Consider the following 72,089-nt stretch of genomic DNA (forward strand, 5'->3'; position numbering starts at 1 on the left):
TGAAACCCAAGCCCACCCAGGGTGGTGGCTTGGGCGTTTTCCCTCAACCCATGGCCCAACCCAAGCCCCATACCCCATGGCCTTAGTAACCATTAAAAATAATTGAGTTGTTGAGAAAAGTGTTGGTATTTCTTTTGACTCAAGTTCGATTTCCACTCTCTTTATTATTTTCTGCGACATCTTGGTGAATAACGAATACGGGTGACATCAGTTCGTCTTGGACGGGAGACGAGGTTTTACCGATTATTCTACTGTCGTGCCTTTGGGCGGGTGGAGGTCGGGTTTCCGAGCATCTAAGAGAGCCAAAGGGCTGACGACAGTCGAGTAGTCGACTTTTAACACAGCACCCGGTGTCACGATGGTTAACACGCCGTTTCTTGCCGTTAAAAAAAACTCGGTATTAAAACGCCAATAACACAAAACTTTTCTTTTTCCTTTCAAAAAAAAATCGGTATTAAAACGCCAATTAATACAAAACCATGGTCCTCTACAAACCATGTGATTGGTTACAGCACGTCACACCCACCTCTGATTGGTCCGTGCTCCTCACGCGCCATAAAAACAACTTGCTAAAAAAGAAACAACTCCATAAAGATACAAAACACACCTTCTTTGAAACTTTTCAATCAGCAGTACATTCTGCATAACTACTTGTACGTTTCTCTCTCTAAAACTCCAAGATCCACACCTTTCTCTCTGTAGATTACACCAGCACTTATATACATCAGATCGGTTATCGTCGATTACAACTTGTTTAAGCTCGATTTAGTGTTTGTTTCGAGGAATTTAGGGCTCAAAATGGCACAAGCTGTTGAAGATTGGTACAAACAGATGCCGGTTATCACTCGATCGTATCTCACTGCAGCGATTGTTACGACAATCGGTTGTTCTCTTGAGGTATATTGTGTTTATTTCTTTTTTTTTGTTGTTGATTTTTTTGATTGTTGATATGATTGCACGGTGATTATTGATTTGTTAGGTGATTTAGGTTTCAAATGTTTGTTTATTCGTTTAATTTTATGTGGATTGTGAGATGAATGTTATTTTTTTCAGATTTTGTGATTTAGTTATGTAAATGTTGCAGAGATTGAAATTATAGGGTTGTTTGATTTTGTGAAGTAGGAAATTTAAGTTTATTAGGTTTAGAGTGTTTGTTTATTTGTTTAATTTTATGTGGATTATGAGATGGATGTTGTGTTATCAGATGATTTGATTCTGTAAATGTTACAAAGGTTAAAATTCTAGGGTTATTTGATTTATTAAGTAGGAAAATTAAGTTTTCTGGTTAATATTGTGCATTGAGACGTACAGAAATTTAAGTTTATTAGGTTTAAAGTATTTGTTTACTTTTTAATTAAGGTTATTTTATCAGATTAGGTGTCTAGGTGATTTGATTCTGTAAATGTTACAAAGGTTAAATTTCTAAGGTTGTTTGATTTATTAAGTAGGACAAAATAAGTTTTCCGATAATGTGCATTGAGCTACATAAATTCAGTTAGATGGAAAGCTAGAGGGGATTATTTCACAAATATGGCTGCTTGTTTATTTCGAAATTAGATAAAAAGATTATGTCTATCTCCAGTGATTTCTTGGTGTTTAATGGCTTAAGAACTTAATTTACACGAATAACTAACCGATTTAGGCTTATTCGGTTTTAGGATTATGTCATTATGATGATTTTATGCATGGCATTTTAGATAAATATGAAAGCAAAGGTTTAAAGATAGTGGCATACCTCTTTAACTTGATTTTGTATAACTTTGTGCAGATCATTTCTCCATATAACCTGTACTTGAATCCTAACCTTGTTGTTAAGCAATACCAAATCTGGCGGCTGGTCACCAATTTTCTTTATTTCAGGAAGATGGGTAAGTGTTCTTACACATCCTCAACCAGTTTCGGTTCTTTTTTGTTATTTTGTCATATAAAAAAGGATTCTAATTTGTGATCAACAATCACTTAAGCTCCGATTATCTGGATTTTATTAGTCACAACAATCACTTAAAATTGCACATATTAAGTCATGGCATGTGGGAAATCACTTGTGGATAAAGATATATTTTTCAAAAGAGTAAAAAATGCCGTTTTTGATTCTCGTCCTTGAGGTTTGGCCAGTTTTGCGACTTTCGTCTAAGGGTTTGTTTTTCTTCATCGGGACCCAAAAGGTTTGAAATCTTGCCATTTTCATCCGGCTCATTAACTCCATCCATTTTTCTTGGTTAAGTCATGGTTTTTTTCGTTTTATAAAAGGCAATTTAGTCTTTCTTACTCTTCGCTTTATGTACAAGCATTTATCATAATGTGAAAAAGACCAAATTGCCTCTTAAGTTAACAAAACAAAACGAAAAAACCCCTGACTTAACCAAGAAAAATGGATGGAGTTAACGAGCCAGATGAAAATGGCACACTTTCAAACTTTTGGATCCAGATTCAGAAAAAAATCTTTGGACGAAAGTCGCAAAACTGGTCAAACCTTAGGGACGAAAATGGCGTTTTACTCTTCTCAAAAAGTAAACATGTTATATTTTATAGGAATAAGAGATTATTAGCAAATGCATTTTCATCACCTTGCACTAACATGATAACTTATATGTCTTACAGACTTGGACTTTTTGTTTCACATGTTCTTTCTGGCTCGATACTGCAAACTTCTAGAAGAAAACTCTTTCAGGGGAAGGACTGCAGATTTCTTTTTTATGCTCTTATTCGGTTCAACCGTCTTGACCACTATTGTACTTGTTGGAGGAATGATACCTTACGTGTCAGAGTCTTTTGCTAAGATTATTTTTCTTAGCAATTCGCTAACTTTTATGATGGTAATTTGTTAATTCTGTTCTACAGTTACGTAACTGTAACATTATAGAGTTACTTAGAGTTAAAATTCTGTTTTTTTTTTCTTTTGCTTTTTAGGTTTACGTATGGAGCAAGCAAAATCCGTATATTCATATGAGCTTCTTGGGCCTCTTTACGTTTACAGCTGCTTACTTACCATGGGTGAGTTCCTGTCGATATGTAATCTGTAATTCCTAAAAATTAATCTTCATGTGCTAATTTATGTTCTTGTTCACCTGCAGGTTTTATTGGGATTCTCTGTTCTTGTTGGTGCTAGTGCATGGGTGGATCTACTTGTAAGTCCCCAATATTTGTTTTTGTATTTTTCATACCGTTAATAGATGAATATTACTTTACATGTTCCATGAAAATAAAAACTTTTTCATCGAAGATGTAGTTTCAAGAAAATGCTTTGATTATTATTTGTAAAGGATTAATTTCATATATACCCTTACAAACTTGAAAATTTTCATATATACCCAATCAAAACTAAAAATATCATATATGCCCTTACAAAATAGTTAAAATATCAAATATACCCAATTAATTAAATGCAATCTAATAAATAATCATTTTACCTTTATTTTTTAGCTTCAAGTTTTTCATATATGCTCATCTTTTAACTTCACATTTTTATATACACACATTTTAAGCTTAAAATTATTTTTACCCATTTTTTTCATAAACAATAATATTCTTCATATATAATATTTAAGCTAAATGAATTAAGCTAGAAATGAGTAAATATAATATTTGAAGTTAAAGGCCATATATGAGAATTGAGATTTCAAAGTTTTAGAAAATAAGGGTATAATTGTCATTTATTAAATTGTTTTTTGATAAATTGGGTATATTTATATTTCAACTACTTTGTAAGGGTATATCTGATATTTTGCAAGTTTGTAGGGGTATATATGAAATTGCCCCATTTGTAAAATATGTGAAGTACCCTCCAATAGTGCAATCATGTGTGCCCGTATAAACATAATCATGAGTGTAATTTCAAAACTTCCCAAGAATAGAATGTGACATTTTAAAATTAATAAAGTCGTTGAACAATACAGGGAATGATAGCTGGTCATGCCTACTATTTCCTGGAAGACGTGTATCCGAAGATGACTGGACGACGACCACTGAAAACGCCGTTATTTATCAAAACACTGTTTGCTGATGAAACTGTGGTAGTAGCGCGTCCAGCAGAAGTGAGATTTGCAGCCCCACCTGTCGAAGAAATCAGAAGATGATCAAATCAATGGAAGTTACAAGAGAGTTTCATGTAGAAATCTTTTTTCTAGATGTGGAAGGGTAGTTAAATGCATATAATTTGAAGATGATTTGTAAAGAAATTCTGGGAAATTAGTATGATATATGGGTGGTATGATTTTTTATCACCAGCTTCTTGTCCATAAATGTTCCAATTTTGTGTCTGTATAATACAATTCCATGGACTTTGACCGACCCGATTATAGTATATGGTCTGGTCTTCAGGTTTCAATTTTTAAGATTTTCGGTTTTCAGGGAGTTTGGGTCAAAAGCGAGAAGAACCTGGCCCGACCTATTCTGGTTTATAAAAGCCGACTTTGATGTAGCTTGACGAAAAGCCAACATATTACAAATCATCCCATCATATGACATCTCAAATTTTCTCCTTAGAAAAATACCTCAAAAGCAAGATCCATAAACCCAAAAAGAATGTGTTCAGTCTGGCCAAGCCCGGAAAGACCAAAACAAATCCACTCTATAGTGGTCCAGTTTTTCGCCCAAACTGGTTCGGTTCATAAACTGGCTCGGCTTTTTTCATCATGGATTCAAACTGGTTTGGTTTACGAATCGATTTTAGATTTGAAAGTCCGAATCTATCCAAACCGAGTAACCGGTTTGGGTCGGGTTCTAAACCGGTTTGGACCCAAACCTATTTCTAAACCGGGTTCTAAAACCGGTTGACCCAAACCGGTTCAGTTTATGAACCGATTTTAGGTTTGAAATATCAACCTGTCCAAAACCGTCGGGTTGGGTCATGGCTCAAACCGGTTTTTTCCCCTTTTTTTTCTTTTTGTAAAGGGTCGGGCTCTGAGCTGGTTTGACCTTTTTTTGTACACCTCTAGATCTCGGGTTCAAATTCGGTCTGGTTCTTTTGGGGTCGGCCTGATTTCTACCCAACGCACACGGCACACCCCTAATTTTGACTGGATAGTGGAGAAAGTATGAATGTATACAAGTACTAATTATTCTATTTTTTATTAAGTATAAAAAGCAACACAATTACTTTTAGAGGCCTTAAAAATACTTCCATATTTCAAAACCTACCCAAAAATGATATTTTAAAGTGACACTTTCTTGTAAGGGTTTTTAATAGAAAATAGAAATATATGATTTCTTCATAATGAAAGTTTTTTGATTGGTCATAAATATTGGTGACATTACACGTCAAAATTTAAATCAGAATAGCGAGCCTTTAAATATGTGTATCTTACTAGCACAATGTTTTAAATATGGTTTTTAGTTTTTTTTTGTTTTTAAATTTTTAAGCAACACAAGGTACAAAAGTGTAGAACATAGAGTGTAAACCGCGAGCATTGAATCAAATAAGAAGTGATAATTCTACAAGTTCCTAATGAAGCATTTTCTCTAATTTCAAATAAAGTAATAGAGTCCTCGAATGTTTTCTCACGCTTATCTTGTATTCACACTAATAAGATTCTCAATATCTGCCCCTCGTATGAACATAAAAAGTATCGGATTTCGCTATCATGTGATTTTGGGAAATTAACTTTCCTATTCTTCGAAAAAGACTGGTAATAGAAAAATAACATAATATGATAAGATTAAAAACCCAAGACATGTGATATAAATGTTAATTACTCTTATGTTCTCATATAATATATTAACTTCAAAATGTTTAATGAAATATGTTCAATTTATATTTTAGGATAGACGTATTAAACAACAGGATCTGTGGCGCAATGGTAGCGCGTCTGACTCCAGATCAGAAGGTTGCGTGTTCGATTCACGTCAGGTTCAAACCCTGTTGGTCCTACAACTTTTTAAATTATTTTTGCTTTTTCGCTCAATTTTCAGTTGGGTTATTTTATTGGATGATGCGCTGCACGTGCTTGATAAAATGCCTCTATCGTGTGTTGGCCAAAATGCGATTACATGACGTGTTGGATGATGCCCTCCACCTGTTTGATAAAATGGCTCAACCGCGTTTTGGTCAAAATGTGATTATATGACGTGTTGGATGATGCCCTCCACCTCTTTGATAAAATGCATCAACCTCGTGTTGGTCAAAATGTAATTTCTTACATGAATTGTTTTCTTGTTTATTAGTTAATAATCACTGTGAGTAATAGTAATAATTACTGTGATTAACTCATGTGACAAGTGCATCATCAAGTGACAGTTTATTGTTGTCAAGGTGGGATGTTAGAAGATGCCTTCCAACTGTTTGTTAAAATGCTCCAATTAGTATTGTACACAAATTTTAATCTTTATGTATCACTAATTTATGATTCAGACGTGGCATCTTTGTTTCAAAGAATGCATCTGAATCCTAGTACAATGACAATCTAGTTTCCGACAGGAAAAGAGGTTGGTAGCATTGCTCAAAAACGAAGATCAAAGACAGGATATGATCTGTGTAGAAATCTTTTTTTTTTTTCTAGATGTGAAAGGGTGGTCAAGTGCATATAATTTCATGATGATTTGTAGAGAAATTCTGAGAAATTAGTATGACATATGAGTGGAATCATTCTTTATGAGTTACTTCTTGCCCATAAATGTTTCAATTTTGTCACAATAAGATACAAATCCATGTAGAAATTGACCAAAAAGATTCCTCCAATGATATATTACTACTGTAATGGTACATCAAACTAGCAACATCAAATCTGCATATACTGAAGCCTGCTCAAAGTCCATCTGCAGACCGAATTGATGCTTACTAATAGGGTGGTACTGCGCCGATCGAAGAATTTACAGCACGAGAACTGTTCACAGACCGAATTATTTGCTTCTTTTTTTCCAGTATAAAACTGTTTTCTTTTAAGTTTTCAATGCTATTCACATGAGGTTTCTCTTTTCTTGCATTCGTTTTTGTTAATTGTGAATCGTTCAACCTAGTTGCAACCTAGCTGCGTGTGGGTCATGATGACCCATAAAAGTTAATGTGCATTTTACTTGCATTCATTTTTATGAATATAAATTTTGTATTTTACGTAACTAGTTTTTGCCCCGCCCGCGTTGCGGGGCAATAAGCCGAATATTTCTTTCTCACAAGATGTATGTCTGTTTAGAGGGCAAAATCGTAATTATATATTGAACTGGATGCGAAATCATAATTTTAAACTGAGAGCAAAATCATAATTTTGAGCTAGGGGGAAAACACAATTTTATTTTGAACTGTGGGCAAAAACGTAATTTTGAGCTAAGGGCATAATCATAATTTTGAGTTAGTGGAAAAAACAACATATTATTTTTAACTGGGGGCAAAAACGCAATTTTAAACGGAGGGCGAAACCGTAATTTTATTTTAAACTGGGAACAAAATTAAAAATGAGTTTTTGAACCGAGGACAAAAGCGTAATTTTGAGCTAAGGCAAAATTATAATTTTATTTTGAGCTGGGGACAAAAACGTAATTTTTAAACGAAGGACGAAAGCATAATTTTAAACCGGGAATAAAATTAAATTAAAAATGAGTTGGTCCAATAGGGAAGTGACAGGCAGCTAATAATTTTGAGATAGGGGGAAAACATAATTTTATTTTGATCTGTGCGCAAAAACGTAATTTTGAGCCGAGGGCAGAAGCGTACTTTTGAGCTAGAGGAAAAAACAACATTTTATTTTGAGCTGGAGGCAAAAACGTAATTTTAAACGGAAGGCGACATCGTAATTTTAAACTGGGAATAAAATTAAAAATGAGTTTTTGAACCGAGGGCAAAAGTGTAATTTTGAGCTAGGGGCAAAATTATAATTTTATTTTGAGTTTGGGGCAAAAACGTAATTTTAAACTAAGGACGAAAACGTAATTTTAAACTGGGAATAACATTAAAAAGAAAATGGGTTGGTCCAATAGGGAAGTGCCAGGCAAGCTGCCTGGCACTATTCCCTGAACTTGTAAATGTATATGCAGGTAATAATGGTGTAGTTTGTGATTAAACCGAAAAGGTTGATCCAACCAACTTAGATATTTTTTAGAACCGACCTGGTTTGGCCTTTACCTATTTTTGTCAAAAACCAGTTTCGACATGTTACCCGTCCGACTTGACCGATCCGTTTTGTAAGGTATTAAAAAGCATCATCTTAAGTGGAATTGTGGCGTGGAAGCCTCTACACGGGGGTGTGTGGGGCAGGGAAATCTTCACCGGGTGTGTGCTTATGGGTGGTGAGGTGGCGCCTTTTCATTGGTTGGTGGATTTTGGTCGGTTTTGATTGGTTCTTGTTTTTTGTTTTTTTTTTATTAAAAAACACCACTAACCATGCCACTTACGCTCCTTTTTTGCACCACGCCACTTTTCTGACTCATACTAACCTGTCAGCCACATATCGATTAACACCACTGTTCCATGCCTCTTCATTCCGTATAGTCTAAGGAGGGCCTCAACATGTGAGACATGTTGTAACACCTCGAATTTTTGTGTCCAATGATGTGTTAACACGTGGCATTTGTTTACACGTGGCATCTATAATAAATAAGGGACTAATTTTGACAAACCTTGAAAGTATGTAAATTCGAGGGTTATAAATGTCAACAAGGGTAAATATACTGTATAGTATCCCTAAATAATGCTTAAACCTTCAATCGAATAAATTATAGATCGTACAAAAATAAAACGCGGAAGAAAGTGAGAGATTACAAACTACAGGGGTTAACTGTGTCAACATGTTTAATAATACCTCTGAGTGACCCTTTAACGTTCCAAAGACTTTGTAACGGTATTATACCCTCACTAAAATAATATATATGAATTTCGCGAAGTTTCGATATGAAACGAGAAAGTTACGATCGAATTCGTAGAAGAAGGGTTAAAAGCGTCAACAGTGAAAGTTAAGGCTTTCCAATATAATTAATAAATAAACCGGGGACTTAATAATGCGGGTAATTAACACGAGGCCCCTATCGGTAAATAACCGAGGGCCAAACCGCAAAGTTACCCCTTCAGAACCGAAAGGTCAGGTGAATCATTACGAAAGATTTCGTTATTAATGGCCCGATTCTGTAATCATTATAAAAGATTTGAAAAATTCAGAAAATATAACCTCACGCGACCCGCGTAAGGTTTAGACATAAGTTGAGGCGGGCCGCGAGCCTCCTCACTAATTCGCCTGATTTCTTAACCTTTAGGCGACCCGCATTAAAATGCATGGGAACTCCCATGCGGGCCGCGTAAAGTGCCCAGATGCAGAATGGTTGTAACTACTTGGCTTTTGGAGCTTTTGAACGATCAAACAACCATTTAATTGAGCATGGGTGCCCCCTACACGACCCATACCACTTAGGGACACCTGCCCATGATCCATGATCAATTGTAGCTTGTTGTGTAATGATCTTGAAGGCTCTTAAGCACTATAAATAAGCTACATTGGCTCATATCATTCACAACATCAAAACATACAACTACTGATCATTCTAAGTGCTCCCAAGCATTCTCTTCTGCTCCATAAACAAGAACACACTTCTGTAAGTCGTTCACAATCAATTTGGTCTTGCATTTCCATAGTTATAGCTCATAAACGCAACCGTCGTAACTAACGGTTGTCATTGCAATATCTTGCAAATGGTTCAGTCTTATGACGAATCAAAAATGGTTATGAGTTGGTATTTATGTGGGTATTAAACCTCTAAAATGGTTCCCCCTGATCACCACTCTAACTATGTCAATTATCGAGTCAAACGTGCGGTTAAAAAGTCAACAGAAAGCTATTTTAGCGATTTATGCATAATCTGTAATATATATGTTATGGAACCTGTTTTGATAATCATAAAACATGATAATAAGTACATAAACATGTTTGCGCTCGTTTGAATCGATCATTTACTATATAGAACCGGTTCGGAGCCGAATGTCGCAAAAGTTTGACTTTTGCTTTGACTTCAGTTCTGACCCGTTTTAGTGAGGTATAAATATACCTTAGGACTCTCTTAGGACCAGGTCACATGTTGGTATACGCCTCTGTGGTCGGTTCATGAGTTATCCAAGTCTTTAGCGCATTTCCGTCATTCGCCTAAAAGTTGACCGTAACGGCCTTTTAAAAATTAAAACAAGTATTTCGGACACGTGAACGGACCAAAACCTTGCTTGTTAAAATATAAGCATGTCCCTAAAGTTTCACGTCAATCCGAGGTCTAGAATGAGAGTTATGCTAAAAGGCGCACCTTTAAGAAAGTTTTGTAATTAACGGCGCAATTAGCATAACACCCATCTAACCCAAGTTTTCGTCACCAAAACTTTTACCCACTGTTATAAGTTAATATTTTGGGAATTTTAAAGATTTTTAATAATTTTTACCTTGCTCATAACCTGCGGTTATGGCTACGGTTCGGTTAATACCGAATATGCCCTTTTTGGCCAAAACGGGAGTTCTACAAGGTCTTTTGACCCGATTCCAATTGCCACTGATTTTAAATAATAAATAAAGTATTTTAAGATTTATAAGCTGTTCGGGAAACTCAAATTTCCTGTAGAACTCGAAGAGCCCTTTTAAAAGTCTTTAAAATGACCGAAAAGCCCCTACGGGGCATAATATAAACTTAAACTCGTTACGGAAGGTATCCTACTGATACCAAAATACTTTTAAGGCATATTGACTTAGGAAATAAGCGTAGGACACTTATGGTTAACCGTTTCGCCTATTTGCGCACACGGTACGGCTCATGGAACTAGTTTTCGTGCAATAGCCGATATGGGTCAAATTATATTATTTGAACCCCAAAATCCAGAGTGTGAACCATTAACCCATATATAACAAGTCTCCGAACTTGTTGGGTCCAAATCATACTCCATTCTCGGTTTTCGCCTTTTCGTGCGAATTAACCATATCCATATATATCGGAATCAACCGGTTTAAGCTACGGCTAATACAAGGACCGTTAGGATTCTAAGAGGTTAATTAAAACCTTCGTTCCAGATTAGGAGCCCCAGTAAAAGCTATCGGTGACTTGATCTAAATTAAGGATTAATACTTGCAAAGGTAAATACTTTAACTTATTTCCCCTATATGGGCTTGGGTTACGGTATATTAATACCGCTTGATTGAGCATTATATAATTCCATCGCTGAGGTGGTTAATTGATTAAATATGATTGGCTCATTTAAACAGTTTTGTTGCTTATAAGCCTTTGGGGGGTTTAATGACCGTTGTCCCGGATATCCTCGGCATCATTTTACGAAATGGCCACGACCATCGACATCCCGGTGTAGGCGTACACCCGGTATAAAGTGTCGACATTAAAACTAAAAGACGTAGCCGTTGGTTTTTGTACTACGGTTTTACGCAAACGTGGTGTGTCTATAAATCTTTAACCCGGCACGACCCGGGCTACTGAACGCATAAAAGAACATGTAAAACGTTCACAAGATCATTATGAATTTTCCCAAGTTATAAAAGAGTTTGTGCCTTGGGCATTCAAATCAATTTTAATAAACATTTTCAAATGTGTCAGTTGAATGTATTTACCAGTGTAAACTGACGTATTTTCCCCAAAAAGATTAAGTGCAGGTACCTAAACGTAATTGGCTGGTATTAGCTCCCTAGCGTCGGGATAAGCCTCGCAAGCTTGATTGCAGTATCTAATGGAACAATACTTTATCTGTATTTACGATCCACTGTGGATATTCAACTTCTGTAATACATTTTGATATTACAATCAGAGGTTGAAATTATATATTTAAATTATGCTTCCGCTGTGCATTATATAATTGTGTGGTTTGACTATATTGTTGCCAACATCGTCACGGTAATCCCCCACCGGGCCCACCGGTGAGACACGTGGAAATCGGGGTGTGACAGGTTGGTATCAGAGCCAACATTGAGTGAATTAAACACTATCCTATTGTGTTTAATCTCAATAACACAATTGCACATACTTGAGTCTAGACAAGAACTTAGGACAAATTCGGATTATTACTCCTTTTTGTCTTCATTTTCAATTTGATTTTTAATAAGTTTTGGAGCAGGAAAATGCCACCCGTTATATTCCGAGGAAGAGGAAGGGGACGTAGAGGCCGAGGAGAAATCGTGACACATCACGACCAAGAAGCTGGACCATCTGGTACAAGACATCCTTCGATGACACGAAGCGAAGAGCCACAACGACGAAGAGATCTTTACGAACCAGCGAGGCATTCCACTTCGCACAGCTCGACGCCATCCTACCGGCACTCCTTTGGGCCAGATTCAGAAAATAATCCCAACAACCCACAACCTTCCTTCATACCTCTGCAACGTTCGGTTTCGCACCGGAACTACGACGACCCTAGTCCATACTACGTAGCTCAGTTTAATCCGGCTGACTACATACAGGAACCTTCAGGTTTTGTTCCACTAGGACCACAAGACCACTTTTCTGAAGATCCCATGGAGGAAGATGAGGATCCAACAGAACCAGCTCGTGGTACGCCCACGCATCCGATAGAAGTATCTGATGGATCTTCATATCATGGTCCACAGTATCAAGGCCCAGATAGCTTTATGGCCTTGTTTGACCGACATGAGTGGTACAACACACCATCTCATCAGACATCGCAACCGAGACATCCACAGGATCCCTCTGAGGATTCACGCTTTGAGGCAGTTACGCCACCACCTCCGCCACCGGCACAACCAGTAATACCTGATCCGCCGAGGCGTAGGAGGACAAATGCTCGTATGTCTACACGAGGAGGAGGGGGTAACCACTTCAGCACTCCTCGACATTCTAGTAGCAGCCACTATCCGCCGCTACAAGAAGAAGGACCTTCAAGTCCTATACAAGAAGCGAACTCCGCACCTACTGCACGAAATTCGCCACCATTTGGGTATGACCAACCCATACCAGCTTACACAGGTCCAACGGCTTACAACCCGTTTGAACCGTCACAAGCACAATACAACTACGGCTATGAGCGCGACCCATATGTGGTGTCGGCTAGATATAATGCGCGCTACCCTGACGGAGCACATGGAAACATGGGACCACCGGATTACTCAGCTCATGGGTATCCAATACCTCCCAGACCTCCAGTTCCGCATTAAGCGCCACAACCACGATTCTCTCCTCCTGAACAAGAAGAAATACTCCATCGACTAGATCGAGTGGAGAGAGAATTCGAGGAAGAGAAGAAAAGCCACCGAGGATTTCTCAAGGGCTTGGCGAATTTACTAAAGGGCAAGAAGAAGAAACGTGACCATTAGCCCTTAATAGTTGTACTACTGTAATTTCTACTTTAAAATAAGTCCCTGTGTGGACAACTTATCGTATTTCAGTCCCTACGTGGACTTATCTTTAGTCCTTGCATGGACACCTATCTTATAATAGTCCCTGCGTGGACTTGTCACTTATTTTAAAACCTCTATGGAGGTATGTATTATTTGAGAGACCTGTTTAGGGCAATATGTAATTGTATTTGAGATTTTGGAATGTATGTTATGAGTTTTGTTTTAATAGATATAAAAAAAAAAAATAGATCAAAACCATTCCTTTTATATTGATCTGCCTAATAAGGAATCTTAAGGGGGTGAAACCTAGCTTGGGGTCTTTTAAGATCAGTCAAGATGGTACGACCTAGCTGAAAAGATTCTGATTCCCTGTTAACCTCTGTACGCATGTTAACATTCATGGCGAATGTGATTCGTTATAATCACGCACGTCATTCCTATACAATAATCCTTTAAGGATTTCAAAACCCAACTAAATGATATATAAATCATGGGTTAAATCACCAACAAAGGTGATCAATATTATAAAGACACCCATTTAGCGATGTAATGCCTACGGGCCAATATTATAAAGACATCCATTTAGCGATGCAATGCCTACGGGCCAATATTATAAAGACATCCATTTAGCGATGCAATGCCTACGGGCCAATATTATAAAGACATCCATTTAGCGATGCAATGCCTACGGGCCAATATTATAAAGACATCCATTAGTGATGCAGTGCCTACGGGCCAGTATTATTAAAACATCCATTAGCGATGTAGTGCCTACGGGCCAGTATTATTAAAACATCCATTAGCGATGTAGTGCCTACGGGCCAGTATTATTAAAACATCCATTAGTGATGTAGTGCCTACGGGCCAACCATATTAAGACATCCATTAGAGGTGTAGTGCCTATGGGCCATAATAATTGTCTTATAAGACAAAAGGCAGGGGTAGTCTATGACTCTCTGTCAGAAAGAGATAAAAGAACTACGGTTCAACTCTCTATGCCTTTGATTCTCTGGAATCTCGGCTAATATTATAAAACATCATCGTGATTAGGCTTTATGCCGCCCATACTATTTATATAGTTAAAATAGGATATATTCAAATCCTAATATTTAATGTAATGAGATAATAAATTAACCGAATATGGTCTCTGTACCATGGTTGACAAATTGTCATAAAAGACAATCACATAATAATCTCCTAAATTAAAATTTTGTTATCTTCTGTAACAGATTCAAGTTACAATGGCGGATCCCAATGGAGAGAACAGCCACACGAATGAAGATGACTATGACAATGCGACAGTACATTTGACAGGCGCACAGCTAAAGGCTCTGATCAACAATGCTGTCCAGGCAGCTATTGATCGTCAACATACTGAGTCTCAAGGCAGATCTGTGTCAAAACCACCCTCTAAACCAAAGACACACTCCAAACCACCCTCTGAACCCAAGAAAGATGACGACAAGCATTCGTCTACTGAGCACAGCGTTCACCGCGATAGAGAATATACTGATGCGTCCAGTGCTAAGGGTTGCACCTACAAATACTTTGTATCATGTAAGCCCCGTGAATTTACAGGGGAAAAAGGTGCGGTTGATTGTATCACCTGGCTGGACGAGATGGACACGATTGTGGACATCAGCGGGTGCGCTGAGAGGGACGTGGTTAAGTTTGTGTCCCAGTCATTCAAGGGCGAGGCCCTGGCGTGGTGGAGAGCTCTGGTGCAGGCTTCAGGTAAGTCTGCCTTGTACAAAATGTCATGGGGGGAGTTTATTACCCTCATAAAAGAAAACTACTGCCCTCAGCACGAGGTCGAGAAGATTGAGGCTGATTTTGTCTCACTAGTGATGACAAACCTGGATTGTCAAGCTTATCTGACAAGCTTTAACACTATGTCACGCCTGGTGCCATATCTTGTGACACCAGAACCACGAAGGATTGCCCGATTCATTGGGGGCTTAGAGCCGGCGATCAAGGCCAGCGTAAAGGCCTCTAGGCCGACGACCTTCAGGTCAGTTACTGACCTCTCCTTGTCTCTTACCCTTGATGCTGTCCGTCTGAGGGCACAAAGGAGCAAGGAGGCTGAAAAGCGAAAACGTGAGGATGATACCTCACGAAAGTCTGGGAAAAAGCACCGTGGAAACGGTGAAGGAAAGAGAGGGTCGGAGGCAAAGAAGGAGGGGCAAGCTGATGGAAGACCTCACTGCAAGGTCTGCAAGAAACCTCACTCCGGGAAGTGTAGGTTTGCGTCTGGTTCGCAGTCGCAACAAAGGACTCCACCCTGTGGGCTATGCAAGTCCAAGGAGCATAAGACAGTGGAGTGCAAAAAGATAAAGGACGCAACCTGCTTTAATTGTAATGAGAAGGGGCACATAAAGAGTAATTGCCCGAAGTATGCCAAGAAGGCGGAAGAGACGAAGAAGTCGAATGCGAGAGTTTTTCGCTTGGATGCAAAGGAAGCGGTTAAGGACGACAATGTGCTTACAGGTACTTTTCTCGTAAATAATATATTTGCAAGAGTACTGTTCGATTCTGGCGCTGATAAGTCCTTTGTAGACCAGAAATTTTGCCAACTACTAAATATGCCAATCAAAACCCTTGACGTAAAATACGAAGTAGAGTTAGCAGACGGCACGATAGAAACCGTCTCTACTGTTCTAGAAGGATGTGAAATATCCATTAGGAACCATTCTTTTCCTTTATCTCTACTTCCTTTCAAATTGGCGGGTTTTGATATCGTGCTAGGCATGGACTGGTTATCCCATAACCAGGCCCAAATCATTTGCGGCAAGAGACAAATAGTCTTAAAGACTCCGAGTGGTGAATCTCTTACCATTCGAGGGGATACGCATTACGGATTGCCCGAAGACGTATCTATGCTGAAAGCTTCAAGGTGTTTGAACAGAGGCTGTGTAATTTACATGGCTCAAGTGATAATTGAAGAACCAAAGCCGAAGATCGAGGATCTTCCTGTCATTTCTGAATACCCCGAGGTTTTTCCTGAAGAACTACCTGGTTTGCCACCAGATAGACAAGTGGAGTTCAGAATTGACATCATTCCTGGAGCAGCTCCGATAGCAAGAGCACCTTACAGATTAGCGCCAACGGAAATGAAGGAACTAAGGACCCAGTTGGATGAACTGCTGGCGAAAGGTTTTATCAGACCTAGTTCATCTCCCTGGGGAGCACCAGTTCTGTTTGTAAAGAAGAAAGACGGATCAATGCGGTTGTGCATTGATTACCGTGAGCTGAACAAAGTTACCATAAAGAATAGATATCCTTTACCAAGGATCGATGATCTATTCGATCAACTGCAAGGAGCAAGCTACTTCTCCAAGATCGACTTAAGGTCGGGTTATCATCAACTAAGGGTCAGAGATGAAGATGTACACAAGACTGCATTTAGGACTCGCTATGGTCATTACGAGTTCCTAGTGATGCCTTTTGGGCTCACAAATGCACCGGCTGCATTCATGGATCTCATGAATCGCGTTTGCAAGCCATACTTGGACAAATTCGTCATAGTCTTCATCGACGATATCCTTATCTATTCCAAGAATCAAGCTGACCACGAGAAGCACCTTCGTTGCATTCTCGAATTACTACAACGTGAGAAACTCTACGCCAAATTTTCGAAATGTGAATTCTGGCTGCGAGAGGTCCAGTTTTTAGGTCACGTTGTGAGTGAGCGTGGTATCCAAGTGGATCCCGCTAAGGTAGAGGCAGTCATGAACTGGCAGGAGCCAAAGACGCCTACCGAAATCCGTAGTTTCCTGGGGTTAGCAGGATACTACCGGAGATTTATTGAAAATTTCTCAAGGATTGCTGCGCCCTTGACTTCCTTGACCAAGAAGAAAGAAAAGTACATTTGGGGCCCGAAGCAGCAAGAGTCCTTTGAAATACTGAAGCAGAAGCTAAGCAACGCACCTGTGTTGACATTACCGGAAGGTATAGATGAATTCGTAGTTTACTGCGATGCATCACATACGGGCATGGGGTGTGTGCTTATGCAGAAGGGCAAGGTGATTGCCTATGCTTCAAGGCAATTAAAGGTGCATGAAAAGAATTACACCACCCATGATTTAGAGTTGGGTGCCGTTGTATTTGCACTGAAGTTATGGAGGCACTACCTTTATGGCATTAAATTTGTGATTTATTCTGATCACAAAAGCCTCCAGCACCTGTTCAACCAAAAAGAATTGAACATGAGACAACGCCGTTGGATGGAAACCCTGAATGATTATGACTGCGAAATCAGGTACCATCCCGGCAAGGCGAATGTAGTCGCCGATGCATTGAGCAGGAAAGAAAGGGTAAAACCCATTCGAATCAATGCCAAGAGCATTGAAGTTAAAAATAATTTGATGGAAAGAATATTAGCTGCGCAGCGTGAGGCTGTGTTGGAAGCTAATTATCCTAATGAAAAGCTGGGAGTAACTGCAGAGCAGTTGACTCTTAGCAAGGATGGAATCCTTAGACTGAATGGACGTATATGGGTTCCGATTTATGGAGGATTACGAGATGTTGTTCTCCAGGAAGCCCATAGTTCCAAATACTCAGTCCATCCTGGTGCTGATAAAATGTACCAAGACTTAAAGGCAAATTATTGGTGGATAGGCTTGAAAAAGTCTGTAGCCGCCCATGTAGCAAAGTGCTTGACTTGTGCTCAAGTCAAAGCCGAGCACCAAAAGCCGTCTGGCTTGCTACAACAGCCTGAGCTTCCCGAGTGGAAGTGGGAATGCGTAACTATGGACTTCATAACCAAGTTACCCAAAACCAGGAAAGGAAACGATACAATATGGGTCATAGTCGATAGGCTGACTAAATCAGCTCATTTTCTACCCATCAAGGAGACGTATAGCTCCGATATGTTAGCCCAACTATATGTTGATAAGATTGTAGCCTTACACGGCATACCTGTGTCTATTATCTCCGACAGGGATACTAGATACACATCTCACTTCTGGAAGAGTTTCCAGCAATCTTTGGGCACGCGTTTAAACTTTAGTACGGCTTACCATCCACAGACGGACGGTCAAAGTGAGCGTACTATCCAAACGCTAGAAGACATGCTTCGTGCATGTGCGATCGATTTAGGTGGTAACTGGGATAAAAACCTACCCCTGATCGAATTCTCCTACAATAATAGCTACCACACCAGCATAAAGGCTGCGCCTTTTGAGGCATTATATGGTAGGAAATGCAGATCGCCTGTTTGTTGGGCAGAAGTAGGAGAGGTCCAATTATCGGGACCAGAGATTGTTTTCCAGACAACGGACAAGATTGTCCAGATCCGGGAACGTCTCAAGGCTGCCCGCGATAGGCAGAAGAGCTACGCTGATCCAAAGCGTAAGGATTTTCACTTCGAAATAGGTGAAAAGGTATTACTTAAGGTATCACCCTGGAAGGGGGTGATGCGCTTCGGCAAGAAGGGCAAGCTGAGTCCGAGATACATAGGGCCTTTTGAGGTCATTGAACGAGTCGGATCAATTGCCTATAAACTAAACTTGCCTGAAGAGCTCAATGGAATTCACAATGTGTTCCACATCTGCAATCTTAAAAAGTGCTTCGCCGACGAATCGTTGGTGATCTCACACACAGATGTGCATATAGATGAGAGCTTAAAGTTCATAGAAAAACCCTTGTCGATTGAAGATCGACAGGTGAAGAAGCTTCGCAGAAAGCACGTACCGATTGTAAAAGTCAAATGGGATGCTCGTAGAGGTCCTGAATATACGTGGGAAGTCGAAGCTACAATGAAAGAAAAATACCCCTATTTATTTGAGTAAATCTCGGGTCGAGATTTATTTTAAGGGGGTGAGGATGTAACACCTCGAATTTTTGTGTCCAATGATGTGTTAACACGTGGCATTTGTTTACACGTGGCATCTATAATAAATAAGGGACTAATTTTGACAAACCTTGAAAGTATGTAAATTCGAGGGTTATAAATGTCAACAAGGGTAAATATACTGTATAGTATCCCTAAATAATGCTTAAACCTTCAATCGAATAAATTATAGATCGTACAAAAATAAAACGCGGAAGAAAGTGAGAGATTACAAACTACAGGGGTTAACTGTGTCAACATGTTTAATAATACCTCTGAGTGACCCTTTAACGTTCCAAAGACTTTGTAACGGTATTATACCCTCACTAAAATAATATATATGAATTTCGCGAAGTTTCGATATGAAACGAGAAAGTTACGATCGAATTCGTAGAAGAAGGGTTAAAAGCGTCAACAGTGAAAGTTAAGGCTTTCCAATATAATTAATAAATAAACCGGGGACTTAATAATGCGGGTAATTAACACGAGGCCCCTATCGGTAAATAACCGAGGGCCAAACCGCAAAGTTACCCCTTCAGAACCGAAAGGTCAGGTGAATCATTACGAAAGATTTCGTTATTAATGGCCCGATTCTGTAATCATTATAAAAGATTTGAAAAATTCAGAAAATATAACCTCACGCGACCCGCGTAAGGTTTAGACATAAGTTGAGGCGGGCCGCGAGCCTCCTCACTAATTCGCCTGATTTCTTAACCTTTAGGCGACCCGCATTAAAATGCATGGGAACTCCCATGCGGGCCGCGTAAAGTGCCCAGATGCAGAATGGTTGTAACTACTTGGCTTTTGGAGCTTTTGAACGATCAAACAACCATTTAATTGAGCATGGGTGCCCCCTACACGACCCATACCACTTAGGGACACCTGCCCATGATCCATGATCAATTGTAGCTTGTTGTGTAATGATCTTGAAGGCTCTTAAGCACTATAAATAAGCTACATTGGCTCATATCATTCACAACATCAAAACATACAACTACTGATCATTCTAAGTGCTCCCAAGCATTCTCTTCTGCTCCATAAACAAGAACACACTTCTGTAAGTCGTTCACAATCAATTTGGTCTTGCATTTCCATAGTTATAGCTCATAAACGCAACCGTCGTAACTAACGGTTGTCATTGCAATATCTTGCAAATGGTTCAGTCTTATGACGAATCAAAAATGGTTATGAGTTGGTATTTATGTGGGTATTAAACCTCTAAAATGGTTCCCCCTGATCACCACTCTAACTATGTCAATTATCGAGTCAAACGTGCGGTTAAAAAGTCAACAGAAAGCTATTTTAGCGATTTATGCATAATCTGTAATATATATGTTATGGAACCTGTTTTGATAATCATAAAACATGATAATAAGTACATAAACATGTTTGCGCTCGTTTGAATCGATCATTTACTATATAGAACCGGTTCGGAGCCGAATGTCGCAAAAGTTTGACTTTTGCTTTGACTTCAGTTCTGACCCGTTTTAGTGAGGTATAAATATACCTTAGGACTCTCTTAGGACCAGGTCACATGTTGGTATACGCCTCTATGGTCGGTTCATGAGTTATCCAAGTCTTTAGCGCATTTCCGTCATTCGCCTAAAAGTTGACCGTAACGGCCTTTTAAAAATTAAAACAAGTATTTCGGACACGTGAACGGACCAAAACCTTGCTTGTTAAAATATAAGCATGTCCCTAAAGTTTCACGTCAATCCGAGGTCTAGAATGAGAGTTATGCTAAAAGGCGCACCTTTAAGAAAGTTTTGTAATTAACGGCGCAATTAGCATAACACCCATCTAACCCAAGTTTTCGTCACCAAAACTTTTACCCACTGTTATAAGTTAATATTTTGGGAATTTTAAAGATTTTTAATAATTTTTACCTTGCTCATAACCTGCGGTTATGGCTACGGTTCGGTTAATACCGAATATGCCCTTTTTGGCCAAAACGGGAGTTCTACAAGGTCTTTTGACCCGATTCCAATTGCCACTGATTTTAAATAATAAATAAAGTATTTTAAGATTTATAAGCTGTTCGGGAAACTCAAATTTCCGCTCGAAGAGCCCTTTTAAAAGTCTTTAAAATGACCGAAAAGCCCCTACGGGGCATAATATAAACTTAAACTCGTTACGGGCATTACGGAAGGTATCCTACTGATACCAAAATACTTTTAAGGCATATTGACTTAGGAAATAAGCGTAGGACACTTATGGTTAACCGTTTCGCCTATTTGCGCACACGGTACGGCTCATGGAACTAGTTTTCGTGCAATAGCCGATATGGGTCAAATTATATTATTTGAACCCCAAAATCCAGAGTGTGAACCATTAACCCATATATAACAAGTCTCCGAACTTGTTGGGTCCAAATCATACTCCATTCTCGGTTTTCGCCTTTTCGTGCGAATTAACCATATCCATATATATCGGAATCAACCGGTTTAAGCTACGGCTAATACAAGGACCGTTAGGATTCTAAGAGGTTAATTAAAACCTTCGTTCCAGATTAGGAGCCCCAGTAAAAGCTATCGGTGACTTGATCTAAATTAAGGATTAATACTTGCAAAGGTAAATACTTTAACTTATTTCCCCTATATGGGCTTGGGTTACGGTATATTAATACCGCTTGATTGAGCATTATATAATTCCATCGCTGAGGTGGTTAATTGATTAAATATGATTGGCTCATTTAAACAGTTTTGTTGCTTATAAGCCTTTGGGGGGTTTAATGACCGTTGTCCCGGATATCCTCGGCATCATTTTACGAAATGGCCACGACCATCGACATCCCGGTGTAGGCGTACACCCGGTATAAAGTGTCGACATTAAAACTAAAAGACGTAGCCGTTGGTTTTTGTACTACGGTTTTACGCAAACGTGGTGTGTCTATAAATCTTTAACCCGGCACGACCCGGGCTACTGAACGCATAAAAGAACATGTAAAACGTTCACAAGATCATTATGAATTTTCCCAAGTTATAAAAGAGTTTGTGCCTTGGGCATTCAAATCAATTTTAATAAACATTTTCAAATGTGTCAGTTGAATGTATTTACCAGTGTAAACTGACGTATTTTCCCCAAAAAGATTAAGTGCAGGTACCTAAACGTAATTGGCTGGTATTAGCTCCCTAGCGTCGGGATAAGCCTCGCAAGCTTGATTGCAGTATCTAATGGAACAATACTTTATCTGTATTTACGATCCACTGTGGATATTCAACTTCTGTAATACATTTTGATATTACAATCAGAGGTTGAAATTATATATTTAAATTATGCTTCCGCTGTGCATTATATAATTGTGTGGTTTGACTATATTGTTGCCAACATCGTCACGGTAATCCCCCACCGGGCCCACCGGTGAGACACGTGGAAATCGGGGTGTGACACATGTTACACCAATCAACCCCGATCAATGGTCAAACTAAGGAATTCTTTTAAGACCAATCCACGTCATCATGCATAGGAAAAACCAAATTTGTTTGCTTATTCAATTATGCACCCCTTGGATTCGCTAAATGCAGGTTATTATTTTAAGAAAACCCATAAATAATATATTTATGTCCTGTTCTTTAATCAGTAAAGTTCCCAATGGATATCACAAATATATTTCTGTACTATGTAAACATTTTATTAGGATCTGACCACTTTTCTATTAAAAACAAGTTTTAAACATAGATACATACTAATACTCATGTATGTACACATCCATGCATGCATCTATGTGGTAAAACTGTCGGGTCAGTTAAAAGTTTGGGGTCAAATTTGTTTCTGGTTAAAACGGGCTGTTTTATAAAGTGTTAATTTGGTTCGGATTAAAGCTATATGGATTATGAACGTTGGTGCCCGATGGTGCAACCCCCCCCCCCCCCCCCACCCCACCCAATGTTTTGGTTAGAAGTGTATACGTTCCGATTTTTCGTCCGAAAATTTTAAAATTATATAGGATCGCCCCTCGATTATTTTTCCTAAATTGTATATCCTAAATATTTATACACTTTGTATATAAATGATGGGTAGTTTGGTAAATATATTTTAACTCTTATTTGAATGAATGAAATCTTTTAGTTTTATTTGGAACTATTATTATTTGACCCGACCTGAATCGAATAGCCAACCTGAAACATAACGATAGAAAAACATTTTTTGAGTCCCAGCACTTTTTGCCCTCTCGAAACTTCCTGTAAAGCTCATGGGGCTCGAACTTTGTTGTCAAAACAATAAAGCGAATCTTATTAGGAAGATTTTAACATTTTTCATAAAAAAAAAAAAAAAGAAATGTGGTTGAATCCAGAATAGGAAGATTTTAACATTTTTCATAAAAAGAAAAAAAGAAATGTGGTTGAATCCAGAATCCATAAATATTTGATTGTTTTATCTGGGAGCACATGTGATCCATCAAATATTAAGTATTTACACAAGTGGTATTTTTTAATGACTACCTACTCCCTCTCTAGTAAATAAACAAGTGGTTTTTTTATTGACTACCTACTCCCTCTCTTAATTGCTGCCAGCCAGAACATGCACAATAAGACAAAAAAAAAAGATAAAAGTTTGACCAAAAAAATTGCAGAATTCACTACAAACAGCAGTTTCAATCGTTATCTGATCTGTGCACTCATCAATTCATTCAGATCCGTATCACACACACACACACACAACTCCCAGTTTAAGTAATCACTATAAACAATGGCGGCTGAAGCTCTTGCAAATGAACTCCTCAAAGTTCTTGTTAAGAAGATGACCGACGAAGCCTTCAAGCGAGTTGCTCGTGCTCATGGAATTTACAACGAGCTGAAGGAGTTGAAGAAGACACTCTCCAGAATCCAAGATCTACTTCATGATGCCTCTCAGAAGGAGGTTACCCATAAATCTGTCAAAGAATGGCTGAATGCTCTCCAACATTTGGCTTACGATATCGATGACGTACTCGACGATTTGGCTACCGAAGACATGCATCGTGAGCTCACCTTGCAGGAACCTGCAGCATCCACCAGCATGGTAAGAAAGCTCATCCCATCATGCTGCACAAATTTCTCACTAACTCATAGGGTGTCTCCCAAGTTAGATAGTATTAACAGAGACTTAGAAAATCTAGAAAAACGAAAAACGGATCTAGGTTTGCTTAAGATAGACGAGAAGCCAAAATATACTAGTAGAAGAAACGAAACCTCTTTGCCAGATGGGTCTAGTGTTATTGGAAGACAAGTTGAGAAAGAGAAATTGTTGAACAAGTTGTTAGGGGATGAAGGGTCATCTAAGGAAAATTTTAGCATCGTACCCATAGTTGGTATGGGTGGGGTTGGTAAGACCACTCTAGCTCGACATTTATATAACGACGCACAAGTGAAGGATCACTTTGAACCCAAGACATGGGTTTGTGTTTCTGATGATTTTGATGTATTTAAGATAAGTGATATCATCCTTCAATCTATGACTAAAGAAAGTAAGGAATATAAAGATTTAGATCAGCTTCAAATGGCTCTCACAGAGAAGTCTAAGGACAAACGATTTCTACTAGTACTTGATGATGTGTGGCATGAAGATGATGACGATTGGGAAAAGCTAGTGCTCCCATTTCGTTCATGTGCCCATGGAAGTAGGATAATCATTACAACTCGTAAAGAAGAATTGCTTAAAAAGCTACATTTTTGTAATCTAGACTCTCTTAAGAGTTTGTCACATGAAGATGCTCTATCTTTATTTGCTCTACAGGCTTTAGGCGTAGAGAACTTCAATTCACACACAACACTTAAACCACATGGTGAAGGCATTGTGAAAAAGTGTGCTGGTTTGCCTTTGGCTTTGAAGGCAATTGGAAGGCTATTGGGAACAAGAACAAATGTAGAAGACTGGGAAGACGTGTTGAACAGTGAGATATGGAATTTAGAAAATAGTGATAAGATTGTTCCGGCTCTCAGACTTAGCTACCATGATCTTTCTGCAGATTTGAAGCAGCTGTTTGCATACTGCTCCTTATTCCCAAAGGACTATTTGTTTGACAAGGAAGAGTTGGTATTATTATGGATGGCGGAAGGGCTTTTGAGCCCATCAAATGCAACCAAGTCACCGGAACGCTTGGGCCATGAATATTTTGAAATATTGTTATCAAGGTCATTTTTCCAACATGCACCTAATGATGAATCACTGTTTATCATGCATGATTTGATGAATGACTTGGCCATGCTTGTTGCCGGAGAACTTTTTTTAAGGTTTGACAACCATATGAAGATAGGCACCGATGATTTGGCAAAGTATCGCCATATGTCATTTTCTCGCGAGATGTATGTAGGTTACCATAAGTTTGAGGCATTCAAAGGAGCCAAAAGCATGAGAACACTTTTAGCGGTATCTATTGATGTGGATCGAAGTTGGAACTACTTTTTCTTATCTAATAAGATTCTGGTTGACTTACTTCCTTGCTTAACATTATTAAGGGTTCTTTCTTTGAGTCGTTTTCAAATAACTGAGGTACCAGAGTTCATCGGTAGTTTGAAGCACTTGCGGTATCTTAATTTTTCTAGAACTAGAATCGAAGTGTTACCGGAGAACATTGGCAATCTTTATAATTTGCAGACATTGATTGTTTTTGGTTGCGAAAGCTTGACTAAGTTGCCTGAGAGCTTCTCGAAGCTTAAAAAGTTGCGACATTTTGATATAAGGGATACTCCGCTTTTGAAGAAGCTGCCATTCGGGATTGGTGAGTTGGAAAGCCTACAGACTCTCACCAAGATCATCATTGAAGGAGATGATGGCTTTGCAATAAATGAGCTCAAGGGATTAACAAATCTCCACAGGGAAGTTTCAATTGAGGGATTGCACAAAGTGGAATGTGCAAAGCATGCACAGGAGGCGAACTTATCTCTAAAAAAAATTACCGGATTAGAGCTGCAATGGGTAAATGAATTTGATGGTTCTCGAATAGGTACACATGAAAATGATGTTCTCAATGAGCTGAAGCCTAATAGTGATACGTTGAAAGAGCTTTCAATTGTGTCATACGGGGGAACACAATTTTCAAATTGGGTTGGTGATTGCTCTTTTCATGAGTTGGTTAATGTGTGTATACGTGATTGTAGAAAATGCAAATCTCTACCCCCATTTGGGTTGCTCCCTTCACTTAAGAGGTTGCAGATTCAAGGCATGGATGAGGTTAAAATCATAGGTTTGGAGTTAACCGGAAATGATGTTAACGCCTTCCGTTCACTTGAAGTTCTAACATTTGAAGATATGTCTGGATGGCAGGGGTGGTTAACTAAAAATGAGGGTTCAGCAGCAGTATTTACGTGCCTTAAAGAGCTTTATGTAAAGAATTGTCCACAATTGATTAATGTCTCACTTCAAGCACTGCCTTCACTCAAGGTTCTTGAAATTGACAGATGCGGTGATATCAGATGCGGTGGTTAACTAAAAATGAGGGTTGAAGAAGCTGACATCAGAGTGGGGGGATCTGAATTTTCCAACTTCCCTTGTTGACCTGACGTTAGGGGATGAACCCAATGTGAGGAACTTTAGTCAATTGTCCCACCTTTTCCCTTCTTCTCTTACATCTCTAGAGATAAACAAATTTGATAAACTAGAATCACTTTCAACGGTCACATCCCTTCAACATCTCATCATTTACAGCTGCCCAAAGGTGAACGATCTACCAGAGACGCTGTTACCTTCACTTTTGAGTTTGAGAATAGAAGATTGCCCAAAATTGAAAGAAAGGTGTGAAGGAAGAGGCTCCCACTACTGGCCCCGAATCTCTCATATCCCCAAAATCAAAATAGACCAGAGGTAAATACCCTCTAATTTCCATAAGATAAGCTGGTATTCTCAGTCTTGTGCGTGTTATTATTATTTTTTTTTTCTGGACAAGGAATTTGTTGCTCAATACTACTATATTGGTGGAAATGATTTCACAATGCGTACTAATAATATCTTAACATGTTTAATTTCTATTTTGTTTACAATATATGATTGACATGCAGTTAGTATTTATATCAAGTTGACTTTCAATTCTATAAACTCAAGAATCTACTTACATCAAAGGGGGCTGAATTATATGTTGAAATCAGTTTTCACTGTTTATTGTAACTCAAAGGGTTAAGTGGATGTTTACACAACTGAATATGATTTTTTTTTTTTTTTAATATTTCTTCACTATTAAATATCTATTTTTTACAACATTTTGATTGAAAAATTCAAGAATCTGTTCAATCAGAGGGGGCTGAATGGATATTTTGTTTTTTTTTCCAAGCCAATTTCATTATCCTTTTTGCAATTGAGTTTCTTTCTTCAATGATTCATTTTTAGTAATCCCATTAAAAACTTGGCCTTTCAATTTCAATCCATTTGATTGTAAAACACATAAATCAAGCATCTTTCTCATTATCTTAGATCACAAGTCTCAATTTAGTGGAATAACCAAATCGAATATCTTATAAAATACAACTATGTTTTGCAGGAACCTCTAACCATGAAATTGTAAAGGATGAACATTCACAGTTGACCGAGACGTATGAGAGAACAGAGAAAAGTCTCAACCTACAAATGAGAGATTTTGGCAGTGTAATCTTCAGGAAAATGGTGTAAATCTCGGGCATATAATGACTTGATCAGCAAATAATAATCAATCTGTCAATGGCATAAGCGTAAGTTCAATTCCTTTCCGTCTACAACATAACAACCTGGTTTCGATTATTCGTATTCATGATATAACAGAGGATTAGTTAATCATATCAGGTTGGATTCACTATTCAAACATGCTTTTCGAATTGATTTTGACAGCATGTGTATACTTTATAAGTATACAAATAACACATTTTAAATATTAATTTATAAGTATACAAATAACACATTTTGAGTTTACTTTTCAATCACTGTTGTAAGAATCGCTAGGCGCTAGTCGGGCGGTGGGGTATTGACTAGTGATTAATCGGGATTAATCGAAATTAATCGGATTGAGATATTTGTATATAATTTTTAGTTATACACACACACACATATTTATATGTAGTTTTTTAAAGTATACATGTTTTAACCCATCATTGACCCATTTTTTAAGTATTTGGAAGGAATTTATAAGGTTTGGTCGAAATTTGGCGGCGTCAGGCCAAAATTTGGCCAGAATAGGACCGCCATTGACCGCCTAGCGATTAATCGGCCATTAATTGATGAACCTCCGATAGTGATTAATCGGCGACTAATAGGAGACCAGTCGGGATTTTTACAACCATGCTTTCAATAATACTATTTGATCCATTTGAGACAACCACATGAACCCTTTTATTATATATAAATGAGTTGAAATTGTCACATCCACAAAATATGAACTACTGTTTGACTCTTGATGTCAAACGGATTATATTTATTTCAAAACTGATTACTACTCTTCTTCATTGCTTTGAGAATAGTTTTATAACTGGGATCTAAATGCAACAGGTTCCACATCATCTTTAATGGAAAAAAGTTGTTTTTTAACATCCTTGTTTAGGTGGAAACAATACCATCAGATGCCGATTTATATGCTTTACGGGGTGATGATGTTGCCTGTTGGTTATGAGGTGAAGAAAGGGGATAGTGTACCTTATCAGCCATATGGAATAGTAAGGGTCAAGTTTGATAAGTTTGAACCAGAAATTGATGGTTTCATCACATTGTTGCATTCATCCAGAAAGCTCCTTTGTTTCCAGCTTTACAGGTTAGTAAAATACAACCCTTATAGATCATTTCTTTTTCATTCAGATCGTTTCTTTACGATTTTGACATGATTTACTGTTTTGATGCAGAAACACAAGCAGCACAGAATTTATTTGGCTCAAGAATCTGCGTATGTGTAGATGATCTTTTCTTCTATTTAGTTAAGTTGTTTCATTTTCAAGGTGAATGAAAACAAAAGTGCAAAGTATGGATTGATGCTTAATCTTCACATTGATGGTGATACAGAGTTGATCCATGATCTAGCACACTCGTATTTGGTGCGACTAGACACACGGAAGTGGACTGGAAAATGGTTGCAAGCTAAAATGGGCATAACTTTCATTACGTTTGAAGTTATACGGGGATAAGTAATGGACACAAACGCCTCAACGAGCCACATGAATGGACAAATGCTATAGGCGGGTTTTCTGACTCTCGGCAACCAATTCGACATCTAGAGCTCCAATTTTGAACTCAAGGTTTTCCCCAATTTTAGCAGTTTTAACTTTTAACTAATTTTGACTGTTTGTAAAAAAAGAGCTTGATCTTTTAACTAGATATTTATTCGTTGTTTTTAGGCTGTTAATTTCAAGAAACCCTTGGAGCGGTTACAAGTTGCGTCTGATGGCACTTGTCATTCATGGTCTAAGTTACATACCTCTTATTGGAACTTATAACCAATGAAGAATTAATGGAATTTTGCCTCTAATGGCAAGTTACCACTAATGAGGATTATGGAACTAGCCTATGATGTCAAGTTACCATCTGATGAGGATTAAAGGAACTTACCACTGAAACAAGTTACCACTAGTGAAGATCGATGAAGTCTCGCTAATGAAGAAGAGATGCCATGTGTTATACGTAATTGTCACTTTTCAATTTCGTACATCTCAACAAGATAACAAAAACATGAGTCCGCATTGAATTTATTATCACTTGACCCCATAGCTTATTGTGTCAAGTAGTTGAGAGTGAATTCGGTGCATGAACTTATGTGTGACAACTTCAGAGGAAATTTGCAAGTCACATAACCTTGCATAGCTAGGAAATCATCTTGAATTTCAATTGTGATTTGTGACTAGCTTTACATTAAACATTCGATTTTAATTACCCGAGTTCAAAGGGCCATACACAGTAATGTTATTTGTGATTTGTGACTAGCCTCAAAAGCAAGATCTATAAACCCAAAAAGAATGTGCTCAGACTGGCCAAGCCTGGAAAGACCAAAACCGACCAACTCTATAATGGTCTAGTCTTTCGCCCAAACCGGTTGGCTCGGTTTTTTTCATCATGGATTCAAACTGGTTTGGTTTCCGAATCGATTTAAGGTTTGAAAGTCTGAATCTATCCTAATCAGTTTGGGTAGGGTTCTAAACTGGATTGGACCCAAACCTATTTCTAGACCGGGTTCTTAAAACAGTTGACCCAAACTGGTTCGGTTTATGAAACGATTTTAGTTTTGAAATCTCAAACTTTTCCCAAACTGCCGGGTTGGGTCATGGCTCAAACCGGTCTTTTCTTTTTTTCTTTTTGTAAAAGGTCGGGCTCTGAACTGGTTTGGTAGGCCCAAACCGTGTTTTTGTACACCTCTAGATCTCGGGTTCAAGTTCGGTCTGGTTCTCTTGGGGCCTGCTTGATTTCTACCTAACAAACACCCCTGATTTTGACTGGGTGGTGTAACAAGTATAAATGTGTAAATACCTATTATTATTCTATTTATTAAGTAAAAAAAATCAACTCTAACTACTTTTAGAGGCCTTAAAAATACTTTTATATTTAAAAAAACAACCCAAAAAATGATATTTAAAAGTGACACTTCCTTATAAAGGTTTTTTAATAGAAAACATAAATATATGATATCTTCTGATTGATAATATATATTCATCACATTACACGTTAAGGTTTAAATCAGAATAGTGAGCCTTTAAATATGTATATCTTATAAACACGATGTTTTAAGAGCATAAACATTGGAACCTCTATATTAGTACATTCTATATAATATAAAGGAATAAATACAGGAAACAACAAAAACACCACTATATTGAAATCTCTATAATAGAGAAAGTTTTATAGATATTAAAGTAAACCTCTATATTTAGAGACTTATATCCATGCCTCTATATTTTTATTGTGAGTGTGTAGGAAAGAGAAAGAAGTAATAAAATAACTGATTGTGAGTATGATAGATAAATAGATAGAGAGTTGGATGTAAGAGGTTTTGCAAAGTAAATTTAATTTAGAGAAAATTGTGTTTTTTTATTAGATTATATAGATGGAGATGGAGGCGCTCCGATATGAATACTCTAACATATGGTTTTTGGTTTTTTTTTTTTTTTTTTTTTGTTTCAGATTTTAAGCAACGCAAGGTACAAAGTGCGAACCGCGAGCACTGAATCAATGTTGGACCTTTTCTCGAGTTAGCGACATGTGACGGAGTGGCTTAGTATAGAGAAGTCATATTTGAAGAGTATATTAAAACTCTCATGATGGAAAGAAATCCCTTGATTTTGCCTCTACTTCTACTTCTACTTGATGAGATAAGAAGTGATAATTCTACAAGTTCCTAATGAAACTTTTTCTATAATTTCAAATAAAGTAATCGCGTCCTCGAATGTTATCTCAAGCTTATCTCGTATTTGCACTAATAAGATTCTCAATATCTGTCCATATGAACATAAAAAGTATCAGATTTCGCTATCAAGTATGGACATGTGATTTTGAGAAATTAACTTTCCTATTCTTCGAAAATGACTGGTAATAGATGAATAACATAATATGATAAGATTAAAAACCCACGACATGTGATATAAATGATATTTACTCTTATGTTCTCATATAATATATTAACTTCAAAATGTTTAATGAAAAATGTTCATAATTTATATTTTAGGATAGAGATATTAAACAACAGGATCTGTGGCGCAATGGTAGCGCGTCTGACTCCAGATCAGAAGGTTGCGTGTTCGATTCACGTCAGGTTCAAACCCGTTAATTTTTAATAATATTTTTTTGCTCAAATTTCAGTTTTAACTGCAAATTTTAAGTTCGTCAACTATCAAGCTGGGTTATTTTGTACCTAAAGAAACTGGGTTGGTGAATGATGCCCTGCACCTGTTTGATAAAATGCCTCAACGGCCAAAATGCGATTATATGATGTGTTGGATGATGCCTTCCACCTGTTTGATAAAATGCCTCAACCGCGTGTCATTCAAAAGGTGATCATATGACGTGATCATATGACGTGTTGGATGATGCCCTCCACGTGTTTGATATAATGCCTCATCCTCATGTAGGTCAAAATGTAATTTCTTATATGAATTGTTTTCTTGTTTATTAGTTAATAAACAATGTGAGTAATAGTAATTTATGATTCAGATGTGGCATCTTTGTTTCTAAGAATGCATCTGAATCCTAGTACAATGACAATCTAGTTTCTGACAGGAAAAGAGGTTGGTACCATTGCGCAAAAACAAAGATCAAAGACAGGATATGATCTGTGTAAAAATCTTTTTTTTTTCTAGATGTGGAAGGGTAGTCAAGTGCATATAATTTGATGATGATTTGTAAAGAAATTCTGAGAAATTAGTATGATATTTGAATGGTATTATTCTGCATATACTGAAGCCTGCTCAAAATCCATCTGCAGACCGAATTGATGCTAATGAATAGGGTGGTACTGCGCCAATCGAAGAATATACAGCACGAGAGCTGTTCACAGGCCAAAAATAAAATATCATGATGTCGGGTCAGCTAAGAATGCTGTTAGTTTTGTTATTTTGACTAGGGGTGTGCAGCAACTGGGTCATACCAAATTACCAAAGAGCCCTGACCAAGACTGAACTGTTAGGGTGTAAGGGGTGCTCACCTAATAGGTGAGTCCCCTCTCTTACACATGACCAACCAAATAGTGCCACGTCAACTCCCCTCTAATACTCCCCTAATACCCCTTTTTGATGGCGGCACTCCCCTCTTAGGTGAGTTCGATTTTTTTTTTTTTTTGTAAAATTATGGATGTTTATAAATTAAATAAAAGACATTTCATTAAATTTAAAAAAAAAATACATTCAAACTAGAAAATAAAAAACACATTCAAAGTAGAAAATAAAAATTACATTAAAACTAGAAAATTAAAATTTTAGAAATCGCATGGCCACCCGTACTTGTTAGCGATTTCTCGCTTTCGGGCGAGGATGAACGGCAACATACTTGGCGGAACATCTTCGTGCGGCTTAAGAAATGTTTTCATATCTCGATCGTAATTGTAGTTTTTCATCGTCTCGCGTTGTTCCGATATGAGCTCGCGAGCCTCCGACTCTCTTTTTTTCCTCAATTCGATCGCCTCCAATTCTACCGCTTGCTTCGCTTCTTTCATGGCGGTGTACACTTTGAATTGTGCCGCCAACTCGGCCGAGCTTCCCTCGGACGATGTCGCTTGACGCTTGTCTCGCCGTTGTGGTCTTTGTGTTTAGGGGTCTTCGTTCATATCCGGTATCGAAGGGTCCACGTCACCGGGCTTTCTTTTATGTGCCGAACCTTCACCTTCCTCACCCATCAATGGGACTTGGGCCCATTTCTCGTGTCTTCGAACGACCTCCCACGCCTCGATGTGTTGAAAACCGTTCGGAAATTTATCTTTAAATTCTTTTAACGCGACTTTCATCACGTCGAAGGCGGGGGATTGAGGAGGAGCGTCCATTGATAACAAATTTTGAAAATAGCCGAAATTGGGTTGTTGGGTGTTGTAAAACGAGGGGTGAGTAGGTTGTTGGAAAAAAAACGGGGGTTGTGAAGTGTATCCGAAAGGGGGTTGTGGTTGAGCATTTGCACCGCTCGAACCATCTCGAGACGGTTTCGAGACCCGTCCCTTAGTTTTTTTTCTTGGCCTCGCGGGGTTGGTTCTCCATTGCTCGGTGTAAAGGGGGTGTGGTTTGAGAGTATAAAAAATAAAAAGTGAAGTGGGTGTGGTTGGAGAGTTTAAAAAATGTGTGAGAATGATATGGTTTGAGTATAAAAAAATGGAGAGAATGAGATGGTTATTTATATATGTTTAAAAAAAGTGATTTTTTTTTTATTAAAGAATCGGACCGTTGAAAAAGGACCGTTCCTCTTTTCTCGTGCAAATTAAGCGGTGACTCCATGCCTAATACACCCCCCGATTCGGGTCCCCGCATTGATGGCGGCGGTGTTCCCAATCGGGGACTACCATCACCGAACCCACTCACCGCGTACACCCCGTCCACCCTTATAGTACACAGTCTGATCCTTTGGTTGCAATTTTCAAGATTTTTGGTTTTCAGACAGTCTGGATAAACCTAATAAATTACAAATCATTTCACCATATAACATCTCATATTGTTGCCCAACAAAAGCCGTCTCAAAAGCAAGATTTATAAACCCAACAAAATGGGTTCCGTTTGGCCCAACCTGCCTAACTCGGCCTGAAAAGACCTACACCGACCCACCCTATATTGGTTTTCACTTTGATCTACCAGAGATCTCGGGTTCAAGTTCAGTCCGGCTCTCTTGTGGCCGGCCCGATTTCTACCTGACTCACACCCCTAATTTTGATTGGGTGATGGGCAAGTATAAAGTACCAATTATTCTATTTATTAATTTTAAAAAACGCTTAACTATTTTAGAGGCCTTTAAAAAAATTTTATTTGAAAAAACAATTCAAAAAATAATATTTTAAAGTGACACTTCCTTATAATGGGTCTATAATAGAAAATTTATGATCTTTATAATTTTTTTGATTGATTTAATGTTAAAAGGAACGAAACATGTGAGTGACAAACAACGTTATCTCTATAGTTATACCAACGTTAGATGACGAAGGAGTCACTAAAACGTGGGTTTTGTCTAAGTAGCCTAAGAAGGATTGTGGGATGACATGTGACACTTCTTATAGGTAGGATATGAGGATATTTTAGTGCTAAAACACAAACTCTCAACCTTTTGTTTTTTTTCAAAATACAATACAAAAAAATCTTGTGCAGAAAAACTTAGCTCAAAAAATCCAGTATAAAAAAAATATAGTACAAAAAATCCATTACAAAAAAATTCAAAACAAAAAACTCAGCACAAAAAAATATAGCACAAAAAATTTCAGTACAAAAAATCTAGCCCAAAAATTAGCACAAATCTAGTACAATAAATCAAGCACAAAATGTTATAAAACATAGAAATCTAAGACAATTTTTGGTTTTCTTAGATCTTATATCTAATGTAGCAATATGATGTTCAAATTAAAGATAAAAATATACTCAATTTTATGGTGTAAACTTAAAAAAAAACAATGTCGTATGAAAAATATTATGAATGTTTAATAAATAGGAAGGAATATGCGTGTGCATGTGAGAGAAAAACTCAATAAATAGTCTATTTAAAGATACCCTTACAACCATATTTTTCCTACGGTTTTATATCAACTTTTTATTTGATTTTAAATAAATTTTAAAAAAATTGTTCTCAAACCCACAAGATTTATTGGCATGCTAGAGATACTTAGGGGTTGTTTGTTTACCTCTTAATTGAGCTCTTAATGGTTCAAACCTTTGTTTACCTCTTAATTGAGCTCTTAATGGTTCAAACCTCTTACTGGTTCAGCACCTAATGGTTCAGACTGTTTGTTTCGTGAGCATATGTCTTAATGGCTTAGACATTTGTCTCTGAATGGTTAAGCATTATACCGAGTTTGAATGGTTAAGACCTCTAATCTGAATTGGTCAGACATTTGCCTCTGAACGGTTAAGCATTATACTGACTCTTAATGGTTCAGACCTAGACCTCTTACTGGTTCATCACTTAACCATTCAGAAGTTGCCAAACAACCCCTTAGGGCGGTGGGGGCAAGATACAGTATAATAATATATTGATTACAAAAAGATAATAAAACATATATATTCGGGTAAATTACACTTTTCGTCCTTTATGTTTGTACCGGATTGTAACGGGTAGCCTTTAACTTCAATAATTACAGTCACAATCCTTTATTTGCAAAACTCATTACACTGGACGTCCTTTGCCCCTAACGAATTTAAAATTTTCAGTTAAGTATGACATGTGGCTTGCACATGAGGATAATTTAGTCATTTTACGCATTAAAAAAATATATTATTAAAACCATCCCTCATTTATAACACCCACCACCACCACACAACTGTCAACACCACCACCCCACCATGTATCCCTCTTATCCCAACACTATTGCCATGGCCTACTAGGACCATCCCAACACCACTGCGAAAAACCACCAGTACCATCACAAACTAACCACTCTGACCAACACGATTAGGTTTTTGATCCAATGATATGAGTGTTCGATCAGATCTATATCCCAATCGATGCCGGAACGGCTGTAGAATTCGTCATCGGCACGACTGTAGAATTCGTCATCTGCACGGCTGTAGAATCCGTCGTTGATGGTACTGCCACCGACAACGATGTAGTTAAACGAGTCCTCCAGCGGAAGCTCCGTTGCGTTGTCGACGAACGCTATGTACGTCGCATCTGGTAGTATAACAACTTGAAATGAGAAGAATTTATGAAGAAATTACAGAAATGAAGTGAAAGTAGAGAGAGTATGCTTTCTTTGAGATAAGTTGCCTGAAATTAGAGAGAAGATGATGAATGTGAAGCAGAGGATGATGATTGACACCATTAATGGTGGAAATCAGAGAAATACCTGAATCTGGATGACAAAGTTGTGTGATTCAACAGGGATAAAGTTGGTGTGGGAGTTAAGGATTGAAGGGAGGTTACGGACTAACGGGTTTTATTTGTCCATTGTAGCATTAAGGGTTTGTTTTTGATGAAGTAGATGGAGTATTTGTGTGGCTTGGCAGGATGAGGTGGTGGCGCCGGGATGTGATGGTGGCGGCGGGATGAAGTGGTGGCGGCAGGATAAGGTGGTGGTGCAAGATGTGTAGGTCAGGGTTAGGAAATAGGGGAAGATGATGTGTATATGCATTTTTTTGTTTTATGTATTAGACATTTAAATAAAAGCATGAATTGACCAGAATACCCTTAAATGAATAAACTTAACTGAAAATTTTAGTCTGGTTAGTGCTAAAGGACGTAGAGTGTAATGAGTTTTGCAAATAAAGGATTGTGACTGTAATTATTGAAGTTAAAGGCTATCCGTTGCAATCCAGTACAAACATAAAGAACGAAAAGTGTAATTTACCTTATATATTTGTACTCTTCAATTTTTCATTTTTATCCTTTGTCTAATAAGTTACAGAATTTGTTTTTTAGTTATTAGGGGGGTCGGGGCGCTCCGTTGTTCTCCATGGTGGTTGAAGTTCCACACGTGTAACACCGCCGCCACATAATTCCATCACGTGTTGTAGCCATCACACTTGAAAGTTTCAGAATGTTACCTTTGAGGAAGGAAATTATTGGGTGTGGTGAGTGATGGGCACCCCCACTAAAATCTATCACTAGTGATGTACCAAGTTCGATTTCGATGACGTAGCGGAACATGATTGGGTGTGGTGAGTGATGGAAAGTGGAGCGCCCCGACCCCCTTATAGTATTAATCATAATCAGCCTGATGAGCGAATTTATTGGACGAGTGGTTTTATGACCCTACTATTTCGTAACATTGGAAATATCCATCTTTACATACCAAGCCATCCACACTTTTGTAACTATTATAGTCAATCCACACTAACGTCATCTAGTTATTCTATTAGCTTATTTGAAATTAATAATGCCTCTGTTATTAAAGTTAAAAATAAAATTAAAATAATTAAAGAGTTAATTACGTTTTTCATCCCTTTGGTTTGTTTAAATAACCATCAGAGTCCATTAGTTCTAAAAATTGCCAAAACAGTCCCAATATCTTTTACTTTACTTTTCACCCTCTTCGTTTCTTAAGAACCGACCACCTAATTTTCCCCATCACAATCGACGTCAATAGGAAAACGTAAGGCATACCTGAAAAACTTGAGGGGTGGTGGGCATTATGGGTGTTGGAGGCGGTCATCGTTCAGATATGTATGTGTGGTGGTGGGAGATGTTGAAGATGAATGAAGTGGAGAGGGTGTGGAGCCGAAAGAGGTGATCTTCTGGCTGGATTTGAGGAAACAGGGAGAGTGAAGAGCAGAGTAAAAAATATTAGATAGATGAAATTGTTAACCACTATTGTTGGTTAGTTGAAGGTGAAAGTTGTGAAAGTATTGGTACTGTTTTAGAAATTTTTAGAACTAATTGACTGTAATAGTTATTTTAACAAATTACAGGGATGAAAAACGTGACTAACTCTTTATTTATTTTAATTTTAATAACAAGGGCATTATGGTCATTTCAAATAAACTAACAGAATAACTAGATAACGTTAATGAGAGTGGACTGTAATAATTACAAAAGTGAAACAACAGGAACTGCTTTGACAATTTTTAAATGGCAAATTGGATTTAAATAATCCCAACTTGCTCAATTTGGCCGATAATAATCCCAACTCAGTTATTGGCTGATAATAATCCGAACTGGTTCACTTTTGGCCGATAATAGTCCGCCGTTAAAAAAAGCTTAACGGAGTTAAGCTTTTTTCCGAATTACAAATCAATGTTTTATGGATTTTGATCAGAACGAGGATACGAGTTGATTGATATAAAATTTACCGAAATACTGCCCCAAACGACGAAAACGGTGCTTCAATTCGGGTGTTTAAACTTCCAATTAACAAATATCAAGTCGTTTGAAGCACCGTTTCGAGGCAAGTTTTACATAAATTGAATCGTATCCTCGTTCAGATCAAAATCCATAAAACATCGGTTTGTAATTCGGAAAAAAGCTTAACTCCGTTAAGCTATTTTTAACGGTGGACTATTATCGGCCAAAAGTGGACCAGTTCGGATTATTATCGGCCAATAACCGAGTTGGGATTATTATCGGCCAAATTGAGCAAGTTGGGATTATTTAAATCCAATTTGTCTTTTTAAATTAATAAACTGAAATATTGATTTTTAATAAACATAGAGACGAAAAACGTAATTAACTTTGTTTTTTTCCAGACAAATGGTGAATAAATGAATAGTAGGGACGAAAAACGTGACTAACTCTTTATTTATTTTTATTTTAATAACAAAGGCATTATGGTCATTTCAAATAAACTAACAGAATAACTAGATGACGTTAACGAGAGTGGACTGTAATAATTACAAAAGTGAAACAACGGGAACTGCTTTGACAATTTTTAAACTAAAAGTCTGAAATAGTAATTTTTAATAAACATAGAGACGAAAAACATAATTAACTCTGTTTTTTTTCCAGACAAATGGTGAATAAATGAATGGTAACACCGTTATCAAATTCAAACATAAAGAAGAAAAAACTTTTAAAAATAAATAGTTTTGTTTTTTTTTTTTAAATGGGTGTTTATAGTAAAAATATTTATTTACCAAAATGGATGCATTGAAAAATATTTACCAAAACATGAACCTAGTTTCATAATTAATATGAGTATACTTAATATTTCTTAACTAGCCTAAGACCCGCGAGCTTCGCGGGTGGCTAAACACCAACTAAACACATAAAATAATTTAAACGTAGAAGCGTTAAAGTGTGATTTGTTAAACCTAATATTTTGAGATAGTTGAGCACGTCCAAATAGTACATTTACATAATGTTCGTTACAAATTAAGTTTTTGTCAACTAAACCTTCATGATGTTTTCATGATGTCTTCTTTAACTCCACTATCGCATTCATCCTCTGGCATTATCAATTCCAATCAGGACGACTTAGAATTTAAAGCTCTATTGCTAGATTATTAAAAAGAGTTAATTACTGTTTTCGTCCCTCTGGTTTGTCAAAAATCACTATTTCAGTCAATTAGTTTAAAAATTGCGATTTCAGTCCTTGTGGTTTCACTTTCGTAACCATTTCAGTCCACCTCGTAACCATTTCAGTCCCTGTACTTACAGAATAAATGGATTGAAATGGTTACGAAAGTGAAACCACAGGGACTGAAAATGGTCACGAAAGTGAAACCACACGGACTGAAATCGCAATTTTAAACTAATGGACTGAAATAGTGATGTTTAGAGCATTCACATCCAAATAATCAAATTGTGTGTGGTGTTTTTAAAATATAAAAAGTATAAAAAGTGGTTGCCAGTTTACTTACACCTGGATTTACAAAAAAAAAAAGTAAACACTTACCTTGGAATGAAACTGGAAATCATCCTCCTTTACTACAAATGGCTCACCGGTTGTTGAAAACCATCCCTCTATTCCTTAATCACCACAATGGTATGGCTAACAATCACCACCGCCCACAACCACTAACAACTCATCTGCCACCAGATTTTCGCACTCAAACCACCAGCTCCACTCATGCCTCTCTATAAAACAACAATTAAAAAAACACATAACTTCAATACTTTTCCAAATATATGTATTAGTTCATTTACCATAAAAGTTTTAACTTTGTCTCAATCTTAGCATACCAGCAATAACAAAAACTCTATGTCCAATTAATTATTTGCTCTCCTTGTCTTTGGTATCCATGGCCTGCACCCAAAATTCGACACCAATTTAATTATGAAAGCAAAGTAAAGATAAGTAACAAAACAAAAAAATTTATATATATATTAGGTAGGTATGGTGGTCATTTCCCTTAGAACGCTAAAAAACTATTACACTCCTTGTAAGAATTAGGAATCCAAAACGCAAATCGTTACAGTCTTAAACGAAACTCGTTTAGATAGGTTTGGTTCTCTCGGTTTGATATTTTAATCTTCCGGTGTTGGTACTTTCTGGTTCTGTCCCGATGAGCACCCGCAACAATCAGTAGTAGTCAATTTGGTGAGCCAAAATGCCACCTACACATAACAGTTTACATAATCAAACAATTATTCAAATAACATTAATACATAAAGGTCAGCTGGAAAAATTAGAAACAATGCAGCCAACTGGAACAACTAAAAAATGAAGAATTAACTATGTTATTTGGTGTTGCTCTTTTGCCACCGCTACCGAAAAGCTCAATCACCAAAAAATAAGTTTTTTTTTTTTTTTGTCTAATTACCTTATATTACAGTCTTTTAGGCTTTTGAATGCATTTTTTAGCAGCTTAACCATCTGACTGGTTATACCAAGAGTTGAACAAAGATGCCTCTAATGATTTCAGATTTGTAAAAACATAATGCTTAGCAACTTTAACAAAATATAGCAAAAACTAAAATTTAAATTGAAAAAAAAAGCAAACAAAAGCAAACTTACCATAAAATCACCAGCAAGGATAGTGCCCATATGTACTGACTGGCCCATTTCAAGCTCTTAACTGTATATTTGCATCCCGATCAGATGCGATTCCTTTCAAGTAGTTACAAAATGCTGCAAAAAGTTTTCACATTTATATCTTATTATTTTACTTTATAAAGAATACCAAATTAGCAATATGAAATTAGCACTGATTTAAGCATCTCACCAACAACCAGAAGAAATTCTAACTTCACCAGCATTGGATGAACCGTTTTGTTGAAGTTGAGCTGTAAAACCCGCATGCCAAGCAACCCTCATGACCTGCACACTATCTTTATTCCTTCACCAACCACTATCCATTGTGACAATGCCAGTGCTACCTAGATAAACCGATGCATCCATAACAAATGACACCATAACTAAAAAAATCAAAATATCCTAAACGGAAATTAGGGTTTTGGATAACAGAACTAAATTAACATAGCAGACGAAAAGATAATCAAGGATGAAGAATACATGGTTAATCAAAACGGGATAAACTCGATTCCGATTGAGCACAGGGTTAATCAAATCGGGATAAACTCAAAAACGGTTGAATATAAACGCCCATTGTATGTCCCTTAAAACCCATTTATCAAGTTCAATATGAACGCCACTTGTCACGGATACTCTAGGCCTCATAATTCACTAAACGCATAGATCCCCTCAATTATCACAATCCGGGACCTTGGGACATCAAATGTCTTGAACAAATGAAGCTCAAAAGACAATTTTTAACCTTTAAAAAAAGAATTATATATTTCTTTTAGAAAAAATCATGAAATAATAACCAAGTTTTAATAATAGTCACCCATTCTTTTTCTAACTATAAATCGTAAACTTGAAGTAAGCGATAATCAATCTTATTCTTTGTTTTAGAATCGAGCGGAGATAGTGGCAGATAGCGATAGATGTCGATATATATAGACACTTTTGGTATGCAATTTATGAATTATGTAAAGAATTTAGTTGAAATTTTAGAAACAATATACCAACCAACTTAATTTCCACCTAAATACACTTTTTTTCCTCCACTGTAATATATATAAAACATGCGACTTAATACAGTTTGAAAAACATAAAACTTTTCAAACTTAAATTAAATTAAATTAAATTAATTAAATTAAATTAAATTAAATTAAATTAAACTAAACTATATTATTAAATTAAAAATAAAACCTTATGAACAGTGTTTTTAGTCCACATGGCATGTCCTCATTGGCTTCCCTTTTTTCTTCTGCCCCTTTACTCTTATTGTATAGATAGGAATATTGTTCAAGATTTGCCAGATTAGAGTGTATGGTAAATTGGTTCAGTGTTTGTTTAAATTCCACTTCCTCTCATGTTCGATCCATGCCCCCATCTATTTTTTTGGCCCGACTTTTCCTTCTAGAGCGACACACGTGTCGTTTGCCCCACTCCCACATTTTTTTCATTACGTGTTCTGTTCCTGTAAAACCTTCTGCCACACATCAAAATCCACCGCCCCTTCTCACTTCTCCCGTTTCTTCTGATTTTCCACAGACAATGACACTCTTGACCGGTGGTTTTGTTATGATGCGTCGCAGCAACATAAATGATGGTTTCGCAGCGGCGATGACAACGACGGGAAGAATCGATGGCGGTTTTGGGGTACCGTCTACGGCGGCGGCGCAAAGGTGCAACTTTTGCAGATGACTTTTTTGTATAAGGTGATATATCGATGTAGATGGTTGTTGCAGGTCTAGAAAGGCATCGTGATTATGTTATATTGTGAAAAACCTAGGGTTACATTATCATTTTGAGCTGCATAAAGGTGAGTACTTTTCAGTTTTTCATCGGTTTCTTGGAACTTTTTCACTTGGGTCTGATAGATTTATGATTTTGTTTGATTTTGGGTACTTCAAGTTTGTTGCGAAGTTTGAGTCTTGATTATGCTATATTTGAATAACATAAGGTTATAGAACAACAAAAGTGTTTGATTGTTTCAAATTGCCTGCTTAAAATTCTGTCTTAATCACAAACAATCTTTTTGCAGATGATATGTTATTTGCAATCGAGCATGCTTGATTACATGTGTTTATTAAAAAGAAACTAAAAGCCCTAATTTGTATGCACTCTTTTAAGGAAATTTTGGTATTAGATTTGTTAAATGTGGATTGGGCTTCTTAGGAAAAAAAAACTTCTAATTCGTATGCATTTTGTTTATTAATTTTGTTCCAAATAAAATTTCTGAGTTTTTTGGTTTGTTTAACATGAGTTTTATTGTTGCTATGTCGCTGATTGGGTTAACCTTTTAGCGGATTTTGGTTTGTTGGTTTCAATTGAGGTGTTAATTGTAGGTTTTGGGTGATATTTATTCTATTTCCTCGATGTGAATTGAAGTTATAATTTCATTAAGGATTTGGAGAGTCAGCCGGCGCCTCGGGTGATAGCGGCTTTCGATAGTGATTCCGGTAACGATAGAATTTCTACAGAAAGGGTGTGGGTTCGAGTCCTCTTTTGGCTTTTTTTATCCCGTATTTATTTGTGCGACACGTGTTACGATGCGAGAGAGAGGGGGCGGCACCGGCCGTTTTCCGGCGTCCGGTAGCCCAGGCGCCACCTCCGGCGATGGCGGTTAGGGTTCCTTCAAAGTTTCGGTGAACCCTTTTCACTTTGGTTCATCTGAGGAGTCACCAACGGTTAAGTATTTAATTCCGATATTTGTACTCCCTCTATTGGACTTTTGTAGCTTTGTTTTTTTTTATTTCTTTGATTACAGGTGAGAGTGGAATCGAGATGATTAACAGGTTCGATGCGTCCAAGTTTCCGACCCGGTTTGGTGGGCAGATACGTGGGTTTAAGGCTAATGGGTGTATTGATGCTAAGAATGACTGGAGACGTGATGATTGTTTGAGATATTGCATTGTTGCTGGTAAAAAAGCCCTTGAAGATGCTGATCTTGCTGCTGATAAACGCTCCAAGGTTTGCTTTCTTTAATATAATTTTTAAAGGATTTTTTTGTTTGTCATCTTTGGTTCCGGTTGACAATAATTGGTGTTTAAGGTTTGTGTAAATTGGCTACTATATTGTTACTGTTATGTTATTATATAGGATTAGGATGGATGTGAAATTACCTAACTATGTTACCTTTTAGCAAATGATTATTTGATTGTTTAAATGGCGTGTGCTCGAGTGAAAATAGATAACGAATTTGAAGCATACGTGACCATGTGCCTTTGGTAGCAGAGTTTGTGATGCACATAGTCATGCAATAAGGATCATGTGCGAAGTGCAGTAAATTATTTTGTTTGAAAGCAATTTTGAAGTGAATGATGGTTTCTGTAGGCTAGGGATTCGATTCCACGTTTTCAACTGGATTATCTAGGGTTTGAATTGGCAAATTTGAATCTGCTTCTTTGCTTGATTGTGGTTTAAATAGTCGGTTTAGGGTTTGAATCTGCCTAAGATCATCTTTGAAGCTTTATGAGTTACAGTGAAGCTTCTTTATATATTTAAGAAAAAAATCTTCTTTATATTGTTTAGGGCCTCATCGAACTAGATCCAGTAGAGGTTAAGATGGAGTATATAAACTTCAAGAAGTTTGATTTTGTTGAGGGCTATTCAAATCATCCCTATTTAAAATCGAAATCATCATGGTGGCAGGCAAGCTTGGTTTCAACTTTATTTTTATTTTATTTTATTTTTAAATTCTCAAATTCTAATGATTTTTTCTTTATGAAAAATGCAGCCACCAAAAAACTTGGCTAAAAAAATTTCAGAGGAATGGAGGATTCTTGCGAGGGAAGATGATGTAGTGGTGTGGCCAAACTCCAGTAGCGGCGCAACATGAACAGGCCATACCAAGGGTTCCCGGGTTATCTGGCTGACTTCTGGTCAACTTAACACATTTCATTCGAAACTATTATTACCGGCCTGCTTACTGCTCTGCTTAATTAAGTACCATGGTATGTTTTACTACATTACTAATAAAGGTACAAAAAGTACACTTTTTCTTAAATAAGCTTATGATGGGTCTTAATTAGATGATAAAGGTCATGTTTTCACTTTTAGGGATAACTTTTTAGCACTCACTGGTAGGAGAGGTCTTGAAACAACGTCATGTACAATTGAAGAAAATGATTTGTAGAGTTTCTTTTATTTATTTTGAATCATATGCACTAGATTTGTCCACTTTGTCAGACGCCTTTTATCTCCAATGAAGTAATAAACCTACAGTATACTACAAAGTTTTGTGCTTCATTACAACAAGTAGATGGGATATTTGAAATAAAGACAAAGTTCATACAGGGAACTGTTTGAAAGCAATGTAATAATATATAGTAAAGTCACCATTATAAGCTTTTAAAAAGTCCTTTTTTATATATCCTAAAAATTAACTTTTTTTATCTCATCATATCAATCTTTTAATCATCTCCCCATTAATTACTTCCTTTCTCAAAATGCATTTTGACCAATTTGGATAACGGGTCAAAACAGGTTCGGATTTTGGCAGCTCCAGTGGGCATCGAATACCTAATGTGTTCAGGCCTTCATCAAAGCTCAAAGCTGGTCAACGTGACTATTCGGAAGTCGGTGAGTATTTGGGAAGGTAGTAATGAACATTGAACTATTTAAGTATTACATGCAAGTTATTATACAGTTATACTTAGGCATCTTATATTTTGCTATAGGCTATGAAAACGATTAAGATAAAGATGGCAAAAAGAGAAGAGACACATCCAAGTTCTATGATGAAGATTGTGTAGAGTTGCCACTTGGTTAACGTATTGATTGATGCAGCAGAGTTTCTTTTAATTGTTCTTAATAGGTAAATTAAGTAGGATTTCGTTTAATTGTTCTTAAAAGGTAAATTAAGATGCCTCACGTTGGGTTCGTTGGATTTCCTTTTGATTGTTCATAATTTGTAAGCCCCCCGCCGCAACGCGGCGGGAGAAAAACCTAGTGATGTGAATTTACCAACCACTTGTAGCAACAAAAACATTCGAAATTGCAATCATTCAAATTTCAGGTTCTTTATTCATATTTTGATGATAAGGTCAAATTTGCCATTGTTTGTTCGATCTTCAGTCAATCTACATAGCTAATACTCCAATAACTTAAGCAAAATGTCACTAAATAACTAAATAACTTAAGCAAAATGTCACTAAATAACTAAATGAGTGAGTGCAAAATTACAAATAGATAACAACTTACAGGCCAAACATGACGATAACCAGATCCATCCATCAGTTTGAAACAAACTCTTCACCAATTTCACAAAATACGTCGTCGTTTCTGATTAACCTTCGCCGCCATAACCTGCAATGGTTGACACGTCTTCACTAATTTCATAAAAGTACGCCATCGTTTCTGATTCAACTTCATCGCCTTTTTAGATCCGTAATATAAAATGGTTAACCACATTGACATAAAAGGGAAAAAGAAATTAACAAACACTCCCCTAGCTCCCAGTTGGCTTCATACACTACCCTAACGGTTTTGAATTTGAGCTTTTTACAAAGAAAACATTAAACTAAAAAGATTAAAAGATTAAGTGAAGTTACAAATGCATGTGGCGACCTGACCCATGAAATGTCACCTGCAAGCTAACCAAGAATCCAAGCGATAGTCTGACCCGTTAAGAAAATCAAACAACATGGATTTGTAGTGTTTATTTAGATCAACTATGTGACCTGTTTAAACATCCATGAAAGGCTGAAAATCATATAACTTTTAAAAACAGTAAGAATTAACATGCACGTGATGTCTGAAGTTACTTGCCTTGTAAGAATTAACATCGTTATAGCATGCTATTAAGTGCATAGCGTCAGATAATAACCCAACTCTGTCTTTCGTGTGTATCTATATCTTTAGCTCCTATAGCACGAGTACAATCTATGTTAGCCCATAAATTACACCTAACAAACAAAACAAATAAAAAATACATCTGAAAAAGATAATTTTTATCATCCTTACCGCGGAAACTCTTCTCTATATCGCTACTTCAAGAAAATTGTATCACTTTCTGTCTCTCTGCATCTGATTTGAAACGTGATCCATCAATATGTCTGATCCAAAATTCCTAAATACGTAGCCACAAATCTTTATAAGTTTGTGGATTTTGATAAAATAGAATAAAAGGTTTTCAACACGACTAACCATTTGGTATGCTTCAGCCCCATCAGCATAAAAGTTACCATGAAAAACAAAATACCTGAGTTCTGTCAATGTACAAATTGTATCATATAAAACCTTCGGCATGCGTTTGCACCAAATACTAACTGCGGAGTAAATATTACCGTTCCAGCTAACAACATCCAATATGTCTTCTTTTATCGTTTATGGTTCAAGTTCATAATATCTATAAGCAAGCATTATCTGATTAAGCTTTCTGTCGATCAATGTACACCCATTAGAGCTTTTATCGTCTGAACATATTTAACCTTATGAACTTAGAATATATCAAAGCAAAACCCATCAATACATTGCATAAAAGCTCAATTTGCCCTAGATATTTGTAAGAATGGAAAACCCCAAATTGAAATTACAATAATCAATAAAAGTATAAGTATGGCAAACTTACCACTATACTAAAGAATGTAAGCATCTTTGTAACTCTTGAAAAGAAACCAACAAAAAAATGAAATCTTAAAAAAAAAAAACACAAAGTGTATAAAATTACTCTAAACAAACACAATTCATATCCATAGTATCACATAAATATACTGATTCACTCGGATTCCATTATAAACCAATTCCACCTAAATTTCAACTCAAAATAACTTAAAATAACGAAACAAAACCAGATCCAACAACAATAATCAATAATAACATCCATACTATTCAACCAAATCTGAAAACTAACCTTATCACCACCATCTCCACAGTACAAACCCACCAACACGCACGAACCCGGGTCCATATTCTGGCCATTTTCGTTCATCATTCTAAAAAGAAAAGATATAAAAGTGAAAATTTAGTGGTGTTAGGGTTTGAAAGGTTTGTTTGTATCTTGGAAAAAGAATAATCCAAACAAAAGGGAAAAATCTGTTAAAAATGAAAATATGTGTAATTTATGTAAAACATACACAAAACAAAGATTAACATATACAATCAGATGATGATTGAAATCTCGAGTAAACGTAAATCAGTAAATATCGATGTAAAAAGAGTAAACTTACATGGATTAGCATTCGACTGGTTCCAATTGAGGGTTTATTTAGGGTTTATGATAATCGCTTTGATGAGAATCGGCTGGTATAGATGTAGAGTTTTTGAAAGGAATCAGAGATAGATGGGATCTGAATCTGAATCATAGATACATGAGAATCGACTCGCTGAGAATTAGGCTTTGTGAAAGCTTCAAGTGATACCTTTAATTCAGTTTCGATCGAATCATGTAGAATTGTTTCATATAGAAGAATGTGATGGTGGAGAGTGGTAAGCGGCGGTAGATGATTTAGGGTTTTTTGAGAAAACGTGAGAACTGAGAATGTGAGAGAGGAGATTAAAAGAAAAGAGTTTGGCGCTTAAGGTGAATTACCTTGATTAAGAGGGTGTCCACATCATCAAAATGATTGGCTAAGAATAGCCCATGTGGCCTAAGAGAATTCATTTAGTATAATAGATAGATATCTATACTATATAATAAAAGAAACCATTTAGGGGACACATGTCATCATATTAGGCTATGTCTTATAGATAATAAACTAAAATTAAAATTATATAACTCATGCTAATAGATAAACTAAAATTTATTTTCATTAATAAACCGGTCGTAAAGCTATTTAAAGTTTTTGTGACTGTTTTATTTTAGTCACAAAAGATAAGAAAGAATACAGAATGTAAGTTTAGTACAATTTATAACCACTCCCAAGGAATTAAATAAATTTATATAATCTTAAAGAGAATGGTCGGTGGCTGTCACATCAAAGCCACCGACCCATTCTTTTATATATATTATAGTAACCTGAGAGTTTGTAACAAAATGAGAGATGGATGTATTGGTTAAGGCTTTGCTTATGTAACCAATAGACCCAAGTACGATTCTTTTCTACTACATTTTTTTTTGTGATCTATTTTTTGTTCATTTAGTAGTCTCAATACCTTTTCCTTTTTCTATTCTATTGTTCTTTTATTCAGCACGTCTTCTCAACTTTTTTTCCTTTTCTATTTTCTTTTATTTTTGTTTTGTTTCTTTATTTTTTTTTTCTGTATACATTTGTTTATTTATCTTTTCTTTTCCTGTATACATGCAAATAATAAATATATCTACCTATGAATGAATATAGATGAATATATGTAGGTATGTATTTAGATATTTGTTTCGTGTACGACTATCCACTTTCTAATCCGTATTTTCATTATTTAGCTTTAAAAAAAAACTATAGTTTCACATGGTTATTTTTAAGTACGTGTCGTTATAAGTTCACGTTTCGACGTAACTTTTCTCATGTATTTTTTCAGAAACAAGTCGGGGCAATATAATGCGTTTCATGTTTATTTTTATGGGTGACTATAAATTTATGTTTCAGTAAACGATATAAATTCACGTTTCGACATAATTTTTTTCGGAAACAACTCTGGTTAAGTATAATACGTTTTCATGCTTATTTTTACGTACGATTTTGGTTGGTCTATATTTTGACGTAAATTATGTTTGGAAACAAGTCTGACTCTGGTCATTCGACAGTATAAATTCGAGTCACTGATTGTTGATGTTGATAGGTCTTGATTCAAATATAAGGATGATGTAGTGCTTATATAGGTTATAGAGAGTTAGATCGGATACGTCGAAACACACGTTTTCATATGATTAACGCATCACATAACGTGTCCTTAACTATAAACAACTAAGTCGTTGCCGCCGCAATGCGCGGCCTATGGCAAGAATCTAGTAATACATTAAAATTAAAATTAAGTGTTGGTCACAAATTGATGAAAAAAATTATATTCTATTACAAACTCTATTTTATTTCATTCCTGATTTTGTGAAAGAAAAGATAAGTAAATATTATATCAAACGCTCACAGTCAGTGGCGAAGCTTGACCCGAATGGCCGGGGGGGTCGAAAACGTATATACCAAAAAATTTCTATGGAACCGGGGGGTCGAAAACGTATATACCCAAAAATTTCTAAACGAAAACTACATATATAACACTACTAAGCGAAAGGGTCGGGTGCCCCTCCCCGCCCCTTCTATACTTCGCCAATGCTCACAATCATGATTCACTATTGAAATTATACCTTATAAATTATTCTATATCTATACTACCATATAATAAAAGAAATCAAATGGTGGACGTGTGACACTTTTTATGAATTTCCCGTCTAAAATGTATTTTTCCCATTTGTCCCTACTTAATTGTTCAAATTCGAATAATTATGATAAGTATCAATTTCAATTTACATAAGTAACTAAATTTATATAACATATGTTAGAAATATTTTTTTTATTAATTTTATATATCAGATAATATTGAAAGTTATATACAATTTGATTAATAAATTAAGTAATAAAATCGATATAATAATTTTTAATTAATGAAAAGAAAAATAAATAATATATTAATACAAAGTTTGGTTTTCGTGATTGATAATTTGGTTTATTTAAAAAATTAGTATATGAAATTACATTTATTCAACCTATTTATTACACGGGGTTCTAACCTAGTATATTAATAAAACACTAAAAAATATGTTAATAAAAACAGGAAAAATAAAACAAAAGCAGAAGTAATTGACACGGTCAGCCACGAAATTTGACCAATAAAATTGAAACAAATAACTTGAATTCCCATTACTTTTTTTAGTCAATCATTCCCATTACAAAATTTGACCAAGTAATCAAACTACAACTCTTTTTTTGTCAATCTAGAAAGGAATATTAAAACCATCATATTCTCATATCAATGCTATTACTGTAATCCAAACTCCATCGAGTTTCATTTTTACAACACATCATGTTAATGGTACCCAAAAACTCATATTTCATTTTTGTCTTGGTGATCATCCTAAATTGTATCACCCTTTGTGTGTCTCAAGATATTCTATCCCCTATAATATGCGATGGTAACGCGAATTTCACTATAAATAGTACGTACCAAAATAATCTTGATGACGCTTTGTCGTCTTTGACGTCTGATACCAGCATCAGATACGGGTTCTACAACCGGTCTGTTGGTCAAACCCCTGATCAAGCCAATGTGATCGCGCTATGTAGAGGTGACGTTGAGCCAGCTGACTGTCGGGGGTGCATAAATGAAGCTAGTTCAAGAATACGAGATACTTGCCCAAACCAAAAGGGTGCAGTTGGTTGGTATATTGATACATGTATGTTAAGGTACTGTAATGTGACCATTTTGGGAACTAATCCAGACACTAGTCGTATACGCGAATTGATTAACATTAGTAACGCGACCAACGTGGACCAGTTTAACCAAGCGCTCAACCAGCTGTTGGATCAACTTAGAACTGAAGCTTCAAGTGGTGGATCACTTCGTAAATACGCAACAAACAGCACGAACGGACCTGGGACGACAAGGATCTTTGGGTACATGCAGTGTACACCGGACTTATCAGAAAATCAGTGTTATAGTTGCTTGGATAGTGCAGCTGATGTAAGAATAAATAAATAACATATTTATTTATATATGGCCATTATAATCATTTACATTATATGGATCAAAATATATAACAATCCATTAAATAATTAGTTGGTAATTGTTGATGGGCCTTATTACCATTATTAACTAATTAGGGTTTCCTCCTGGGTGCTTATATAAGGAGACTTATGTGGAGGTTAAGGGGTTACTCAGTTACACAATCAGACACCCTATTAGCCATAACATCATAATGTTCGACCTCCCTCTCCTACAGCCGATACCCTTTTCGTTTTTCTTAGTCACCATCATTAGATTGCACCCTAAGGAGGAACCAGACCAAAAACTGACAACTATGTCAAACACTATTGCTGCATCTACATCTGGATTCTCTACTGGCCTGTACTGATGCAATCAAAGGTATGTTTTCATGTTTTCCTTCATGTATAAACAGAACTGAACCAACATGTGGTATCAGAGCATATGTTGATTAGTCAGTTCTGTTCTTGTATCCATAATTCTGGGATTGAAACTTGGAAAACGGAATTTTTTGAAACCTTATGAACATAACAGCCGATTTCGAGTCATGGAGATCGACTCGAGATCTCTGTTTTCGGGAAAAGATTAATTATTTGTTCACCGAATTAACTGGATTATTTTTTTTTTAACCGAAATCTATTTAGAAAAACTAATAAAATTCAGGTTTCGGGTTCCAGAATTTATGTTTTATGTTTTAGGGTTCATCATGTTCTTGAGAAAATTCGAAGTATTCTGTTATGTTTTGGAATGATTTAGGATTAATGGGTGTTTTTTCCATGTTTGATCTAATTTTATCTTTTAATTTTTATTCGAAACTGTTATTAGATAAACAGTTATTATTTTCGAAATATGTTGATAAAATTAGATCACTTTAAAACAGGAAATAATATCCCATAATCCCTTAATTTCGAATTTTCGGTTATGATATCATAATTAACAGCTGTGACAGGAAGTTTCGAGATCATCAGGTTGCGACTCGAGACCGTAGTTGCGACTCGCAACCATAACGTCATTACTCGAGACCGTAGTTGCGACTCGCAACCATAACGTCATTACTCGAGACCGTAGTTGCGACTCGCAACCATAACGTCATTACTCGAGACCGTAGTTGCGACTCGCAACCATAACGTCATTACTCGAGACCGTAGTTGCGACTCGCAACCATAACGTCATTACTCGAGACCATAAGGTTGCGACTCGAGACCGTGGTTGCGACTCGAGACCTCATCATGACTCGAGATCTCATAAGATATAGTAGTCGAGACCATGGTTCCGACTCGTGACAACAAGGTTGCGACTCGAGACCTCATAACTGACTCGAGATCTCATAACTCAGTCGAAACCTGACTCGAAACCTCATTATTTTAGGCTGTTTAATGTGAACTAAGATTTAGCTCGGGGCTCCGCCCCGAACCCCGTGCGGGGGCACGCTGTCCCCCTGCAAACCCCCGGCAAACTCACCGCGGAGTTCGACCCGCGCTAACGAGTGATTTGCTATTAAATGATTGGTTTTTGTAATTATTTAGTTAATTAATGAGGATCAAATAATGTTTTACAAAACCAAAATGGCTTAACTTGAATGAGTTTTTGATATATCATTTCTGGCCAAAGCTGACTTGATACATCTACTTATCGTTCAAGTATTACGAAAGCTATGTTAAGTATGCATCATAAGCATGAATGTTTTAATATCTGGCCAAAGCTGATTTAATTCATTCATAGATGGCATACTTAACAAGTGCATAACTAAAGTGATTGTCTCAATTTCTGGCCAAAGCTGATTTGTTACAACCACTTGGCACACATGCTTAAATGATTACACTTCTGGCCAAAGCTGTTTTGTCTTCGTTTAAGTAGAATTTTAAGTAGTCTATTATTTTGATGTTAGTAATAGACGTATCACAATCTCTTCACATAATGATCCTTATATTAATGATCCTCAATTAATTTTTTGTGATCATTTTGTCTGCCTTATTCTTAGTACCCATAATTTTACTCACCATAATTTTCTTCTATAAATCTCATCCACTCTAATTACTAAACCTAAAATGTTTGCTTTATTTAAAGTTTCTATAAGAATTAGCTCTTAAATTAAATACTTGATTATCTCTTAAGACACGATAATCCTATTGCTCTCTTCTGATAAGGCACTACAGAAGAAAAGTAGAGCGTGATGATTAGGATAAATCGAACATGATGTCTCTTATGATAATCAAGAACTCTCTTACATAATGCTATCACTAAAAGGTTATTCCAGATTAAGTCTTTCCTAAGACTAATCTATAATTGTGGAATAATCACAAGAACTCCTAAGGTGCATGTCTTCATTTAACTAATTATAAATTTTAAGCTAAGTGGTATATGTGAATACACAACAATGTACAATACCATGACCCATAAAGTTAAGGGTTTACGCATGGAAATAAGTACATTTTCCAGTACATTACATACTAAGTTTTCATTTGTACATTTTGATGCATTATAAATCAGCTATAACACTCAAAAGTACCAAAGTATAACGAGTGTGTTGATAAGCAACATATGTACATAGAAATAAATGTTTGAAACTGGAAAATAAGATGTTATTCACCTTACAACCACTAAAACCTTAAGAGAGGATTGTTCTAAGGTCCATAGACAAATTACAAGTGCTAATCCCAACGTTAAGGTTCTTCAAGGGAAAAATCTCACTGCATAATTATGTCATTAGACTAGGCATAAGCAACGAGACTATCCATTATTCTAAAGAACAGTTGGATAAATTAATTAGATAGTAACTTCCTAATGATATTTAAGTCTGATAATTTTAATATTCCAATTAACACATGATTAGTTGACTCTAGTTCCATACGTTTCCTTACCAGAACTCGACAAATAACTAACACGAGAGTTAGTGACAAAATTAAATGTTAAGGCTATAAGAGCCATAATAAGCAGTCTTCAAACAACGCTTTTCGATACCTTATATATTCTGATTAATATAGTATCATAATTAAGCAATGTTATGAAGATTGTGAGGTTTGCATAGTCAACATAAAGTCACACTTACCTTAAACTCTCCTCTTATTTGTTCTAAATATCTGGTTAGAAACATTATTAAGATGAAACTAGATGATACCTTATTTTTCACAACTTTTGTCATCATGCTAATGAGAATTTGACAAAAGGAAAATGAGACTTATAAATTTCATCCATTAGAACCAAAATTCATGAGAAATCATGACATGGTTAATGAGGATGATTTTTCCATCTAATCTCATTTTAAGTGATTTTAAATCATGACGTTAAAGCCCTAAAATATGACTTGGCTTAAGGAATAAGCATGGGTCCATCATAAGTCATTCATTGACATTCGTGGAACTTATTCCAAATGGAATATTCAGACATAATTCATTTATCATTGAACAGACTATCAACTTGTATCTAAACTTTTGTCGCATATGGCACACGATCTTAGAAGAAATCTATTCATATATATACTTAATAAGATTTCTATTAGATATGTCCCTAAAGTTTCTTATGAAATCTGGACATTAAAGAAACTTCTCTTGTAGCATTCTAGAGATATTAAAGATTAGTGGGAGCATTAAGTGTCTTAATAATAACTTGCAATAGTTGCAAGAGGTGGGGGAGTGAATCTTTTAAATTTACACCTCTTGTACAAGACATTGCTCCATCACGACACTGTTCTATCAAACCTTATCTCCTTAAATCTAATGCTACTCTTACAAAAGTTTCATTGTTGCTTAATTGTGGGCACATTTAGATTTCTTGCCTAAACTAACATAATCCTCAACAAGAGAAACTACAACGACTAACGTCATTAACTTGTTTCTCTATTAGAATTTGTTGGTCGTTACACATTGACCCTACGCATGCTGAGTTCCTAAAGATTTCTAAGCTCGGTGGGAGCAGTCAAAGTCCTTATCATGTTTTGCAAGGAATACAAGAGGTGGGGGGAAGAGTGTCATTAAATTTCACTCCGAATTTAACTCCGATTACACCTCTTGTATACCATACTGCACCAACCCTTACAACTTAGAATGAAAATGATAGCAACCTAACCAAGAGCTAATCCATAAAACTGAAACTTCTAACAAACCCAATAATCAACTCAGGAGGTCATCTAGGTTTAAAAGCCTACTAACTTTGATGATTACATAACCTCCCTAATTGAAGTTGAAATGGATTTTGGAAAAGTTTACTGGTCCAATCTCTTCTAATTAAGCCATTAGCGTCAATCAATCTTCTGAATGGAATAAAACTGTTTTCTAGTAAAACTGATTTTATGAGTTCTTATAACGTTTGAGATTTGATTGAATTACCTAAGAGTGTTCATAACTAAATCAAATCCTAATATAAGCGTTAAGACACAAAGAGGCATGATTGGTTGTCAAGGTTTGTACTCGGGAAGAGATAAATTATTAAAGAATCTTTATTACATATCTAACAAAAGATTTCTTTGAGGATCATCACTGTTCTAGTAGCTTATAATAGTTTTAAGCTACATTAGATGAACATTAAAACGATTTTCCCTAATAAATGGCTGACACATTTACATGTTCATTAGATAACAACCTAAAGTTTTAAACTGAAGGTTAAAGAACGCTTTATTTGTAAGCCAATAATATCCATGTATGGGTTAATGCAAACATTATAATGTGATGAAAAGCTAACGTAATTATTTTCATCAAGAATCAAGTGGATTAATGAACCTACCTCAAAATGAGTGGGAGCAACTAAGATAAACTTGTCTATATAGATGACATTCTTTTGACAAGTATATGTTACATAAGTCAAAGCATTGTTAACACAAACTTTGATATAATAGATCTCAGAGATGTCTCTTATGTAATAGATATCATAACATACCGAGATAGACCCAATGGGACATTCGTTTCGTTCCATAAGTTTAACATTAAATGGGTCCTTACATATGTAACAATCAATATTGCTCTCCTTTAAGAGGATAATAGGATAAATGATATTATTTATTTACGCTTCATTAATTGGAAGCCTTATGTAAGTTTAAGTCTATACTCGTTTAGATATTACTCACATTGCAACACACTAGATATGTCTAGATTAATGTGTAGCATCTAATGGAGTATTACAATATCTTTAAAAGAAACGAGAGACTACAATTTAAAGAAGAAGTGAGAATTAAAACCGGTTTATTACTCTAACTTTGAGATATTCAAAGATGATAAAATGTAATTTCGGGTATATCTTTATGTCAGCAGACAAAACCTATTTCATGGAGGAGTCATAATGCACTGATATTAACAACCTAAGTTATAAAGACATAATATAGTCACTAAATGTTGTTGGAAATTTATCAGTGGACTCATAAGTTTATTAACTCCATATAATTAATGTTTTGAAGAATTAGTGTGATAAAGTCAGCTACCATAACTCCTTGAACAGTAACAGTTCAAGAGGTGCTGCATTAAGTTTCGATACGCAATTAATTATTCGTTTATGAACGAATTGAGGAAACTAAGTTTTGTATCGAATACATTCATGATATGCTTAAGGATCCTATAACTAAAGGGCTATTACCCATAAGTCTTATTAAGAGAGCTCATAGACGGGTATTAATTAATAGTCGTGCGCAATTGCATATCGTACTATGAATGACTAAGTATTAGTTAATTTTCCTCATCAGTTTGATTTTGTATGTCTCTAAGAATATGTCAAGCTAGCATAATGGCATATAGACAAATATAGTTACAAATCAAACAAAGGGCTTACGCGTATTTTGATCATAACGATTAGGTTTTAAATTAAGGCTATAGTATGATTAATGGGGGTCCTGAGTCGCATAATGATTCAACGGCTGTATTTTTCTGCTATAGTACTTGTTTAAGGCCAAAATGAGTGTTAACTCCTGATCAGGCTTATCTAACACTCATAGTAAATGATTACTCGGCCAAGTGGGAGAATGTAAGAATAAATAAATAACATATTTATTTATATATGGCCATTATAATCATTTACATTATATGGATCAAAATATATAACAATCCATTAAATAATTAGTTGGTAATTGTTGATGGGCCTTATTACCATTATTAACTAATTAGGGTTTCCTCCTGGGTGCTTATATAAGGAGACTTATGTGGAGGTTAAGGGGTTACTCAGTTACACAATCAGACACCCTATTAGCCATAACATCATAATGTTCGACCTCCCTCTCCTACAGCCGATACCCTTTTCGTTTTTCTTAGTCACCATCATTAGATTGCACCCTAAGGAGGAACCAGACCAAAAACTGACAACTATGTCAAACACTATTGCTGCATCTACATCTGGATTCTCTACTGGCCTGTACTGATGCAATCAAAGGTATGTTTTCATGTTTTCCTTCATGTATAAACAGAACTGAACCAACAGCTGATGCTATTGATAAAGGTCGCCGTGGAGCAAGGGTTTATTATCCTAGTTGCACTGTTAGATATGAAAGTTCAAGGTTTCTTAATGATACGGTAGATCTTGCACCACCATCCCCGCCGCCAACACAGTCATCCCCACCACCACCACCACCACCACCATCACCTTCAGGTAAACATCTGTTAGATACACTTGACTTGAACTATGCTACATGAACTTCACTAATATTTTATGAGATTTTCAGGCAGCAGTAGTAACACTACAATTGTTGTAGTCATCGCTGTCGTTGCAACACTAAGTCTTGTGATACTTGTGGTGTTTTTCGTTTGTGTGTTCATGAGAAGAAAAAGAAAGCATGAAGCACGTCAACCGGACAGCTTAGGTGAGTGTTTTGTTTAGTCTATCTTACTTTCTTGATAAAAATTTATGTTTTCGAATTCTTAATAATGTCCGTGACAATAAGTCTAGTTTACGAGGAAGGAGATGCCAACGAAATTAGTACAGCTGAATCGTTGCAATATAGCTTCGGTATAATCAAAGCAGCAACAAATGATTTCTCAGAGAACAATAAGCTCGGTCAAGGTGGTTTTGGTTTGGTTTATAAGGTAAACAAGACACTAGAAATTAGTTAACATATGTGAAACGGTTTTATTAAGGATTACGGAGACCAATAACATCTTTGGACCTAAAATTCTCAGGGTAAGTTACAAAACGGACAAGAAATAGCAGTGAAGAGGTTGTCGAGGGATTCAGGGCAAGGGGAACAAGAATTCAAGAATGAGGTTTTGTTACTTGCGAGGCTGCAACACAGGAACTTGGTTCGGCTTCTAGGATTTAGCCTACAAGGGTCCGAACGACTTTTGATGTATGAGTTTGTACAAAATGCAAGTCTAGATAAATTTATATTCGGTAAGTTAACTCCCCATAAAAGTATTCTGTAGAAAGAATAATAATGAATTTGTATCAATATTCTTTCGATAATATGCTAATTGTTGATGTTAAATGTTTAGATCCAACAAAGCGTGTGGTTCTTGATTGGGAAAGAAGATACAAAATTTTAGGAGGTGTTGCGAAGGGCCTTTTGTATCTACACGAGGATTCACGACTAAAGATAATTCATCGAGACCTAAAAGCTAGTAACATTTTGTTGGATTCCCAGATGATTCCGAAAATCGCAGATTTTGGTATGGCAAGGTTGTTCACACCCGAAGAAACCCAAGCTAACACTAGTCGAATCGTTGGAACATAGTAAGTCTCCCTAAAAAAAATGGATATTTTGCTTTTCAATAATCTTGTGAGTTATTCTTTAGAAATGTCGTACCATGTGTAGTAATTGACAAGTATTTTTTTGGTACTAGTGGATACATGGCACCTGAGTACGCAATGCACGGTCAATTTTCAGTAAAATCAGACGTGTTCAGTTTTGGTGTATTGGTACTTGAAATTGTAACTGGGCAGAAGAACCACACTTTCCAGAACGGGGTGGTGATTGAAGATCTTCTTAGTCATGTAAATTTTTTTATTTACTTTATGTTCCAATATATAATTTTGAAAGTTTACAACTTTACATTGAATTCCCATATTGCAATTCCTTGTTTCTAGGCATGGAAAAGCTGGAGAGATGGGACGGCCTCAAGTTTAATCGATCCTGTATTGAGAGACGGATCCAATTCCCTACGTGATATGATTCGATGCATCCACATTGGTCTATTATGTGTTCAAGAAGATTTAAATGAGAGACCAACTATGGCTTCAGTTGTTCTCATGCTTAGTAGCTTATCTCTAACCCTCCCGGTCCCTTCAGAGCCTGCCTTTTTTGTGCACACGAACACAAACACGAATCCTGAAAACCCCTTGTTTGTAGAGTACACTTCAAGTACTAGTCATCCTAATCAATTGAAAAGTAAATCAAGATCTTCACAACGGTCTGTAGCAAGTGATATTTCTATAAACGACCTAACTCTCAATAGATGAATTGTTATGGTTATTCTTTGGGATCAAAGTTATATTTAATATTTGCTATTGAGACAATTATTCATGTTTTGAACTGTGGGTTGTATCTTTTATTTCTGTATATATGTTTGGAATGCATAATTTTAGGTGTGGCATTTCCTATAACTTTTATTCATCCCTGTTATAGCTTTACTAGTTTCTGTTTAGTTTACCTAATGGCAAAAACTGAGGTTCGCGTCCAAATTATTCAATAAAACTAATCCAAACAAGTCCAGGAAACAACGACTGGGTTGACCCACAGCAATTTTGTTTTCTTTCCTCTAAGAATCAATCACTAGTGTATTATATATTCTTGCAGCAATATTCACATTTAGGGAAGATAATGTTCAAGAATTTAACCAACTATACATATTGAAAACGAAGAGTATGACAGAAAACTTACGAGAGACGAATGTCAACAGGAACGAAGGTCTGGCAAACTAACAATGAGCGCTATCGCCGATCTGCTATCGGAGATAATAGCGAACGAACTTGTAACTGTCACGACATTGGTATTAACTGTTTTTTATACACATTGTCTTAAATTTCATTTTTTTACATCTTTATTCCTTCAACTATTCATGGTTAAAAACTATGTTAACGGATAATACTTAGGCTGGCATAACTACGTTATATACGACACAAGAAGACACACGACACACTAACTAACCATGTCAATTTTTCAAAGCACGAAAACAAACCTATTTAGAAACACACTAACTAGCCATCGTCGTCGTTGCAACCCTAAGCCTTTTGTTATTTGTGGTGTTTTTTGTTTGTGTGTTCATGAGAAGAAAAAGAAAGCAGGAAGCATGTCCACTGGTATGTGTTCTTTGTTTTGTTTATCTTACTTTCTTGATAAAGATTTATGTTTTCGAATTCTTAATAATGTCCGTGACAATAATTCTAGTTTATGAGGAAGGAGATAGCAATGAAATTAGTACAGCTGAATCGTTACGTCGGTATAATTAGAGAAGCAACAGATGACTTTTCCGAGAACAATAAGCCTGGTCAAGGTGGATTTGGCTTGGTTTATAATTAAGGTAACAAGACACTAGAAATTAAGTTAGCATATGTGAAACGGTTTTATCAAGGATTACGGAGACCAACAACATCTTTGGGCCTAAAATTTTCATGGTAAGTTACAAAAAGGACAAGAAATAGCTGTGAAGAGGTTGTTGAGAGATTCGGGGCAAGGGGAACAAGAATTCAAGAATGAGGTTCTGTTACTTGTGAGGCTGCAACACTGGAACTTGGTTTTGCTTCTAGAATTTAGCCTAGAAGGCTCCAAACAACTTTGATGTATGGGTTTGTACAAAATGCAAGTTTACATAAATTTATATTCAGAAAGTTGACTTTCCATAAAAGTATTCTATAGAAAGAATAATGATGAATTCATAGAAATTCATTCTTTTAAATATGCTAATTGTTGATCTTAAATGTTTAGATCCTACAAAGAGTGTGGTTCTTTATTGGGAAAGAAGATACAAAATTTTAGGAGGTGCTGCAAAGGGCCTTTTGTATCTACATGAGGATTCGCGACTAAAGATAATACATCGAGACCTGAAAGCTAGTTATAACATTTTGTTGGATTCCCAAATGAATCCAAAAATAGCAGATTTTAGTATCGCAAGGTTGTTCAGGCCTGAAGAAACCCAAGCCAACACTAGTCGAATCGTTGGAACATAGTAAGTGTCCGTGCATAAATGGATATTTTCTTTTTGTAATCATATGAGTTTTTTCATATCTATGTTTTATCATGTAGTCATGTATAGTAATTGACAAGTCTTTTTTGGTATTAGTGGATGCATGGCACCTGAGTACACAATGCATGGTCAATTTTTAGTAAAATCAGAGACGTGTTCAGTTTTGGTGTATTGGTACGCGTCTACGCGAAACTGTAACGGGGCACACTACAAAAAAGTGTCATTTTGTGGCACACACATTTAATGGCATTTAGCTTTTGTGCCACAAATTTAAGTTTTTAATGGCCCGTTGTGTATGCCATATTTGCTTAGCATCCACTTTTAGTGACATTTACCTTTTATGCCACTAAATTAGGTTTTTAACGGCACTTTGCTTATGCCATATTTGCTTAGCACCCACTTTTAGTGGCATTTACCTTCTGCCACAAATTGGTTTTTAGTAGCACTTTGTTTATGCCACTAAATAGGGGTGTGAATTTATGTTACGACTCGAAAACACGACATGAAACTAACACGAAATTCATGGGTTTGGTATAAATGAGTTCAGATGTATTTTGGGTTAAACCCGTAAACCTGTTTAGGTAAATAGGTCAGGTTCGTGTTAACCTAATTGGTAGATATTTTAACCCATAATATTTTTATTTTAGCTTTAAATAAACGTGTTTTATGTCATAAATGGATTTTTTATGCAATAATTATAGCTTACAAAAGAAACTGACACAATATCTTATAATTAAACGTGATTGTTTTTTTTTTAGATTTGTACATTTTTATTAAATATTAATTAATTTAAAATATTTGATATGTAAAAAAAATAGATTAAATAGGTCGTAATTCAAGTTAACCAACTAATATTCGTGCCATGTTTAGGTTCATATGTCTGACATAATTTCGGATTCATGTAAAATTTTTGAGCTTGGGTGGATTGAACCCATCAACCTTCAAACACAACCCATTTAGTACCGCTACAATCACTTAAACTTTTACATTTTTAACAAGTTTTTAATGATCCTTTTTTATGTTAACTAAAATTTTAGAACACTTTTTTAATGTCATTTTATATGTTAACTAAAATTTTAACACTTTTCTAAAATTTTATCATTTTCCTCGATAAAATTTAAAAACACTTTTTTCTAAATTTTCTCATTTTCCTCGTTAAACCTTTACTTAACTTTGGCCTAAAATTTCTTCCCGCCCTAATAATAATATATTAGGATTCCTTTTAACTTTGGCCTAAAATTTCTTCCCCCCAAAATCAATTTCCCATTACAAACTAACCCCGGTTTTTATTCGGCTCTTACTTCAGCGAGGCAACTCGTGTGAAGGCAGTACGGTTTCCGGGGGAACGCCGTAACCAAGTCTGGCCAACCTAGCGCAGGCCCGGTTAAGACAACGTAAGTCTGGGCAGACTTGGCTAGGGCTGCCGATTAGACGGTGTGACATTGGGTCACTCAAAAAGAAAGTTAGCGTTCAAAAAAAATTACAAAGTTACGTCTCATCAAAATCAAGTAAATGGGGTAAGTTTTATCAACGATTATTCTTTCTTGCATCATTTGATGTTTTGATATCTGCAAATCCGTTAATTTTCGATCTCTTTGGGGATTATACAGATCTGCGTCACATTACCTTTTCCATTTCTAAGTTTTTATTGTTTTTACTTTCTCTTAATTGCTTTGTTTTTATAAAGTTATTATGGTGAAATTAAAACTCTTGTTGTCATTTATATTTCTGTTTGTTTTATTTAGTGGGATTTAAACTTTGCTATAAGAAATTCATCTACAAATTTAATACATGTTCTATCGTTCCAATTTAATTCATGCATTGTGGTTCCAATTTTAGATGCAAAATTTAACTTCTATGTTTGAAGAGATCATTAATGAGAATATAGTTGATCTTACGATTACAATATTATCCATGGTTAAATGAAATCTGTAGTACCTGTTAGTTTCGATTTTGACGATTTAACTGAAAGGGGGGAAAGTAGGGGTGCGAACGAGCCGAGCCTGAGTTCGACTAGGCTCGAGCTCATTTAACTTATGAAAGCTCAAGCTCGAGCTTTGCTTCGTCCAAGCTTTGTTTCTAAAGCTCGGCTCGTAGGTAGTTTTTCAAGCTCGGGCTCGGCTTGTTTATCATTTATTAATCAATTATAAATTTAAATTATAAATTTGTAACTAGGGGTGCAAACGAGCCGAGCGGCTCGAGATCGGCTCGAGAAAAAGCTCGAAACGAGCCGAGCCTTATCGAGCCCGAGCCGAGCTTGAGCCTCAAAACAAAGCTCGTTTGGTTGTCGAGCCCGAGCTCGAGCTTTGCATGTAAACGAGTCGAGCTGAGCTTATTTAAACTTGTTTACAAGTCGACATCGAACCTAAAAATAAGCTTATTTAGTAAACGAGCCCGAGCCCGAGCCCGAGCTTCACTTATCGAGCTTGCGAGTCTATTATTTATATTATTTTTATTTAAGATACTAATTAATAGATAATAAACGAGCCGAGCTCGAGCTTGAGAAAATACAAACGAGTCGAGCTCGAGCTTTGAAAACGAAGCTCGAATCGAGTCGAGCTCTTATAAGTTAATCGAGCTCGAGCTTGAGTCTGGTCGAGCTCGGGCTCGGCTCGTTTGCACTCCTATTTGTAACACAAGTAGGCAGTCCATTGTTGTATCTTTAGCTTTAGGCGTTTTTCATGCATCTAAGTATTGTACTATGTGCTGATATATTGGTAACCGGTATGGTTGCCTACTTGCCTGTAATTTGTTTATTTGGGCGGTCACTGCCTCATTAGGCAGACACGCGTCAGTTTGCCAGCATGTTAACGCTACTTAGATACGATGCAAACCTCCAGAACAGATCGATAGAGAGAGAGCCAATGAGCTAGTGGTGGAGTGGTAAGGGAGAGACCTTGTGTTCCAAGTGACCCAAGTTCAATTCCTGCCCCTAGCATTTAGTTTCTGCGGCACCTGGTGATGATGGGAGACTAGGCGAGTAAGCGGCGATCGCTAGTTCGATCCTTGAACTGAGCGGGTTTTACCTCACCGCACTGTCGTGCCTTCGGGCGAGTGTTCACAGGCTTCGGCCCTAGGTGAGGGTTTTCCCCGGTTTGGAAGGCGAGTGTATCCCGATGTGGTGAATTTCGCCAGTAGCCCATTTGGAGGATTCGTTGGCCGTTCAAAAAAAAAAGATCGATAGAGAGAGAAGGGTCCGGTTAGAGAAAGAGTACGCAGAGAGAGAAAGGGAGCTTCGGCGGCCGTCTTATTCTGGTGTCGATCATGGTGGTTGTGGTTGGTTGTGGATGATGGAGGCGGCACTGGTGATTAAGGTTAACGACATTGATGATGGTACAGTCATGGTATACGGGAGTGACGGAAGACGAGGGTAGTTATGATGGGGTTTAATAGTAATGGTGGGGTCGGGATTCTGATGGTAAGAAGCGACGATGGCGGATTAATATATTCGGAGATGATGACGGTGGTTAGGGCTTCCAAACCTAAATAGCACAACCGTGTAAGACAAAGAGGCGAGAACACAACATTGACTACCAGGTGTAGTAATATGAAAACTTTTTTTTTATGAATGAGTCAATTTGGTTATGTTGCATCTCAAACGGGTCAAATAGGTAAAAATATAAAATTAGATTATAAGGAATTTAACATTGGATTATGAGTTTGTTTAATGGTGAATGATTTGGTGAACATCGGATTATGAGTTTGTTTAATGGGAGGATTTTGTCGTGTGTCCATCTACTTATTTATTTGGTAAAATATTTTCACAAAATGCGTTTTGATTATGCTATTGCTGTTGTGTTTGTTTGATGTAACTTTTTTTTTTCAATTTTTATGAACCTGTGTCAGTGATCTTTCGATACGTGGCTGACTGTTTGGTTTGTAATCCAATTCACTCCTCAGGTTTGTGTTAAAGCAACTCCTAGCTACCCAGGTAACAGATACTCCGATCCTGTTATTACCCTCTATCAGCTTGCATCACATCAGCAAATAGAACATCGGGCAAACCTGTCTATTCAAGTTCAATATTTACACGGCCATCCAAATATAACAAACTCAAAGTATTGGCGGCCTAAACGAACAGTTTCTAAGGGACATCATCAAGTAGTTATACACAACATTGTTACCAGAGCAGGTTGTGAGTATAGACGATTAGGTCTGAAATCATATATTGTATATTACATATGCCATACAGGTATGAATATTGGAGGATATAACAAATGTGTTCATTCAGAATTGTTGTTTAGATAATACAGAATTGTTGTTTAGTCAATATAGATCGCCTAATATGCCATTGTCCACAAGATTATAGGTACAAAGTAACAGCAGCGTTATTGTCAATGAAACAGACACCCGCCGCACTGCGACGGGTAGTAATTCTAGTTTATATTAATTATAATTATTGTTTTACACATATTTTAATAATTATTTTATAATAAACTTTATTATAAGAAGTTAGGGTTTTATGTGTTGGGGATCGAACGGGTCAAACACGAATACAATCACAACACAGAACTCACTCACACACACAATTAAGAACACAGAGATTTATAGTTGTAGGTCCCTCGGAGGATGAGGTCAAACCTTAACCTTGTTATATGAAACACACTAGCAAGTGTGGAATCCAAGCTAGAGTGCAAACCGAGAAGAAACAAGTACAAACACAAGACACACAATATTCACCGATTAACACCACTTGTATTAATGCGTATGAAAGGTTCGGTTACAAGCTCAATGTTTACAAATCAGTTTTGCAAACTCTCTAAGTGTGTGTGTGTTCTCACAGAAGTGTTTCTGTGTTCTCTCTATCTCTCGTGGGTGTCTGAGTGTCTTGCTTCTCTTGTCTCTCTTGTGTCTGAGTGTCTTGCTTCTCTGTCTTTCTTGTGTCTGAGTGTCTTGCTTCTCTGTCTAAAATGAAGTGAACACACTACATGGGTATATATACCCAACACTGGTTGTCTGTCCGAAGGATCATGTAGGCTGATCGAAGGATCAGATAGATGATCGAAGGATCATCTATCGATGTTAAACCTGTCGAAGGACCTATATATATACCTCGAAGGATGATCTATCGAGGTCCATCTTTCGAGCTCATCGAAGGATCTAAACTATCCTTCGATGAGACATCCTTCGACACAGACAAATTACAATTATATTCTAACTGTTTGGCCAAGTCAAACCAGGAGGAAGGTTGACTTGGTCAAACTTACAAGACTAACGAAGGACATCGTTTTATATCGACAAGATACAGACAAAGTACAGACACAAGTGCACCAACAAACTCCCCCTTGGCTGTAGCTTTGTCTCGATCTTCGTGTCTTCAAGTCTCTGACGTCCTTTCAAGTCTTCAATGTCGGAGGATCTTCAAAGTCTTCACGTCTTGAAAGCAGAAAGTGTATCAACAAACTACTCGTATCATGTAGGAAGTGTGTTGACAAACTCCCCCTTAACATAAGCTCCCCCTTGAGTTATGCTCGTGAATGACTTGATCTTCAATGCTTAAGATCCTTGTGGTGTTGATGATGGTCAGCGGCAACTCGATCATCTTCATCATTTGAGTGCCTTCACGTCGTGTCTTCATTCCGAGGCTTGTCATCGACCATGTTCTCCTTGCCTTTAGAATCTGCACATGCAAGAAATCTAAACGCGTAATGAGAACAACTGCTTGGAATATAGTTAGTATAAACAAATGACACACGAATGACCATGTCACAATCAAACACCGTCCGACAGTTTGAAAGTTTAACGAATTTATCAATTTTAGTTTCCAACTTTCAAAACTTGCAAATTTCGACCGTTTATGAAGATTTAGTCAATTCGGTTTTCAGTCAGGTTTCAGGTAACGAAGACTCGAGATCCAACATCGTACGATCGAAAATAAAGTAGAAATAGAATCTTTTTGGCTTTTTGAATATTTGAAATGTAAAGACTGAAAGCAGTAAATAACTATATACAGACATTCTTTTTGCGAGTTTCGAGGGTAAGAGAATCATATCAGTGTACGGTCATGCCAAAACACTCTTGTTGTTCAGTTAGTTAACATTAAGATAAGCATCCTATAACAATTATCGGTATTGTTGTCCACTTAAGCCCAACTTATCAGGTGTAATCATGGCGAGGGGATACGTTAAGGTATGATTTATACTTACCGACCGGTGTTCATCCACATCACGACACATTCCCGTATCAAGGTATGCACGAGGGTTCATCTTACCGGTGAGTATACCGATTATCATCTGTTTGACCATATATGATGTGAGATTCTCACTTATTTTGATTTGAAAACAAGCCCTATGTGATAGAATCACTTATTGATGAGGAACTTGATTTTCATATGCATGAGGGCACAGGAGCAAGTCCGTGAACAGGTCAGTACTTCCGTACAGCAGAGAGACGAACTTGACTCCCGGATAAATGTGATATACTATCACTTATTTGTTATGGACATGTGATTGTTTATCACTTATTGAGGTCGAATGCAGTATGTACACGTATGTATAGTATCATGGAAGATCTAGACTTGCGTCCCCGTTATTTTTCGGTAAAAGATACAACCATGATACCCAGATGATAAGCAGCATAAAGACCGAATATCTCAGAACCTCGGCAATCTCTCAAACGAAATTTCGGTACTAAGACCATATGCCAATGAATGGTTCCCACCTGGTCTTCAGTCGGTTAAGATTTATATCACCCTGCACACTTTAAAATGATTGTGAGCCTACCGATACATCTTATATAGGGCTGCTTATCGTTTTTCATTTAAGGTTTAAAGAGGTTTGGATAGACCACTGATGTACTATCATTTTCTCTTTTGCTCGCCAGGAAACTCATTTTTGTTTTTCTATTGTTTTTGTGTTTTTGAAAATTTTCGATGTTTTTGGATTTTCAGATTTTGGATTTACTCCCCCTAAAATCAATAAACTAAGATAAGATTTAAAAACACAAAGGTATTTACAAAAATGATTTTCCGATGTTGGTTTACTCTTGCTTGACCTTAATGTCGTTTACCAATAATAAAAAGTCAAATCTTGATTTGTCAAATGCTTTGGTAAAAAGGTCGGCACGTTGGTCATCGGTGTGGACCTTAACAACATCGATTAGCCTTTTCTCAAAGCAATCACGTATGAAGTGATATTTGATTTCGATGTGTTTGGTCTTTGAGTGCTGCACAGGATTTCTAGTGATCTGTAAAGCAGCAGAATTATCAACGTAAATAGGAGTAGTTAGGAATTCAAAACCGTAGTCGCGTAATTGTTGTTGGATCCAAAGAACTTGGGAGCAACAACTTGAGGCAGCAATGTATTCAGCTTCGCATGTTGATGTAGCGACACAAGTCTGCTTCTTGCACTGCCATGTGACTAAGCGATTTCCTAAAAACTGACATCCAGCCGTTGTGGATTTGCCGTCGATTTTGCATCCGCCAAAATCAGAATCACTGAAAGCGACCAATTCAAAGTTATTATCCCTAGGGTACCATAGACCGGTGTCAGGGTAACCCTTCAAATAACGAAAAATCCTTTTGACAGCTGCAAGATGTGAGGCCTTCGGGTTGACTTGATATCTGGCAAGCAGGCACGTTGGGTACATTATGTCTGGCCTTGATGCTGTGAGGTACATAAGAGATCCGATCATTGCGCGGTAGTATGAAGGACTAACAGCTTCACCCTTCAAGTCTGGAGTAATTCCGTGATTTTGTGGCAGTGGGGTACCAATGGGCGTTGCATCAGACATCTGGAACCGGCTCAAGATGTCACCATCATATTTAGTCTGATGGATGAATATCCCAGACTCAGTTTGTTGCACTTGTAGGCCCAAAAAGAAGGTCATTTCCCCCATAGCACTCATCTCGAATTTATCCTGCATAATGCGCTCGAAATTCCTACACAAGACATCATTAGTAGAACCAAAAATAATATCATCAACGTATACCTGTACCAGAAGAAGATCTCCATCTTGTTCTTTGATGAAAAGAGTACAGTCAATCAGACCTCTTCGAAAACCGTTCTCCAGCAGATAGTTAGATAAGGTTGCGTACCAAGCTCGCGGTGCTTGATGAAGACCATAGAGAGCTTTGTTGAGCAACCAAACCCGATCGGGATGGATAGGATCTTCAAAACCTGGAGGCTGTTCGACGTACACCTCTTCTTCAACCACACCATGTAAGAATGCACTTTTGACGTCCATCTGGTAAACCTTGAATCCTTTGAATGAGGCATAAGCCAGAAAGATCCGAATTGGTTCCAGACGTGCAACAGGTGCATAGACTTCGTTGTAGTCGATCCCTTCTATCTGACGAAAACCTTGAACGACTAAACGTGCTTTGTTCCGGATAACAACTCCGTGGTCATCCTTTTTGCATTTGAAAACCCAACGGGTACCAATCTTCTTGTATCCAGCAGGTTTCTCTACGAGTTTCCAGACACCAAGCTTCTGGAACTGTTGCAGTTCTTCCTGCATTGCTTCAACCCAAGAGTTATCTTTCATGGCTTCTTTCCAAGTTCTTGGCTCTTCCTGTGAGACATAACACGCGAAAGACCAATCGTTTTGTTGCCCAGATTCTCGAATAGCTGCATACAGGCCTGCATTGTTGTTGTTTCGCAACATGTTTGTTGTTTGAATGCCACTTTGCACATTTCCGATGATGTTTTGTTGAGGATGGGTATTATGAATCCTTGTTTCTGGATTATCTGGAACTGGAATATTTATACCCAGATTGTTGAAATTGAGATCAACAACTAAATCAATGCCCGGAATTGACGAAGAGGATGATGCAGTAGCTTCAGCTGTTCTAGGGGCATCCACTGGAGAAGTACCCTCTGAAGTACCATGAACTGCTGTTGTTGGAGCTTCTTGATCTGCATCTAGAAATTCATCATCCTCTGAAGATTCGTTCAATTCAGCAGCATCGTGAAAATCCTCATTGTCGAGAGTATTATTGTTCACCGAAGATGGTTCTTGATTGACAAGAATTGGACGAACCACCGGTGAAACTGTTGCACTGTCACTCTCGAAAAACATCCTTGCCGCAGCACTTTCTTCAATGGCTTCAACATTGATCGAATTGAAAAAGTCATCGTACTCAAACATCCAAGGCTGACCAGGACATTTGACTGGCAAAGTGTGCCTTTGTACTCTGACCTCAGACCATTCCTCGACCCTTTTAGTCTCTAGATTCCAGACTCGTAAGTTAGGGGTGGCATACCCAAGAAAGTATCCATCAATTGCTTTTGCCCCAAACTTTCCATTAGGATCGATGATTGTACATGGAGCTCCAAACGGTTCAAGATAAGACAAATCCGGTTTCCGTTTTTGAAGAAGCTCAAAGCAGGTCTTATTGTGCCTTTTGACTGTAAGGACTCGGTTCAATGTATAACATGCAGAGGCCACAGCTTCAGTCCAGAATGGAATGGGCAACTGCGACTCTACCAACATTGTCCTAGCACTCTCGATCAATGTGCGGTTCTTACGTTTAGCGACGCCATTCTGTTGAGGAGTATAAGCTGCACTAAACTCATGAAGAATACCCTTTGAAGTGCAAAACTCCACCATGGCATGATTTTTAAATTCAGTACCATTGTCGCTACGTATCCGCCTAACCTTTAACTTATACAAATTCTCAATCTGAATGATCAAGTTTTTGATAAAACCAAAGGTTTCACTCTTGTGTGCCATGAACGCCACCCAAGAAAATCTTGAATAGTCATCAGTAATCACGAGGCAGTATTGATCATTCCGAATACTCTTGTGCTTGACAGGACCGAACAAATCCATATGCAAACGTTCAAGAGGAACTGCCACCGTGTTGATCTTCTTTGTAGGGTGCTTCTTCTTCGTTTGTTTTCCCTTCTGGCACGAAACACAGACGTCTTGAAGATGGAAGTTTTTAAGAGGAACACCATTCACCAATTCATTTGAAACCAAATGATTCATTTTGCGTAAGTGAATGTGACCCATTCGTCTGTGCCAAGAGATAGAGTCTTTTTCTGTGGCTTTGGAAACGAAACAAGTTGCTTGTGCAGACGTAGTAATAGCTTGGCTCATATCAAGGACGTACAAATCATTTATCCTTGGAGCTGACAAGAGAATCCATTCTTTTGGAATTTTGAAGCCGGGTTTCAGCACATAACATCCATTAGCATCAAAGTGTACTGAGAATTGCTTGTCACAAATTTGAGAAACACTAAGAAGATTGTGATCAAGTTGTTGCACAAAGTTGATCTTGTCAAAACTGACAATCCCGTTGGATATCATTCCTTCACCCGTAATATAACCACCCTTATCTCCAGCAAAAGCAACATAACCTCCTCTAATAGATTTGACGTCGTAGAGAAGCTTCATGTCGCCTGTCATGTGCCTGGATGCCCCACTATCAA

The 72,089-nt window shown here is 36.8% G+C and overlaps 3 protein-coding genes, 2 long non-coding RNA genes and 2 other non-coding genes across 14 annotated transcripts; 6 read left to right on the forward strand and 1 right to left on the reverse strand.

The window, feature by feature from the left end:
• The first annotated feature begins 612 nt into the window (after positions 1-612).
• On the forward strand, positions 613-4,288 carry LOC110910872 (derlin-2.2). The gene is made up of 6 exons (XM_022155451.2): positions 613-897; positions 1,769-1,868; positions 2,602-2,816; positions 2,911-2,994; positions 3,075-3,128; positions 3,897-4,288. Exons 1-6 carry the CDS (start codon positions 799-801, stop codon positions 4,074-4,076), a joined length of 732 nt encoding a protein of 243 aa, XP_022011143.1. The 5' UTR covers positions 613-798; the 3' UTR covers positions 4,077-4,288.
• A 1,493-nt stretch (positions 4,289-5,781) lies between these two features.
• TRNAW-CCA lies at positions 5,782-5,853 on the forward strand. Its single transcript has one exon. It is a non-coding gene; the product is annotated as a tRNA-Trp (tRNA).
• A 17,746-nt stretch (positions 5,854-23,599) lies between these two features.
• Positions 23,600-29,919, forward strand: LOC110910874 (putative disease resistance RPP13-like protein 1). 3 transcript variants are annotated; one of them, XM_035984199.1, is made up of 6 exons: positions 23,600-26,862; positions 27,533-27,719; positions 28,510-28,768; positions 28,857-28,897; positions 29,014-29,246; positions 29,346-29,919. In XM_035984199.1, exon 1 carries the CDS (start codon positions 23,770-23,772, stop codon positions 26,485-26,487), a length of 2,718 nt encoding a protein of 905 aa, XP_035840092.1. In that variant the 5' UTR covers positions 23,600-23,769; the 3' UTR covers positions 26,488-26,862; positions 27,533-27,719; positions 28,510-28,768; positions 28,857-28,897; positions 29,014-29,246; positions 29,346-29,919. The 3 variants fall into 3 exon arrangements, with proteins under 3 accessions (XP_035840092.1, XP_022011146.1, XP_022011145.1); XM_022155454.2 differs by having other exon boundaries at positions 28,857-29,246; XM_022155453.2 differs by having other exon boundaries at positions 28,562-28,768; positions 28,857-29,246.
• A 1,761-nt stretch (positions 29,920-31,680) lies between these two features.
• Positions 31,681-31,752, forward strand: TRNAW-CCA. The gene has a single exon. It is a non-coding gene; the product is annotated as a tRNA-Trp (tRNA).
• A 7,573-nt stretch (positions 31,753-39,325) lies between these two features.
• LOC110910880 lies at positions 39,326-48,518 on the reverse strand. Of its 5 annotated transcripts, none has more exons than XR_004881724.1 (11): positions 48,166-48,518; positions 47,850-47,931; positions 47,284-47,375; positions 47,144-47,205; positions 46,961-47,066; positions 46,199-46,861; positions 41,208-41,361; positions 41,000-41,113; positions 40,225-40,599; positions 39,938-40,119; positions 39,326-39,487 (listed from the first exon to the last, which is right to left on the reverse strand). It is a non-coding gene; the product is annotated as an uncharacterized LOC110910880 (long non-coding RNA). The 5 variants fall into 5 exon arrangements; XR_004881725.1 differs by having other exon boundaries at positions 46,199-46,303; positions 46,584-46,861; positions 47,144-47,375; XR_004881723.1 differs by having other exon boundaries at positions 46,199-46,303; positions 46,549-46,861; positions 47,144-47,375.
• Positions 42,313-46,025, forward strand: LOC110910879. 2 transcript variants are annotated; one of them, XR_002576540.2, is made up of 6 exons: positions 42,313-42,678; positions 42,742-42,815; positions 43,342-43,966; positions 44,733-44,949; positions 45,482-45,593; positions 45,676-46,025. It is a non-coding gene; the product is annotated as an uncharacterized LOC110910879 (long non-coding RNA). The 2 variants fall into 2 exon arrangements; XR_002576539.2 differs by having other exon boundaries at positions 42,313-42,815.
• A 2,393-nt stretch (positions 48,519-50,911) lies between the features above and the next one.
• LOC110913353 (cysteine-rich receptor-like protein kinase 15) lies at positions 50,912-59,992 on the forward strand. Its single transcript, XM_035984257.1, has 9 exons — positions 50,912-51,604; positions 52,575-52,609; positions 58,008-58,189; positions 58,263-58,400; positions 58,487-58,623; positions 58,717-58,927; positions 59,029-59,266; positions 59,377-59,527; positions 59,621-59,992. Exons 1-9 carry the CDS (start codon positions 50,948-50,950, stop codon positions 59,990-59,992), a joined length of 2,121 nt encoding a protein of 706 aa, XP_035840150.1. The 5' UTR covers positions 50,912-50,947.
• Positions 59,993-72,089: the final 12,097 nt, after the last annotated feature.

The sequence above is a fragment of the Helianthus annuus genome, chromosome 15 (assembly GCF_002127325.2).
Source record: "Helianthus annuus cultivar XRQ/B chromosome 15, HanXRQr2.0-SUNRISE, whole genome shotgun sequence".
NCBI lineage: Eukaryota > Viridiplantae > Streptophyta > Magnoliopsida > Asterales > Asteraceae > Helianthus > Helianthus annuus.

Coding starts and splice junctions, on each gene's coding strand:
- LOC110910872 (XM_022155451.2), top strand. CDS start 799: ATGGCACAAGCTGTTGAAGATTGGTACAAACAGATGCCGGTTATCACT. Junction 2,817..2,910: donor ATTCGCTAACTTTTATGATG/GTAATTTGTTAA, acceptor TTTGCTTTTTAG/GTTTACGTATGGAGCAAGCA. Junction 2,995..3,074: donor CAGCTGCTTACTTACCATGG/GTGAGTTCCTGT, acceptor GTTCACCTGCAG/GTTTTATTGGGATTCTCTGT.
- LOC110910874 (XM_022155454.2), top strand. CDS start 23,770: ATGGCGGCTGAAGCTCTTGCAAATGAACTCCTCAAAGTTCTTGTTAAG.
- LOC110913353 (XM_035984257.1), top strand. CDS start 50,948: ATGTTAATGGTACCCAAAAACTCATATTTCATTTTTGTCTTGGTGATC. Junction 58,190..58,262: donor ACCACCACCATCACCTTCAG/GTAAACATCTGT, acceptor TGAGATTTTCAG/GCAGCAGTAGTAACACTACA. Junction 58,624..58,716: donor GTTTTGGTTTGGTTTATAAG/GTAAACAAGACA, acceptor TAAAATTCTCAG/GGTAAGTTACAAAACGGACA.